Source organism: Schistocerca gregaria, chromosome 3 (assembly GCF_023897955.1).
Source record: "Schistocerca gregaria isolate iqSchGreg1 chromosome 3, iqSchGreg1.2, whole genome shotgun sequence".
NCBI classification, from domain to species: Eukaryota; Metazoa; Arthropoda; class Insecta; order Orthoptera; family Acrididae; genus Schistocerca; species Schistocerca gregaria.
Window position 1 is genome coordinate 678,013,771 of NC_064922.1, and position 72,089 is coordinate 678,085,859.

Genomic DNA, 72,089 nt, shown 5'->3' on the forward strand with positions numbered 1-72,089 from the left:
ATATCTGTTTAGCAACCCTCGAAATTTATGCTTCGATCAATCAAAGACACTACATTGTCACTAGGTACGTCTACAGAGCCTATACTAGCGATTAAAGTTTCTCGGTCGAGTAACGTTGACTTAACATCAAGAAACAGACCACAATGGCTCAAGAAATCGGCGTTAATAATTGGCTGGCGACAAGCTGCAAGAAAAAACGACCAGGAAGTCTTTGCCAGAGGTCTGTTCCAATGTTTAGTAGTCTTTCACCAAAGAGTGTATTACGGAACCGGTTGCGGCATAGTGAAGCCGTTTCTGGACGTTTTTGTGATCTAATACTATTCCTGGCCATACGGAAATGTCTGCTCCGAAATCGACCAAAAATCGATGGTGTGTGTCACGATCCATTACGAATAGGCAGCGAGATGACTGCTCCTCCTCATTCTGTGCCCCATCTGGTTTTCTGTCTGAGCATTCACGGACTGTTCAGAAATAAATGAGCACAGAAAGTGCGTTTCTTCGGGTTTTGCTCGATTTTATATTCATGCCAGCACACTAAATGTTTCTGCGCACTCCGAGGTGATCCAGATCTGGCTCTCGATCGTGTCCCAATTCGTTGCTCCCGAAATCGGGTCGTTTGTTGGGAAAGCCGTCTATCCAGATGGGAAAGTCTATCATTTTGAGATGGAGACGAAACAACTTCCATACTATACATGAATTAGATTTTGTGGGCCGCTGTTTAGAGACTTACATCTTGACTGGCTTCTAGAATAGACCGCACATTAACTCGTAGTCGTTGAAGAAATGTAGTTCTTAACAAATCATGGGTCTTGCGATCCAGGAAGAACAAATATCTCTCGGAGCAAAGCAGATTGTTTCCTGTCTTCTAGTTCTTCTTTGCTCTACTGATTCTTCATAGTTTGCCGTAAGAGGTGTTTTTAAGTCTGTATATGGGGAAGGTGCTATTGGTTTGGACATAAAATCTGAAATCAGCCTAGCAACCTCACTCTCAAGCGATCTCAAAACATAAGGATATTTTTTCATATCGTTGCCAAAAAAAATTATGGGTATTCCACACGCAAGAACAATATTATCCGTTTTTATCCAGCAAAGTAGTACTCTCACTGCCACATGCGATATTTCCGTAACCACTGTAGTTCGGTGATGAGTATGTCGTTTCAAAAAGTATATGAACTGCAACAGTAAAACTAAAATAATGATTGGAGTGATTCTTTCGTGCTCGTTGTCACGTTGGTGCCACCAGTCGTGGTTTAAAGTAAAAATAAATATTTATTTCACACCACGCAAATGAAATTACCTGGAAACAATAAACACAGACAAACAAGAGAACTAACTGTAGTTCCATCGTGTTAAACAGAATGGGACTGCGGTTGATCAATGAATTGAAGAAAATAAATACCGACAGCAATAATTTAATTAATTATTTTATTGGACTATCAGTTTCGGTGCTTCATTGCCATCATCTTCAGGCCCCTGTATAAACCGAAGAAATCACGCTTACAATAGACAACAAACTTGATATGCAACATCAGTTGCCATTATTTAAAATAAATAAAAAATTAATATACATTAGTATAAAGTAGAAGCAGAGATATCAAGATGATATAATGAACTGCATAACACACAAACATCGGTCACGGAATTGTCATGTACTGTATTACTGTATTAATAAAAACTGCCCAAAATATAGTGCTAACATAATATTACGAAATAAATTAAAATTTACCACACTGTACTAATTAGAAAAGATTCCAATGAAAAAAGTATGCTGAGTCATGCTGTAAAACACTGGTGTTTCATTCTGCTTTTGCACTGTATCGAAACGTCCTGAAGACAAACAATCTGTTTCAATACATAAAAATTGAAGTACAGAGAGCCGAAATAATGAATGCGAAAACAACATAAAGTAACAAAGTAAATTAATCCCAGCAGTATAATTGCATTGTGAAAGAATTTAATAACAGTTAAAAAGACTAGAAAACCAGAGATGAACCACGCGTTTAGATCAAAGTGAGAGCCTAAGGTCGAAAAGGAATTTTTGTTGTGTAGTATGCAGCTGTGATTCGCAAGTCATATTACAAATGAGCAATACCGACCAAATAAACAAATTTTAAAAATATAACAAAACGTATCAAACAAAAGAAAATGTAACCAGTAGTCGCTGACAAAGTAAACTCGCATGCTTTGTATGCATCCGTAGAACCATAGAGGAATTCACTCAGTCAACCCTTACAACACCTACACTCCTGGAAATGGAAAAAAGAACACATTGACACCGGTGTGTCAGACCCACCATACTTGCTCCGGACACTGCGAGAGGGCTGTGCAAGCAACGATCACACGCACGGCACAGCGGACACACCAGGAACCGCGGTGTTGGCCGTCGAATGGCGCTAGCTGCGCAGTATTTGTACACCGCCGCCGTCAGTGTCAGCCAGTTTGCCGTGGCATACGGAGCTCCATCGCAGTCTTTAACACTGGTAGCATGCCGCGACAGCGTGGACGTGAACAGTATGTGCAGTTGACGGACTTTGAGCGAGGGTGTATAGTGGGCATGCGGGAGGCCGGGTGGACGTACCGCCGAATTGCTCAACACGTGGGGCGTGAGGTCTCCACAGTACATCGATGTTGTCGCCAGTGGTCGGCGGAAGGTGCACGTGCCCGTCGACCTGGGACCGGACCGCAGCGACGCACGGATGCACGCCAAGACCTTAGGATCCTACGCAGTGCCGTAGGGGACCGGACCGCCACTTCTCAGCAAATTAGGGACACTGTTGCTCCTGGGGTATCGGCGAGGACCATTCGCAACCGTCTCCATGAACCTGGGCTACGATCCCGCACACCGTTAGGCCGTCTTCCGCTCACGCCCCAACATCGTGCAGCCCGCCTCCAGTGGTGTCGCGACAGGCGTGAATGGAGGGACGAATCGAGACGTGTCGTCTTCAGCGATGAGAGTCGCTTCTGCCTTGGTGCCAATGATGGTCGTATGCGTGTTTGGCGCCGTGCAGGTGAGCGCCACAATCAGGACTGCATACGACCGAGGCACACAGGGCCAACACCCGGCATCATGGTGTGGGGAGCGATCTCCTACACTGGCCGTACACCTCTGGTGATCGTTGAGGGGACACTGAATAGTGCACGGTACGACAATGGGGCGAGCAGGAAGGCAAAGGATTCTGTTTCCCAGAAAAGAATTTTAGATTTGAACAAGGGAGCACTCTCTGTACCATGTAGCAGTTGTTGTTGTTGTTGTCTTCAGTCCTGAGACTGGTTTGATGCAGCTCTCCATGCTACTCTATCCTGTGCAAGCTGCTTCATCTCCCAGTACCTACTGCAACCTACATCCTTCTGAATCTGCTTAGTGTACTCATCTCTCGGTCTCCCTCTACGATTTTTACCCTCCACGCTGCCCTCCAATGCTAAATTTGTGATCCCTTGATGCCTCAAAACATGTCCTACCAACCGATCCCTTCTTCTAGTCAAGTTGTGCCACAAACTTCTCTTCTCCCCAATCCTATTCAATACCTCCTCATTAGTTACGTGATCTATCCACCTTATCTTCAGTATTCTTCTGTAGCACCACATTTCGAAAGCTTCTATTCTCTTCTTGTCCAAACTAGTTATCGTCCATGTTTCACTTCCATACATGGCTACACTCCAAACAAATACTTTCAGAAACGACTTCCTGATACATAAATCTATATTCGATGTTAACAAATTTCTCTTCTTCAGAAACGCCTTCCTTGCCATTGCCAGTCTACATTTTATATCCTCTCTACTTCGACCATCATCAGTTATTTTACTTCCTAAATAGCAAAACTCCTTTACTACTTTAAGTGTCTCATTTCCTAATCTAATTCCCTCAGCATCACCCGATTTAATTTGACTACATTCCATTATCCTCGTTTTGCTTTTGTTAATGTTCATCTTATATCCTCCTTTCAAGACACTGTCCATTCCGTTCAACTGCTCTTCCAAGTCCTTTGCCGTCTCTGACAGAATTACAATGTCATCGGCGAACCTCAAAGTTTTTACTTCGTCTCCATGAATTTTAATACCTACTCCAAATTTTTCTTTTGTTTCCTTTACTGCTTGCTCAATATACAGATTGAATAACATCGGGGAGAGGCTACAACCCTGTCTCACTCCTTTCCCAACCACTGCTTCCCTTTCATGCCCCTCGACTCTTATTACTGCCATCTGGTTTCTGTACAAATTATAAATAGCCTTTCGCTCCCTGTATTTTACCCCTGCCACCTTTAGAATTTGAAAAAGAGTATTCCAGTCAACATTGTCAAAAGCTTTCTCTAAGTCTACAAATGCTAGAAACGTAGGTTTGCCTTTTCTTAATCTTTCTTCTAAGATAAGTCGTAAGGTCAGTATTGCCTCACGTGTTCCAACATTTCGACGGAATCCAAACTGATCTTCGCCGAGGTCTGCATCTACCAGTTTTTCCATTCGTCTGTAAAGAATTCGCGTTAGTATTTTGCAGCCGTGGCTTATTAAACTGATAGTTCGGTAATTTTCACATCTGTCAACACCTGCTTTCTTTGGGATTGGAATTATTATATTCTTCTTGAAGTCTGAGGGTATTTCACCTGTCTCATACATCTTGCTCACCAGCTGGTAGAGTTTTGTCATGACTGGCTCTCCCAAGGCCGTCAGTAGTTCTAATGGAATGTTGTCTACTCCGGGGGCCTTGTTTCGACTCAGGTCTTTCAGTGCTCTGTCAAACTCTTCACGCAGTATCGTATCTCCCATTTTGTCTTCATCTACATCCTCTTCTATTTCCATAATATTGTCCTCAAGTACATCGCCCTTGTATAAACCTTCTATATACTCCTTCCACCTTTCTGCCTTCCCTTCTTTGCTTAGAACTGGGCTGCCATCTGAGCTCTTGATATTCATACACGTGGTTCTCTTCTCTCCGAAGGTCTCTTTAATTTTCCTGTAGGCAGTATCTACTTTACCCCTAGTGAGATAAGCTTCTACATCCTTACATTTGTCCTCGAGCCATCCCTGTTTAGCCATTTTGCACTTCCTGTCGATCTCATTTTTGAGACGTTTGTATTCCTTTTTGCCTGCTTCATTTACTGCATTTTTATATTTTCTCCGTTCATCAATTAAATTCAATATTTCTTCTGTTACCCAAGGATTTCTAGCAGCCCTCGTCTTTGTACCTACTTTATCCTCTGCTGCCTTCACTACTACATCCCTCAGAGCTACCCATTCTTCTTCTACTGTATTTCTTTCCCCTATTCCTGTCAATTGTTCCCTTATGCTCTCCCTGAAACTCTGTACAACCCCTGGTTCTTTCAGTTTATCCAGGTCCCATCTCCTTAATTTCCCACATTTTTGCAGTTTCTTCAGTTTTAATCTACAGGTCATAACCAATAGATTGTGGTCAGAGTCCACATCTGCCCCTGGAAATGTCTTACAACTTAAAACCTGGTTCCTAAATCTCTGTCTTACCATTATATAATCTATCTGATTCCTTTTAGTATCTCCAGGGTTCTTCCACGTATACAACCTTCTTTCATGATTCTTAAACCAAGTGTTAGCTATGATTAAGTTGTGCTCTGTGCAAAATTCTACTAGGCGGCTTCCTCTTTCATTTCTTAGCCCCAATCCATATTCACCTACTAGGTTTCCTTCTCTCCCTTTTCCTACACTCGAATTCCAGTCACCCATTACTATTAAATTTTCGTCTCCCTTCACTGTCTGAATAATTTCTTTTATTTCATCGTACATTTTTTCAATTTCTTCATCATCTGCAGAGCTAGTTGGCATATAAACTTGTACTACTGTAGTAGGTGTGGGCTTCGTATCTATCTTGGCCACAATAATGCGTTCACTATGCTGTTTGTAGTAGCTTACCCGCATTCCTATCTTCCTATTCATTATTAAACCTACTCCTGCATTACCCCTATTTGATTTTGTGTTTATAACTCTGTAGTCACCTGACCAGAAGTCTTGTTCCTCCTGCCACCGAACTTCACTAATTCCCACTATATCTAACTTTAACCTATCCATTTCCCTTTTTAAATTTTCTAACCTACCTGCCCGATTAAGGGATCTGACATTCCACGCTCCGATCCGTAGAACGCCAGTTTTCTTTCTCCTGATAACGACATCCTCCTGAGTAGTCCCCGCCCGGAGATCCGAATGGGGGACTATTTTACCTCCGGAATATTTTACCCAAGAGGATGCCATCATCATTTAATCATACAGTAAAGCTGCATGTCCTCGGGAAAAATTACGGCTGTAGTTTCCCCTTGCTTTCAGCCGTTCGCAGTACCAGCACAGCAACGCCGTTTTGGTTAATGTTGCAAGGCCAGATCAGTCAATCATCCAGACTGTTGCCCCTGCAACTACTGAAAAGGCTGCTGCCCCTCTTCAGGAACCACACGTTTGTCTGGCCTCTCAACAGATACCCCTCCGTTGTGGTTGCACCTACGGTACGGCCATCTGTATCGCTGAGGCACGCAAGCCTCCCCACCAACGGCAAGGTCCATGGTTCATGGGGGGAGGATGTAGCAGTTAACCATTGAATATTGCGGTTAACAATTCCGCTATGTCTTCTAAATATCCTGTTTCCATGTTTTCGACAGTGAAGAGCTTATAGGATGTCTTCTCGTCCTCTTTTCAGCGTTAGGATGCCTTCGAGAAGTATGTGTCTAATCAAACGCTAAAGCGCTGTGCTATACTAAGTGAGAAAGCCGCATCGATGCGATTACTCCACTCAGGTTTAAAATTGGAGGAATTTGAGGCGTGCTTGATCACATAACAGACGATTTGATAGTATGACCGGTCACGATGCCACTGCAGGTGCTAATCAAATTAAATATTACAGTTTTCTTATTTCTCTTCTAATCTGGTACGACGTACTGCTTCACATAGTGTAGTCAGTAAATTCCTCCAAAAATGTTTATGAAGCCATGGAAATGGTTGAAATTACGGAAGAATACTTTGGGAACTGCAGAAAAGAAGAAAAGTTTGTGTCTTTCTTGATGGGTTCCAAAGAACTGGACACAGAATTAGAGCTAGGAGATCCAGCGTCACCGTGGAGAAGTGTTTACGGTCGACAAAGAAAGTAGCCTAGACATTTTACCGACGAAGGAAGAAATGAGGCAATAGATTGTCCGACGAAACGTTATAAGATTGGATTCTGCTCTTATCTTTTAGATATAGTCACCACATCTTTGGACGAGAGATACACTCAGCTGAAGTCTCATTACAAACATTTTTATTTTCTGTTCACCGGCAAGCTGAACCATGCACTTCTTGATAGCCTGTACGAGATACGAGGGTCAGTCAAAAAGTAATGCCTCCTATTTTTTTTCTACGTTTAATTGTCAGGAAATTTAAATGCAATTACATAGGTTGAAAACCACAACATTGAGGATCATTTTGTCATTTTTCAATGTAATCTCCGCCCATCTCTACAGTTTTGGTCCATCTTCGAACAAGAGCATGTATCCCAGCACGGTAAAAATCACAGCTCTGCTTCCTAAGCCATTGACGCACGGATGTTTTGACGGCCTCCTCATCTTCAAAATGAATCCCACGATGAGCTTCTTTTAGTGGCCCGAACAGATGGAAGTCTGATGGTGTCAGGTCAGGTCTGTATGGGGGATGAGGTAAAACTTCCCATCCAATTTTGACAATCTCGTCAGAGGTGTGGCGACTGGTGTGTGGTCTTGCATTGTCATGCAAAAGAAGAACATCTGCCATTGATTTTGTTGGGCGAACTCGCTGAAGACGTGCTTTAAGTTTTTTGAGGGTTGTGACGTATTGAACAGAATTTATTGTGCATCCCTGCTCCAAAAAATCAACCAGAATCACACCCTCTGTATCCCAGAAAACTGTTGCCATAACTTTCCCTGCCGATCGCACAGTTTTGAATTTTTTCTTCCTCGGCGAGCTTGTGTGACGCCACTCCATTGACTGCCTCTTTCATTCGGGTTCAAAAAAATGCACCCATGTTTCGTCCCCGGTCACAATTTTTTTCAGAAACTCATCTCCCTCCAAACGGAAGCGCTGCAAGTGTTGGGAGGCTATTGTTTTCCTTGCCTCTTTATTCTGATCGGTTAACATTCTTGGAACCCACCGTGCACTTCATCTGCAGTCACCCGACGGTCACCACGAATGATGTCATCAACTTGCTGAATGTTGTGTGGAGTCACTGCACTCACCGGCCTGTCGCTCCGCTTTTCGTCAGTCAACGATGTTTGCCCTTCAGCTTCCTTACAACGACGAACCCATCGTCTAACAGTGCTGACATCCACTGTCACAACACCATACACCTTATTCAGTCTTTCATGAATGCGTATGGGCGTTTCACCTTCTGCATTCAAGAATTCAATCACACAACGCTGTCTCAAACGAACATCGATGTCGGCCATCTTACAAACTTCTGCTGTGCTGCCACCTGTTGACACAGAAAGTTACTACTGCAGTGGATTGCAGAAGAAGGTTTGAGGAATGGCGCCAAATTCAAATTTTTCACTTAACTTAATTTTTTTAAGTAGAAAAAAAATGGGAGGCATTACTTTTTGACCGACCCTCGTACTAAGAAAAGTTGCAGCGATTTTGCAAGAGAATGAGTGAAGCGACGTTGATGCGCAAGAGGGGAAAAAAAGTTCTATCAGTGTTGATGAAAACCCGGAGTAGGTCCAATATAGACTGTGATGTTTATAGGAAGATATAGTTTTTGCCCCATTGTTAACATTCCTGTAGGAACACGCATAACACTACGGGTGACAGTTGGCGAGTGGATGGTGAAGTTTATCAAAGCTAAAATTGATCAAAACATATCTCAGGTTAACGATGGCCCAAACCCGTTTAAGTGAAGCTGCAACAATATCTATTCAGTAATAGCTTCCAGAGGACTTAAATTACACGGATCTTGCAGAAGAAAGCCAGGAAGGTCTGATATGTCTGTTTTTTTTTTTTTTAAATGTTGAGTTACTTCGTTCTTTACTGTTCTGTTTTTATGTTGTTATTACACACATCTCTGTTCATAGCGAATTAACAAAATTTCAAATTATGTTGGAATTATATTTTTTTCGGCGGAATACATTATCAGTTCACAACCGTAAAAAACGTTCATTTACGGAAATCGTAAATTGGCACAGTTTATTAAATTATTTTTGAAAGCTAGGTTTGTTTAAATCAAATGACTACCTTCTGAAGTCACTTTTTCACAATATCTAGAAAAGGACAGACTTGAACATTACACAAACTTATTTTGAAGTATGGGGATGGGGCAAGAAATTTGCAGCTAGCGTGGGGCAACAGTTACCTTTGCACCTGCCATGACCTACAGATATTTATTGCAGGATATAGTTTTCTTCTAAGATCAAAGAAATGGTTAATAAACAGCATAAGATTGCAGAAAGACTTCTTAAAAGTCTTCAGCAACTAGAAGTTTTGTTCACTACACTTCCAGTCAAATCAGTGCATTTGGAAAGCTGGAAACTGTTATGGAAAGCAATACCTTCACCTCCTAACCACCAAATAAGCCACCACAACAGCAGCAGAACAGGAAACCATACAGTGGATAATAAGGTGTCAAAAGAACCAAGACTGGTACCCAACAAAGAAGAAATAAAATCTTCTACTGTTGCTCCATCTGAGCCACGAAGAATCTTCAACGCTTTCGCTTTTAAAACAAAAGTACATATAAAAATATTCGTGCATTGGAAAGTCGAGTGAAGAGTAATAATGTTAGAGTCGTTAGACTCCACACAATATTGTTACGTGTTGAGGAAAGTATGTATCATAATGATAAAAGGCAGGTACAAAAATATAAGATTCTTGCGCATTCTCTTCACTTCAGCGGTATAAGCTGCAGTTATTCATATATTCGAAAGTACTTATTCATGAATAAATTATGCTTACGACACTGAATCAGGGAGATTCGTCTGTTTGAGTTAATTTCACCATAATTCACGTCTCTCAATAATCTGTTAATACTTGGAATGCAGAATTGCAGTAAATATTTCGTTAATTAAGAAGAAAAATAACTATAAACAATCGTCTATTTTATGGCGGCTTCCTCGGCGCTAGGGGCGCTAGTGTTTTCCTAACTGTCAGACGGTAACAATTGTCATTGCACTGAGTGTCGTGTATGTTAGACTATGGCCTCTCAGGTTGCTATACGTAGTTCTTTGACGGGAAATAAAGTTCGTCGTGGATATAGTACACTCTGACATTGCTACATATTCACGATACAGCCGAAAGCCCCGATGGAGCGAACCGAAAAAAAAAGAACTGCAGTACCTAAAAGGCAGATAAGCACAACTACAATATCGTAATACTTACGCAGTGCTGCCCAAACTCTATGGCAGTAGTAAAGTAACTTAATACTCAGGACATCAGTGAGTTAATGCTGTATATGAAACTGTTGTTTCGCTCATAACGATAACATGCTACTTTCAGGAACGTTACTGCGAAAGCGCATCTAACTAGTGCTGCTATCGGACGGCTTGTCATTGTACTACTCAGACAAGTGATCTGATAACGCAGGTTCAGGAACAGCTGAGCGCGTAAGTTGAAACGTTGTCAGACACTGCGGAATCCGAGGATTATAAAAACTGTAACGAGAGACTGGAAGACAAAACTAGCTCAGGGAATCCATGACCTGTAAGACAATGACGTGTACCAGGGAGACTCTGAAATTGCAAGCAGTCTATAGACGCTGCGAAACACGCTCATTCTCCAACATCGCACGGATTAGAGAAACAGCTCGCAAAATCTGTAGCAAACATAAACGTTTCCGATACCCCACAATACAATATGAAATAAAGAGTGTTCCTTCAATATCGATCAGACTTCCGGCGATAAGGCTTCAGCCTTTTTCAGGTCATCTAGATATATGAGCACAGTTATGGGGACCAGTTTGTCGCTTCCGTCCATAAACACATATTTCTTTGAGGCTATTTGGTAGGAGAATCAAAGCATGTAATAGAAGCGGCTACGGTGCCGGCTGAGACGTATGCAGAAACGAAGAGAGTCCTCCAACCTCTTTATGGTGACAAGCACCGAAAGAGGACTGATGATCTCAGATGTCAAGTCCCATAGTGCTCAGGACAATTGGAAGCACCGAATAATTTTACACAGGAACCGTTAAACCTATTGAGTTGCCCACCCCAGAGCAACTCAGTTCGACATTCCTTGAATACTAGCGACGTATTCGAGCTCTCAGGACTATTGGGGAAGAGGTGAACGCATTCAGCCGAGTCCTCACGTTGAAAATTATCCGCTCTTTTCCGGGGTGACATATTCCGCCGTTGGATGATTGGGGTATATCAGACGGGGATATTTTGCAGCTGATGGAGGTTCTGAGCGAGAAAGTGGACGGGTGGCTTACCACTCAGAAGAAGAGCGATGATCATTCCACGTCCTCTGGCGCCACTCGCACGGCTGGCACTATCCACGGGTAGGCAAAATCTAAAAGACCAATTCTGAAAGGTACTAGACTACAAGAACCATTCTGTGTCTTTTGTGAATTTCGCGATCATTGGGCGCAGGATTTTAATAAGGTCGTATCTGTCAATGTTGGAATATAGTTCCAGATAGTAGGAAGAAGGAATGGGCTCGGTGAACCAAATGTTGACTCTTGCATCATAAGTCGTTTTGTAACTGGCGAAGGTATACTAAGACTCTAGCGACAGGCATTACTTCCGTGTTGCTCCCCACGAATTCACGTACCTTCAGACGGTCGACGTATGCGTCTCAGGGCCTACAATACTTAGTGCGACAGCTCGAAGTGTGCTAGTTGCAGGAAGTCAATTCATCTTCATAGCAAAATCGCTGATTGACGATTTCAAACTGCAGACACTAAATCGATTAAAACTGACTCTTTGTTCATTTGAATCAAAGCCTACATACCCACGCCACCGCATACTTACTCAGTTTAATCTGTAGGGGCTTTGGAAGAATTCATCGATGTTACCCACTGCGGTTGAAAGTCTTCATGTGATTTCACACCAGCCACCTATTCCGCAACATGTAAAGAGTTTGTCAGACGCCAATATGATTGCGTTAACGAAGCGGTAAGGAACTTGCTTGTGGATAGTTACCGGGACCACCAAAATAAACATATTTAAACAAAAGTTTGTTAACAACCAAAATCCTTAAAATAATATTACAATAACGGAATGATAGCCTACGAGAAACTTTAAAGTTTTTAAACTCACAAGAGATTACATAAAAAATCAAGTAACAACTACTGGGCAAATAAGAATTGCTTTGCACAGCAAACAATATCTGAATAACGACAGTAGAAAAACAATTCACCAGTTAAATTGGCATTAAATAGTTAACTGACTAGTGACTTCGTTCATAGACAGGTATAAGAACCAAAGAGAAACTTGGCAACAGCAAAATCGGCTTAAGGCACTATTACAGGTAAATTTTAATAGAAAGATATGAAATGCAACTAACATGTATAGTTAACACGATAACGGTGTAAAAAAAATTCTCAGTAACTTCACCAGCGGCTTAAGTGCCCATTGAAGATTCGTTTCATCAGAAAGCCAAACATTCTTACAAGCAGGTATAGTTAACAAGATAACGGTGAAACGTAAATAAAAATAATCTTAATAATGGCGCCAAAGGTTTATGGACCTATTTAGGAAAAAGTAAGGCACATTACAATTAGAAATACAAATACAAGTAACAACTGTAGATCAAAACCGTGAAACACTTGAAACCAATGATTTACTCCTTGTCAAGTGTATCAAAGGGCATATGACCCAATAAAAAAATCTAAATACTACGTCGGCTGTACACATATTAAGAGGACTGCAAATTTCACAGACACTGAGCTTCAGTAGTATTTCAATAAGTCCAAGTGTGTACAGATCAACTGAATTAACTGCCGGTGGCCAAGAAAAGCAAAAATTTACAGTTGACGTAGTTGCTTCACGAGTAGCCTAAAATAGCCCTGAAATGTTTAAAAAATCCACTGGCAGAGTGCCAAGGCAAAATAGGTGGATATGAATTACAGATTGCCTCTCAAATAGCGTTTTCTTAGTCACACTATGGCATTGAGGGTAACAAGAACATTAAAAGATGCATTCTAAAACTTAAATTATAGCTAGAATCAAATTTCAGTACTCGCAAAGAATTTTTCACAGTGCCTTAAAAGAATCGCAACCGCTGATTTAGCTGCCGTTGTCCACTTAAATAAGCTTGACTACTTGAAGAAATTTGCCCCGAAATCCGACAAAGGCACAGTAGTGCATAAGAAACTGTACAACAAGACGTCGTGGCCCAGCGGCAAAACACAGTGGAAAACGAAGTTTATATTACAGGGCGTCTTAGGCAAAACCAGCACTTAACTTTAGGGGAGTAAAAACGGCGGTAGCCTTTCAAAACTATCGACAAACTTGGCAAGGGCCACTCTGCAAAATTAAATAAACAATTGCCAATAATTAATAGACAGAGAAATATTTAAACAAAATTAAACAAGTAATATTGATCAAAGTTACTGAGCAAGCCAACACGCTAGCCATAACAAATCATTATGAAGGAAAGTATTACCAATTCAGTTTGACATCTGTCACAGCGTTATATGAGGGCATCTCCCAATCAGAATTTAATAATGGGAAACGTGTCCTGCAAGGTACAAATGAAATTTAACTGTGTGGTATTGAAAGCCAGTGATTTAGGTAAGTAGAACAATCATTTATATCACCATAAAAATAAATAAATACCGGGTAACGGGTGAGACAGCCAAATATAAGTAACCTCAACAGTGGGTACGTAGAGCACTGTGTAAACAAATAGTGAACGCCTCCATACACTGGCAGCGTGGGGCAAATTACTGAACAAGTAATCTACGAAAGTACATAACAGAAAACAACCCTTCACACGCACCTCAAGGCAGCCACAGCCACAGTGCCCAATGAACAACAGGTCTACACTTTTTACACACTATGGCCACAAAGGGTGAATACGTTCTCAGCTATGAACTTACGAAACCAAACAGGCAGGTCTTTTCCACAATACTAAACTGTAATGAAGTCACAACTGTTAACGAAGCCCAAGAGAAAACTCGGATGCATGGATTTAGAGCCACTAATGGAGCACTATATGTGCAAGTAATCAGTCCCCCAACAGGTTCACTCCTTCAACAGTCACGTAGAACAGACTCAAATTCCCAGCTAGTGTGATGTAGCAGGTAACTCTTTAGAAGCAAGGCCGTCATCTTCCAGCAAGGTTCGGTCGACGCAGAGTGTTCTCACGTCGTCCATACAATCTGGTCGCCGACTACCGCTTCCACAAGCCAGTCCCCGCTGCCAGCCACGCACTGCAATACAGGGTGTTACAAAAAGGTACTGTCAAACTTTCTAGGAAACATTCCTCACACACAAATAAAGAAAAGATGTTATGTGGACATATGTCAGGAAAATCTTGATTTCTGTGTTAGAGCTCATTTTAGTTTCGTCAGTATTCGTCAGTATGTACTGTACTTCCTCGATTCACCGCCAGTTGGCCCAATTGAAGGAAGGTAATGTTGACTTCGGTGCTTGTGTTGACATGCAACTCATTGCTCTACCGCACTAGCATAAAGCACATGAGTAGGTAGAAACAACAGGTTAGTGTTCGTCAGGAACGTGGTTTTGCAGTCAGTGCAATGTTTACAAATGCGAAGTTGGAAGATGCCCATTTGATGTATGGATTAGCATGGGGCAATAGCCGTGGCGCGGTACGTTTGTATCGAGACAGATTTCTAGAACAAAGGTGTCCCGACAAGAAGACGTTTGACGCAATTGATCGGCGTCTTAGCGAGCACGGAACATTCCAGCCTATGACTCGCGACTGGGGAAGACCTAGAACGACAAGGACGCCTCCAATGGAAGAGGCAATTCTTCGTGCAGTTGTCGGTAACCCTAATGTCAGCGTCAGAGAAGTTGCTGCTGTACAAGGTAACGTTGACCACGTCACTGTATGGAGAGTGATAAGGGAGAACCAGTTGTTTCCGTACCACGTACAGCGTGTGCAGGCACTATCAGCAGCTGATTGGCCTCCACGGGTACACTTCTGCGAATGGTTCATCCAACAATGTGCCAATCCTCATTTCAGTGCAAATGTTCTCTTTACGGATGAGGCTTCATTCCAACGTGATCAAATTGTAAATTTTCACAATCAACATGTGTGAGCACACGAGAATCCGCACGCAATTGTGCAATCACGTCATCAACACAGATTTTCCGTGAACGTATGGGCAGGCATTGTTGGTGATGTCTTGATTGGGTTCCATGTTCTTCAACCTACGATCAATGGAGCACGTTATCATGATTTCATACGGGATACTCTACCTGGTCTGTTAGAACATGTGCCTTTACAAGTACGATACAACATGTAGTTCATGCACAATGGAGCTCCTTCACATTTCAGTCGAAGTGTTCGTACGCTTCTCAACAACGGATTAGGTGACCGATGGATTGGTAGAGGCGGACCAATTCCATGGCCTCCACGCTCTCCTGACCTCAACCCTCTTGACTTTCATTTATGGGAGCATTTGAAAGCACTTGTCTACGCAACCCGGTACCAAATGTAGAGACTCTTCGTGTTCGTATTGTGGACGGCTGTGATACAATACGCCATTTTCCAGGGCTGCATCAGCGCATCAGGGATTCCGAGCGACGGAGAGTGGATGCATGTATCCTCGCTAACGGAGGACATTTTGAACATTTCCTGTAACAAAGTGTTTGAAGTCACGCTGGTACGTTCTGTTGCTGTGTGTTTCCATTCCATGATTAATGTGATTTAAAGAGAAGTAATGAAATGAGCTCTAACATGAAAAGTAAGCCTTTCCGGACACATGCCCACATAACATATTTTCTTTCTTTGTGTGTGAGGAATGTTTCCTGAAAGTTTGGCCGTACCTTTTTGTAACAACCTTTGTAACCCGACCGCGGCCGCTCTCGTGGGCCCAACAGCGCTCCATCGTTCACCCTGTCCCCAAGCAACGTCCAGAGGGAAAGTTATCGCGAGCAGGATCGATACCACCACAGATATTATGCGTGCGCATCCCCGCTAGCAAATCCGAAACCCAGTTCAAAGGAGGATATTCCCGGGGATATTCTCAAAAGACGCGTTTTTATTGGAGTGTAGTGAAGGACCGTTAGCCAATTCACATTACTGCAGCTTTTAAGATTAGTTTCTTCCATATTTGCCTCGATACTTAATGAGAACAAGCCAGGAGCCTGTGTGCATGCAACTATGGAGAAATTTGTTCATGCTTCCTCATCTCCTCTGCCCTCGTATAACGACATCAGACGCTCTTGGGACTTGGAGAATAAAGGCATTACTGCCAATGAAGATGGATCCGTAAGTAACAAGGATATAAGACATAATTGAGGAGTGGTTACACTTCCTAGAAGACAGCATAAAACGCTTCTGAGTAACAGAGAGACTGCAGAATAGCGGTTCAACCTCTGGAGGACAGGATTTCAGCGTCAAGGAGGCTCTAAGCAAATGCACTGCAGTTTAAAACTAGACTGCATTACGAAGGCGCAAGTAGAGAGCGCTATAGCTCGATTCTCAGGGAACACTCTATTTCATCTTCCTCATCGTGCAGTAAGGAAAGAGAATTTTTGAATACTGAGTGGAAGATAGTCTTCGACACATCATCCCACGAAAGCAGCACAACTTCTGTCAAAGAGGTGTCAGAGGATCTAGAAAAGGTTTCTGAAGTCACTTTAGTTATAAATAATTCAATTTTGGAAACACTGGTTGCTTTTACCGTTTCAAAGGAAGAACCGCTTAACAAGAGAATCCTCCTACATTTACATTTATTTTCATTCGTCAAAATTAGCAAAAAGGAAAAAAACAGTGTATACTATAGAACATGGTCCCCGAGAATAGATGCATACTTGTGTTGACCTACTGTGCCTTTCAGAATGACGACGTCGAACAGAAAATGCTACGACAAGTGTTCCCAGACCATAACGCTACCGGCTCCGGCCTGGCCCTTCCGACAGTTGTTTTAGAATGTTTGCTTCCAGAGTTTTCATGCCGTGCACACCAATGGCCATCTGTCCGAAGCAGCAAAAAACGTAATTCGTCTGAATAGGCAACCTGTTGCCTCTTAGCTGACGTCCAGTAGCGGTATTGGCGAGAAAAGTTCAGCTTCGTCGGTAATTAATAGCAGTCTGCGTGGTTGCACGAACAAGGCGCCTGCGGAGTAGGCCCGTACACAGCAACATTCACTGAACGGACGTTCTCAGTGGTCTGTTGCTCAACATTTTCACATATGTTCGGCCGTGCACATCTCCGCATTCGCCTCAATTGCTTCGGCAGTGGATTTGTATATCCCGATTTTGCCATGATCGGTATACTTTAATCACAGCGGCGTGCGAACGGTTTACATGTTTACCAGTTTCTTAAACGCTTCCATCACTGGTCCGAAAGCCGGTGACCATGTCCTGTTAGACATCAGATAAATCGCACCGCTTCCGCATTACTACAACGAATGAGTTGTCTTCCGTTTCCCTGCAACAGGTCCACTGCTAGTCCCGCCAACTGCCAACTGTGAGTGGTTATTGCACATTGACGTCGAGCATAGGCGATGGTCATATTAACGTGACTGAACAATGCATATAATTGTAGTTCACCCCTGTCTAAATATCTATTCCAACTGCCTTATCATTGTTCATTATTGTAGGGCCGTTTCTTTGAAGTATTCTTATAGACATCTCCAGTTTGTTAAAAATTTCAGTCAAACATTGTGTTAGATGACGATCCGTAAGTTAGTAGCTACTGTACGAGGGTAATCAGAAAAGTAAGGTCTACTATTTTTTTATAAGTACATAGACCTGTTTATTTCTACAATGGCTCACATCAGTTTACAGCTTGAACATTTAGCTATTTTTCGACATCATCACAATTTCTGTCGATGCGTTTTTGTAGACGCTGTGGCAGTTTTTGCATGCTAATCTCATACCAGCTCGCCACCATGCTGTTCAGAAAGTTATGAACCTCTTCTTACACCAAGTCGTCGGAACTGAATCGCCTTCCGGCCAAATGTTCTTATAACATGGGGAACAGGTGATAGTCACTGGGCGCCCAAGTCAGGATTATAGCGTGGCTGGGTGATTATGTTCCACTGAAACTGTTGCAGGAGAGCAAATTTTTGCCGAGCGATGTGTGGGCGAGTGTTTTCATGGATAATGGTACACGCCCTTCCTCAACACTCCTCTTCTCCGGTTCTGAATTGCCCGTTTGAGTTTCGTCAGAGTCTCACAGTACCTGTCAGGGTTAATTGTGGTCCCAGTGGGCATAAAGTCGACCGATCCCAAAAAATGGTTGTCATGACTTTACCGGCAGACTGTGTTTGTTTGATTTTCCGCGGCTTTGGCGAAGAAGGATGCGGCCTCTGGCGTGATTGTTCAGAAATGACTCTGAGCACCATGGGACTTAACATCTGAGGTCATCAGTGCCCTATAACCTAGAACTACTTAAACCGAACTAACCTAAGGATATCACATACATCCATGCCCGAGGCATGATTCGAACCTGCGACCGAAGCGGTCGCACGGTTCCAAACTGAAGCGCCTAGAACCGCTCGGCCACACCGGTCGGTGGCGTGATTGCTGCTCGGCCTTAGGTGTAAAGTGGTATGCCCAGGTTTCGTCGCCCATGACAATTGGGTCCCGAAAGCTGTCCTGTTCGGCTGCAATGCGGTGAAGAAATGCGCCGGAAGCATCAACTCGTGGCCGCGTGTGGTCCTCAGTCAGCATGCGTGGCACCCATCTTGCGCACACCTTCCGGTAGTTCAGTGTTTCCGTTAGAACCCCGTGAGCGGTGCTTCGGAAAACCTCAGGAACCAACGTGCAGAGATTGTCCAGGGTGATCCGCCGATCTTCACGTATGCTTTGCTCAACCTTCAACGTCTCCCGCTCCTTTGTTCGTCGTGAATTTCGTTCCGACCAGCTGCAAACTCCCTACACCACTTACGAACATTTTTGACATCCATGCACGACTCACCATACACTTCCTTTAATTGGCGATGGATTTCAATCGGCGCAGTGCCCCTTAAGTTCAAAACCCGAATAACTACGTGCAATTCGCACTTTGCGGTAACATCCAACGGGAGCTCCATTCTCGGCGGTTGCCAAACCAAGATTGAGCGCCTCAGCGTGGCATGCGCATTTTTACACACAGCGCGTGAAGCACTCTTCATAACAGTGTGACCAACTGCCACACAAACAGACTTCTGTACTTATAAAAAAAATAGGAGACCTTACTACCCTCGTAGTATCCTAGGCATCTCATCCACCTGTACAGTCCTTCTAATGTTAGCCATTTCCACTCTAATACACATGTCCTTGAAATGGTTTCCAATGTTTCATTGTCCATTTTTACAGTGTTTCTCCTGCTGGTATATTGTCGCTTCTATGTAGCTGAAATGGTAATTTCGCTTGATATGTCTCACACTGCATATTTAATATTAAAGACAGTCCTTTATTTAACTGTTCATGAGCAAAGAATGAAATATCGTACTCATACAGTTGCCGCAAAATTCTTCTGTAAGCGGCCAAGGCACATTTAAATTTTTTTCCCTTCCAGGACTGGCAGTAGGCTGACCTAAGTGAAGAGACCGTCCAGTTTCGCCAGTTATATAATGACGTTACTTTCGGTTATGACTCTTAATGTGGGTACCACCCACATACTGGTGTACGTACGGGATGAGAGATCCGATATCTGGATTATGCAATGCTCTATGTGTCGTCATTGGCAAAAGAACACGGTATTATCAGATTAGAAGCTACATTTTATAATTAGAGAATGAGAGATGTGTTTTGACCCCCTGAAAAACTGTCTAAGTGTCTTAAACACTAACAGTCTCCTCTTAATGAGTGCTTCAGGTACTCTGTGCCAGTCGCTTCCACGTGGTGTGAACTTTCATATACCTTACAAAACAATTATGTTGTCCTTATCAATGTGCGGAAGTTTCGCTATGGGGGCATTAGGAATACACGAAAGTTGACTGGTGCACAAATAAAGCTTCCTATCAGTCTAGATCAAGAAATGATTTAAAACCGTATTTTATCCACGTAGGGTTTTAATTATTCATCTACAAACTATGAGTAAATTGTTAACACAGATTGCAATAACGGAGATATATGTGGACACGTATTTTTCTCAATCCAGAACATTTTTCTCCACAATACCGTCAAAAATAGATATTGCCGAATTAACAATTGACGTCCACAGATAAGGTTAGGCTATAGGTCTTGAAAACAATGTGTCAAAGAAAGGTAAACAATTTCCTACTACGGAAATTACTTCTTTAAATAAAGTTAATGTGTTGAGTATGTGTGAACAAGAAAACTGGAAATTGGAAAGACCAAGTCAAAAAACGCAAACTGATACGTTAGATGAAACAATTGCCATGAAGAAACAATATCAGCAGCTATTGCAAGTAGCTTAACTCTTTGTAAATGTGTAAACAATGTTTAGAAAATACTTTTAATACAATCAATGAAAAATCTCGATATGACTGCGAAATACAAGAGATCAGCATTTACTGTAAACAACCGTGGATATTGGACATATATTAGAGTGCTCTAATAAAATGATAGATTCGTAGGCGTTTACTACAAAAGTGGAACGGAAAATCGGTTTTCTAGGCATCCATCTCCTTTTAAATCTACTTAAAAAACTTGGTTATCTGATATCTGTTGGGGTTGAGACGTGATCCCCAAGGTGGAGGGGGAATAGGTCGCTCAGAGGTCAGGATGGAGCGCTATTTTCCCTCCTGGACGTGGGCCGTGGAGGTGTCGATGACTGGAACTGTACAGCGGAAAATCAGTAAACCATCGCTGGTTAAGTCTTTTATATGACAGTTACAGCTATAGATTTGTAATGGATAGAAGACTTTTGACCACTGTAACGTCATCACTCACAGTTGAGCAGCTGCTGGTAACAGAAGTTGTCCATCAGAAAGACCACTCGCTGGTGGCGACGTCAGCTCTGCGTCAGCACAGCTATGGGGACCTTACACAAGGAGGTACACCATCGGTGACTAATGACAAGGACGCCCCTCTCAGCTCAGCTGCTTCATGGCTGTGGCGTATGGCACACAGGGATGAATAAGGTATCAACCACATTGCCTCGCATGACCAGTCAATGGCAAGTCCCCAGCTCGATCAATGGTCAGCAACGTAGACCCACACGGACCACAGAGTAGTGACACTGTAGGAGGCCCAAGCTCAGACTCCCGGCCCAAGAGGAAGGTGGTCGCTGGTGGCAAGAAGTCGGTCAGAAAAAGAACCACTGGTGCTAATTTTTCGTGTGACCATCCTTGTGACTGGAGGCCTGGGGGGACTGCAACCGTTCGCTATTGTAACAAAATTAAACAGCTCCAGTCCTTGTGATGTCATTTACTATACAGCTACCAGTGTCGACGCTTCAGTACACAAACTCAGGTCTCAGATCTCGCTGAATGGGTTAACATCATCTTCATATACGATTCTTCAGTGACCAACATACAGGTTGATGCACACTACCTGTAACTGTGATGTTGTATCTCCAACCATCAACTGTGAGTTGACAGTTGATGGTTGGAGTGACAACATCGCATTTACAGGTAATCTGCATGAACCTGTATGTCAGCCACTGACACATCGTGAATACGGATGGTATTAACCCATTCACGGCCAGTTAAGACCTGAAGATAGTGCACTGAAGACCGGAAACTGGTAGCTGTACAATAAATGGCGTGATAAGGATGGCTGTAGGTGTTTCATTTTCTTACAACAGTGGTGGTCGCTTGTTCCACAGTGCCCAGATTTCAGACTGACGGGCGCTTTTTCTTCTATGATGTCATTCTGCAGCATCGATGCGGGGCAGTTCATTCTACATCCACATCTGCATGGATACTCTGAAAATTACATTTCAGTGCCTGGCTGAGGGTTCATTGAACCACCTTCACAATAATCCTCTATTATTCCACTTTCGAACAGAGCGCTGGAAAAAACGAACATCTTTCCGTGGGAGCTCCGATTTCCGTTATTTTATTATTATGATCGTTCCTCCTTACGAACCTCGTCGTCAAAGAAATATTTTCGTATTCGGAAGACAAGGTTGGTGATTGAAATTTCGTGATGGTATCCTGACGCTACGAGAAACGCCTTTCTTTTAGTGATGTCCACTCCAAATCCTGTAACATGTCGTGACACTCTCTCCCCTAATCCTCCATAGTACAAAAAGTGCTGTTCTTCTTTGAATCTTTCATGTGTCGATGTACTCCGTTAATCCTATCTGGTAAGGGTCCTACATGGCTTAGCAGTGCTCCAAAAGAGGGCGGACAAGCGTAGTGCATTCAGTCTCTTTAATAGACCTTTTGTATTCTCTATATGTGTTACCAATAAAACGCAGTGTTTGGTTCGCCTTCCTCACAATATTTTTATGTTTTGTCTCTAATTTAAGTTGTTCGTATAAGTGATTCCTAGGCATTTACTTTAATTTACGACCTTTAGATTTGACTGATTTCTCTTATAACTGAAGTTTAACGGATCCCTTTTAGTGCTCGTTTGAATGACCTAACATTTTTCACTATTTAGGCTCAATTGCCTATTTTCGCTCCATACTGATATTTTTTCTGAATTGTTTTGCATTTTGTTTTGATCTTCTGATGACTTAATAGACGATCAACGACGGCGTCATCTGCAAAGAACCTGACGTATGCTCAGATAGTCTCCTAATTCGTTTACTTAGGCAACGAAGAGTGGAAGGCATATAACATGACCTTAGGGAACTCCAGAGATTACATCCGTTTTAAACGATGACTCTCCATCAGTTACTACGAACTGTGACCTCTTTGACAGAAAATCGCTACCCATTCGCATAACTGAGACGGTATTCCATAAGCAAGCAATTTAGTTACAAACCCCTTGCGAGGTACGGTCTCAAAAGCCTTCTAGAAATGTAGAAATACGGAATCAATTTGAAATAATTTGTTAATAGCACTCAACACCTCGTGCGATTAAAGAGCTAGTTGCACATCACGAGAACGATGTTTTCTAAGTCCGTGTTGACTGTGTGTTAATAGACCATTCTCTTCGAGGCACTTTATAGTGTTCGAACACAATTTATGTTCCAAAATCGTGCTGCATATTGGAGTCAATGGTACGGAACTGCAATTTAGTTGATTACTCTTATGGCCCTTCATGACTATTAGTGTGACCCTCCCAACTTTCCAGTCGTTGGGTACGAATCGTTCGTCGAGAGAGTGGTTGTATATGATCGTTGAGTATGGAGCCATTGAATCAGCGTACTCTGAAAGAAACCTAATTTGTATATAGTCTGGACCGGAAGACCTGCTTTTATTGACTTAATGTGCTTCACTACTCCGAGAATATCTGCTTCTAAGTTTCAGATGTTGGCAGCTGTTCTTGATTCGAATTCTGGAACATTTACTTCGTCGTCTTTAGTGAAGGAACTTCTGAAGGCTGTAATTAGTAACTCTGCTTTGGCAGCACTGTCGTCGGTAATACTTCGGTTCCTATCGCTGGCAGACTTAACATACACTGGATTTTCTGCGAGGTTTCAAGACAAAGTTTCGTTGTTGAAATTATTATAAGCATCTCGAATTGAAGCATCAGTACAAAATCCCCAGTCTTTGCATTCGTTTAAGTTTTACGTATTTTTTATGTTGTTCTTGCAACAGTTCTCTGGCCATATAACACCACAACTCTGAGAATGGCCATACATTTTCAACGTGCTTTGAGGGATTTTTTTTACTAGTTGCGCTGAATATTATTCTTGTAAATTTGTTGTCAAGTTACAAGTGCTATTTGTTACTTAAGAAAGAGAAAACGCATGGAATGTTAACATTTTGCAAGTAGACACGCTGGCCTAGTCAGGGAAAAGCAATTGTCAAGGAGTGTAATGAATTGTAAATGCATTATCGCTGGGCTTGCGAGCGCGCCAAAAAAAGTAGCAGTTCGGTTGGTGTCTTTGGCTGGGTGTATTCGCTGGTGTGGCTATGCAAAGGAGCGGAGATAAAAAGTCTGTTTCCGAAGTGGTTGGTTTGGTGGATGTTTAATATGGGTAAGCTATGGCATTTATTGGGCACAGTACATATGCAACAAGGGTAATTCATAAAACATCAAGATTACTGTGGGCCCTTTTATTGACCATGGTATGGCAAGAAGATCCACCTGTGTCCTGTTTTACCTCTAAATGAAGCCACTCGACAAACCAAAGCCACCATAAAGTGAAATAAGATCCAGACATTTTATAACTAGAAGTTTAATACGCTGACCAGCGAAGTTGGAATTTTATTGCTTAAATACCACTCTTGTCGTGCATATTGTCATGTAAGTAACTAAAAGAACGTGCTTTAATTGACTAGTACGTCTCTTAACTATTGGTTCTCGTTTCTTCATACATATATTGAATACACACATGCAAGCACGTATCCATTCAGAAATATCTCTTATGAAATATTATCAGCATAAGTATGTGGATGTATTTTGAAACCATGGTTAAAATCTGTGTTAAATATGAATTGTAAGTGTGGATTCTTGTAAAATGTTAAGTTACTTATTGATTAGACTCTCCAGAAGTTTCGCGACAGTCCTGGTACTCTGCTTCCAGAGGGAGTGAAGCTGCAACGTGCACCACAGAGCATATAAAATCTCCTGTTAGCAGTACCATAGTTAGACCCTTGTGTATTCTATAGTAATCTGAAGGCATCCCATTTCTGCACAAAAAGAAAACATAATCAAAACTTAGGTGATTCATACGTGCAGTTTCCTACAGGACTGAGGACTGTTCAAGCAGTATTTACACATAATGTTAACATACTGGTAGTCTCCTTCAGTCAGAATGCCAAGCCAAACTATTAATTTATTTTAGCTACTATTTAGCCGCACAGCACGTGCCATGCCCTGCACCACACATCTCTCTCACTCTCACTCTTCTTCTCCCTCTCTCTCCCTCCCTTTCTCCCTATCACACAAACACACACCACACTGCACTCCGCACATACACACACACTCACACACACAAATGCACACACACACACACACACACACACACACACACACACACACATGCGTGCTGACGTCATAATGATATAGCTTCCTTCACATTCCAATATTCGTGTTTTCCCTGTTACCTGTTTCAAAAACAGAGGTAACTTCTTTCATCTGAATGAGATTTGGAAAATCAGGAAACTGAATGGAGGGTGCTCATTTGCATACAAGACATAGTGGATAAGATTTAGCTCTACGATGCACTATACAGTGAAAACATATTTTAGAACGATGAAAGTATTATGCTGATATCTAATTTTGCTTCTTACCTACTCCTAATCTATATTAACTACCTGCGAGGAGAAAACTTTGTTTTGAGTTTTTTTTTTATTTTTCTGCGCTAGGTGAAATTTGAAACTTGTTCCATTATCATCGGCAGAGCATTCAGTGCAACAGTTACTAATGTTCTATCTCGATGTACTTAAATGACTGCTAGATGATCTTTAAAGAAATTTGTGCTAAAAGCCACGTTACTACTTGACTTGTTATTACCTTCTCTTATGTACTTGGGAATTTCAGTCTCTAATTCGTGCATTTGAGTCCCAAAAACGATTCCGTGAATGGCTGATAACAAATAGCAACAAGTCACAGCTACAAAGCACAGGTCGTCTATAACTGATCACTGGGCTGTAAGTGCTTAACATGCTGATGATTTTTTCTTGTTTACTACCTAGTGTTGTCATAAATTTTATGGACATTCTACATTCAACTCCAAAAAAGTTTTAATTTGCTGCAATGCTTAGAGAATAATTGTATAAGGAATATTTTCGCCTTATTTGACCTCTGCTTTATCTCTACCCTTCTTACCAAGGTATTCTCTCAGGAACCAGTAAATCCTAGTCCTGTTTATCCTAAACTTTATAGTTTCGTTAGGATAATTTTGTAGTCAACATTACCAAAACGTTGCACAGACCTGTCTATATGCCTGTGGCACAGGTATCGTAGCATTACTCATAAATTACCACTTTATTCTGATCTTCTATGGCTGAAAATCTGTTCAGTTACTCTCAAAACTAAAATATGTCTTATTCCTAAGGATCTACCAGTGTTGCTGTGGTCTTCAGTCCGAAGACTGATTTGATGATGCTCTCCATTTTACTGTATCCTGTGCAAACATCTTCATCTTCAGACCACTATTGCAACCTACATTCTTCTTAATCTTTTTACTATATTCATTGCTCTACCTCTAAGATACCCAACCGCCCTATAACCCCACCTCCTCTAATAATAAATTTGTGATCGCCTGGTGCTTGAGAATGTGTCCTATCAAAGAATCCCTTCTTCTAGTCAGATTATGGAAGAAATTTCTTTTCTCGTCAGTTCTGTTCAGTACCTCCTTATGAGTGATCTACCTATCTAATTTTCAGCATTCTTCTATAGCACCACGTTTCCAAAGCTTCCAATCTCTTATCGTCTAAACGGTTTATGGCAACGTTTCACATCCATACATGGTTACACTCCAGACCAAAACCTTCAAATAACACTTCCTAAAACTGAAATCTACTGTCGGTGTTAACAAATTTCTCTTCTTGTTGCCATTGCCAGTTTAAATTTATATCCTCTCTGTCTCGGGAAACATCATTTATTTTGCTGCCAAAACATAAAAACTCGCCTAGTGCTTTAAGTGCCTCATTTCCTAATCTAATTCCCTGATCATCACCTGACTTAATGCTGCTACATTCAATTATCCTTGTCTTGCTTTCGTTGATCCTCATCTTATATCCTTCTGTCAAGACACTCTCCATTCCATTTGACTGCTCTTCCAACTCCCTTGCCGTCTCTGACAAAATTACAATGTCATCGGCAAACCTCAAGTTTTTTATCTGTTCTGTCTGGACGTTAATGCCTTCTCCATTTTTTTTCTTTTCTATACTGCTTCCACAATGTACAGATTGAATAACAACGCGAATAGGTTACAACTCTGTCTCACTCCATTCTCACCCATTGATTCGTATTCTCGATTCCATGCGACGGAGGGTGGATGCATTTATCCTCGCTAACGGAGGACGTTTTGAACATTTCCTGTAACAAAGTGTTTGAAGTCATGCTGGTACGTTCTGTTGCTGTGTGTCTCCATTCCATGATTAATGTGATTTGAAGAGAAGTAATAAAATGAGCTCTAACATGATAAGTAAGCGTTTCCGGACACATGCCCACATAATATATTTTCTTTCTTTGTGTGTGAGGAATGTTTCCTGAAAGTTTGGCGGTACCTTTTTGTAACACCCTGTATCCTCATGTTCAGGAAGAAACAGAACACCTTGAGCGAATACAGGCAGGACGTTCATATTCATAAGACATGTGCATGAGTATGTTCTGCCGAAGTGATCAACATTTCAGTCACCTCGCTTGAGCACGTGTCCTGTTACCTAGCAGGTGCTGTGGTACGCCATGGGCCCTAATAAATTGTCCCATGCGTGATGTCATCGACGTGCATAAAACGCGAATGGCGTCGTGTGGTATAGCCATCCATGCTTCATTCGCCTGGTTCCAAAGTTCATCTGTGGTGGTTGGTATTGGGTCACAGCGCTGCACCAGTCGTTTCTCCACATCCCATTTATTTTCGAGTGGCGAGAAGTCTGGTGATCTGAGGGGGCCACTGCAAAAGGCTGACATCCTGTGACATCAAGAAGACACGTGTTTTTGCAGGCTACTGGTTGCACGGTGTCATTCAAGCAGGTCACACTGATCACAGTGCACTGGACACACACCAACTTTGATTTGTGGCTCTAACCAAAAGCACGCCACATCGCAAGGTATTTTGTTGGCACTGTATGTCTTTTGCAAATGCAGTTGCTATGATGCTGCTCACCCTGTCTGGGGTGAACAAAAATTCAGACACCAATTTCAAACAAACAGAACCTAGATTCGTCCGAAAACACTACCTGATGCCATTCGTACCCCTAATGACGTCGCACCATACTCCAGGGCCGTCTAGCATGGCTCTGAGCACTATGGGACTCAACTGCTGTGGTCATTAGTCCCCTAGAACTTAGAACTACTTAAACCTAACTAACCTAAGGACATCACAAACATCCATGCCCGAGGCAGGATTCGAACCTGCGACCGTAGCAGCCGCACGGTCCCGGACTGCGCGCCTAGAACCGCGAGACCACCGCGGTCGGCAGTCTAGCATGTTTCTGCATATTTTTTAAAGGTAGGTGGACAAGTGGTTGAGCGCACGTAATCTTTGCCGCAATAAACGGTGACGGACTGTCACCCCTGGTAGTGTACAATGTGTCAAACGGTTCCACTGTTGCGCCGGAGCTGAGGAGGAAGCATATCTGTTTCGCAATGCCATTCGGATGAGGTTCTGATCTTCTAGGCGGGTGGTCTGGGTGGTGCGACTTGACCATTCTCGTCGTATTCTATGGTTCTCCGTGAATCATTCTGCACACACCCGATACACCCGGATGAATGCATCACATTCTTTCGTACCAATAATCCGCCCTCTTTCAAACTGACTGATTTGAAGGTGCAATTGGAACGTACGTCTGCGAGTCATCCTGCACACCTGCTGAAGTCACGCTGTTACATTACCTTCGATTTACAGCAACGTCGAGAACAGCAGGCATATTTTATGAATAAAGGGCGTTGCGCCGCGATATCGATGTTGACCTTGCACCCACGGGCCGACATGATTTAAATGCTCATCACCTCTGCAGAACATACTAGTGTATAAGTCCTGTGAATATGAATGACCTAGTCTTCAAGGTGTTCTGCTTCTTCTGAACACGAGTTTGTATATGCTGATGCGTCAGCTTTACTTGCTAACGTTTTAATTTTTAATGTTTGGACTCTTTTCCGGGCTTCATACTCCACGATATGTAACATCAAGCTGTTGATACATATTTATTTTGGTAGAAAATACATTTGATTTCGTGACGTTTTGTTTTGCCTTATATAAGATAGTAAAAAAATAGTTGATCACAATAATGTGCTAGTTTCAGTTGATCCGTTTTTTACTTACATTAGTGTATCTACAAGTTATCTCTGTGACCTGTGTTATCTCTGTCATCAGCCTTACGTCTCCCTGATTAATTTACATCCATTCGTAGCTTTATATGTTACTTTTCCTTTGATGATCTTTCTGAAAAATAATTAAGTTGTACAACTATCCCGTTGACAGGAAACTTAATTCTATCCATATCCATAATTTTTCTGATGTAGCTGATTCCTGTTGGGATTCCTGCTCTTAGTTTCGGCTCTTCCTGCGAGAAGTCAAAGTTTTTCGTTTTAGTATCAGAGTAGTCTTTAGCCAATATGTAATTATACAAACAAAGAATGCCTTTGATCGAATGTCGAGTCTAACGAGTTACTACTGCTAAACAAGCACGCGGGATGTATTTCCGTTGGCTATTTGCTTGGTAATGTGATGTTTGATACTGATAAACAAACCATAGTCAGCGTGACGAGAAGGTAAACTTTCCTTTGGTGGATACCATGCATGCACTGTCGCATAGTTTTACCTGACGAGTAAAGTGATACAACGTAATGGCCCCCGTCATAAAAGGTAGGTGCCTTGTTTTGATATGTCAAGCCACGTCGAGAATTGCATTTTCGTCGATAATATTGTCACGACTAACGGAGTCGACATAGACACGTATTTCAAACGATAGTGTACATGTGGCTGCTGCCTAGACACGTAGCTGTGTCTGAAACTTCGATTAACGGTGCAGTTGCACCGTCAAAAACTGGAAATCAAAGGTAGACCGGAAAAACAAGATGACAACCCGAATCTGAGGACTACTATGACATGCATTCTGCTTTTGAAACAATAAATTTATGTTTGCTGATTCACACAGTTCCCAAGCTCAAACATCACCTAAATGTGATAATAAGTAAGTTAAGAGAACAATAATTCAGGTGATTTCTCACAAAACATACAATCTAAAGAAACCCCAGATTTAGTGAAAACTTTTTACGGAGTTACCAGTAGGCGGAGTTACCAGTAGGAAACATGGGAAAATGTGTATTTTATAGTGCCAGTATCATAGATAGAAGGAATTCTATACAGTCCAGGGACCATAAAGATCGAACGACCTTTTAAATGCAATCATTATTTATTATATTGACTCGAAAACAAAAATGGGCATTGTATTTCAGCGGAGCAACAAAAACATTTCAACATATGTGACATCTGCTCTTTCTATGTCTACGTAAAGAGTCTAAATATGAGTTCAGTAAAACTAAACGTAGCGCTTCGCTGTGTATTATGAAATTAATTTGCACATAGTACAATGACATGAATAAAAAGAAATATAAATTTAAATATAAATTCATCTATTAGATTTTCACTTAGTTACATATACAGTCAAGAGGACAGTCACACACCTGTAGTTTCACGCTGAAAAACAGCTCAAAAGAACATTTTTCAGTGATTGGTGCGCCATGACTGCAAAAGCAATATACACCTCAGTTGGTTCTCCGTCCGAGATGCTTAACAATAGAATCTTCTACATATGTAAGACATGCTAAAACTGCTTCATAAGCGTCTTTATCGGCGAATAGCACTGTGGGTATACCAGGTGTACAACCACTTGGTTTTGCTGAAGCTATAGTAGCCATATTGGTAGGCTGAAGCTATAGAGCCATACTGGTAGCACATGTCTTTCAAGCCGAACTATTTGCACAGCCAGCACGGTATGGCCAGTCACATACTTCGAGTGTAGGGTTGAAATAGAGTCCAGCGGGACAGTCAAATGTAACAGGTGTCCCATGGTCACATTTGCAGAACTTGGTGCAGTCAGATGCATGTGGAAGGTGCTTAGCAATAGAGTTCTCATCTTCATATTGTGGGCAGCTGCCGACTGCTGGGCAATCTCCTGATGGAGCAGTTGTTGGATTGGCTGTTGAGTTTGGTGCTGCCGTTGGAGCTGCTGTAGTGGCAGCACTTGTAGGAGCAGATGTTGATGAACTTGGTGCTGCTGTTGGAGCTGCTGTTGTAGCTGCACTTGTGGGAGCAGCTGTGGATGAACTGGGAGCTGAAGTAGACGCTGATCCACCTGAACAGCCTGCCTGGTCGGGCCAGTCACATACTTCTAGTGTAGGGTTGAAGTGGAGTCCAGCAGGACAGTCAAATGTAACAGGTTTTCCATGGTCGCATTTACAGAACTGGCTGCAGTTTGTGGCATGAGGAAGGTGCTTAGCAATAGAGTTCTCATCTTCATATTGTGGGCAAGTGCCGACTGCTGGGCAATCTCCTGATGGGGCAGATGTTGGATTGGCTGTTGAGCTTGGTGCTGCCGTTGGAGCTGCTGTAGTGGCAGCACTTGTAGGAGCAGATGTTGATGAACTTGGTGCTGCTGTTGGAGCTGCTGTTGTGGCTGCACTTGTGGGAGCAGCTGTGGGTGAACTGGGAGCTGCAGTAGACGCTGATCCACCTGAACAGCCTGCCTGGTCGGGCCAGTCACATACTTCTAGTGTAGGGTTGAAGTGGAGTCCAGCAGGACAGTCGAATGTGACAGGTTTTCCATGGTCGCATTTACAGAACTGGCTGCAGTTTGTAGCATGGGGAAGGTGCTTAGCAATAGAGTTCTCATCTTCATATTGTGGGCAAGTGCCGACTGCTGGGCAATCTCCTGATGGAGCAGTTGTTGGATTGGCTGTTGAGTTTGGTGCTGCCGTTGGAGCTGCTGTAGTGGCAGCACTTGTAGGAGCAGATGTTGATGAACTTGGTGCTGCTGTTGGAGCTGCTGTTGTGGCTGCACTTGTGGGAGCAGCTGTGGGTGAACTGGGAGCTGCAGTAGACGCTGATCCACCTGAACAGCCTGCCTGGTCGGGCCAGTCACATACTTCTAGTGTAGGGTTGAAGTGGAGTCCAGCAGGACAGTCGAATGTGACAGGTTTTCCATGGTCGCATTTACAGAACTGGCTGCAGTTTGTAGCATGGGGAAGGTGCTTAGCAATAGAGTTCTCATCTTCATATTGTGGGCAAGTGCCGACTGCTGGGCAATCTCCTGATGGGGCAGATGTTGGATTGGCTGTTGAGCTTGGTGCTGCCGTTGGAGCTGCTGTAGTGGCAGCACTTGTAGGAGCAGATGTTGATGAACTTGGCGCTGCCGTTGGAGCTGCTGTTGTGGCTGCACTTGTGGGAGCAGCTGTGGGTGAACTGGGAGCTGCAGTAGACGCTGATCCACCTGAACAGCCTGCCTGGTCGGGCCAGTCACATACTTCTAGTGTAGGGTTGAAGTGGAGTCCAGCAGGACAGTCGAATGTGACAGGTTTTCCATGGTCGCATTTACAGAACTGGCTGCAGTTTGTAGCATGGGGAAGGTGCTTAGCAATAGAGTTCTCATCTTCATATTGTGGGCAAGTGCCGACTGCTGGGCAATCTCCTGATGGGGCAGATGTTGGATTGGCTGTTGAGCTTGGTGCTGCCGTTGGAGCTGCTGTAGTGGCAGCACTTGTAGGAGCAGATGTTGATGAACTTGGCGCTGCCGTTGGAGCTGCTGTTGTGGCTGCACTTGTGGGAGCAGCTGTGGGTGAACTGGGAGCTGCAGTAGACGCTGATCCACCTGAACAGCCTGCCTGGTCGGGCCAGTCACATACTTCTAGTGTAGGGTTGAAGTGGAGTCCAGCAGGACAGTCGAATGTGACAGGTTTTCCATGGTCGCATTTACAGAACTGGCTGCAGTTTGTGGCATGGGGAAGGTGCTTAGCAATAGAGTTCTCGTCTTCATATTGTGGGCAACTGCCGACTGCTGGGCAGTCTCCTGATGGAGCAGATGTCGGATTGGCTGTAGAGCTTGGTGCTGCCGTTGGAGCAGCTGTTGTGGCAGCACTTGTAGGAGCAGCTGAGGGTGAGCTGGGAGCTACAGTTGATGGTGATCCACCTGAACAGCCTGCACGGTCTGGCCAGTCACATACTTCCAATACAGGGTTGAAGTGGAGCCCATCAGGACATATAAACAATACAGGTGCTGCGTGATCACATTTGTAGAAAAGTGAACAGTTTTTGCTGTCTGGTAGATGGTCTGTGTGATCCAGCGCATCTACTGGTGGACATTCACCTACAGGTGATGCGTCGACTGCTGTTACAGCGACTAGGACCCACACGGTCGTTAACACACTTGCTGAAAGTAAAAGAAATCTCGGTGAATATTTTACTGTCATTTACAGAATTCTATTTGCTAAAATTTAGTAGCAGTTATCAGAATACTTCATAAGACAGACTATATTTCTTTTTGTGTGACCCAGAAGCAATATCGTCAAGGAATTACCAGATTCAGTGTTCGGTAAACAAGTGTGTAGTGAGTTGTGCTGTTCGGTATACAAGTGTGCAGTGAATTGTGCTGTTAGTCCCTTCGTGACCTCATTTTGTGTTGTAGAACAGGAATGTATTTTATGTTAAGTTTAAAATACAGCAAGACATTTAAACCAAGAATATTAATAATTCCTAGTGCCCACTTACATATATTTTCAGTACAAATGATACGGAGTTAAGTCGTGCGTGTTTTCCATGAAGCAACTATATGTAACTTTCCTTCAGTTATGTAACATTCCAGTGGACCCTGGAATAAACTTGGTACAGTAGGAAGGGGGTCGTTAATATTTGGAGGAGACCAACTCGGATCGCTGTACATGAAATATCATTAAACCATTTAAAAACAAACCATTCTTCTAGGCCTGTGGTTTTGGCGTCCATGAATCGTTGCAATTCTGCCGCTTAAAATGAAATTTCAAGCCCCGAAATAATTTCGTTTCTCGCTCGTTTGGGACTGTAGATACGATAGCACGTAGGGTGTTGCGGACGTGATTAAGAGCGCCACCTGCCTGTTTCACGGTGAAGTACATTTGTAAGCTTGCATCTTACTTGGGGGACCCCTGAGGTCTAAGGAAGCACTGAGTAGGCACATGCACTGAAGTGCCCATGTATTGTAAATATAGGTTAGGCAGGCCATATTTTGTCCTGATCTTGCCGTAGATATTCTAAATTCACATTGCTCTGTTAGACTGTTTGGTGCTTCTTCTGGTATTATTTCTTCTAAAAGGCTGACACAGTCCTGAGTGCTCTTAGCGTGCAGCACACACAACTATAGGGGCTTCTTCAGTTCTTTTGTGCAAGTAGCAGTTCAAAAAGGACATTAGTTTTGCATTTGCTACTGATGCTTGCTTCATCGTACGCTTGTGACAGTTTTCTACAATTGCAATCAGCTGATTGTTGTCGTCATTATTCCCTTCAACGGAAGAAGAGTATACTTCAGTTTTTCAAAGAGTATGTATGACACGCGGATTCCTACCGACGCAGAAATGTCAGCACGAGCGGAGTTTTCAATATCGGCAGCTCTCATGACCCTAGTATAAAATCCAGAAGTGACATTATAGCAGCGTTTACGCGAACAGTTATGACTTATTCACACAATGTAGGACAAGATATATTACTATTTATCGTAATGAGGAGACACAAAGTTGCCGTCAGCAATTATTAAAAGACACTTGCACATACGATTTCGGCCACAACCCTTTTCGGAAGAAACGCACACCTCATGCACACATGACCGCCAATTTCGGCAGCTCGGCACTCTGGCCCGAGTTGGCAGAGATGGTTGTCATGTGTCCGTTAGCTGCCCTTGCTTGTGTGAATGAATAGTGTGTGTTTCTCTCTTTCCATAGAAGACTGTGGCCGAAAGCTTATATGTAAGTGTCTTTTAATTGGGCCTGTCTGCAACTTAGCGTGTTTCAATCTATACCCAGCGAATACTATCGGTTTCCCTGAACAGTTCGCCATATTTCATTGCCCGTGGGACACGTTGAACACATTGTGAACACAGCGAGTACTAACCTCTGTCTACGTTCACCTTTTCAATGACGGAAGTTACATTCGATAGTATTTAATACACAGCGTACGCACTGAAAGTTAACGAGTTTCACAATCGTAGTCCACAAGTCGATTAATTTCCTTATGTGTATACTAACGAACGTTTTCATCTGAGAAGAAATTTTTTTCGACTGTGTTCGAAGCTTCCACACCATACTACTCTTAGGTACGATACAACCATATTAACCATAATGATATATTAGTGTTATAATATACCTCTCTGACAAGAAAATGTCGATAGATTAACAATCCTCAGCAGTTTGTTTTACTTTGAGATCGAGAGGAATTTGATATTCCCTAAAAGATTTTCAAAACAGGTTCGTATGATGCAAGTACAAATCATGAAAATTTTTGACGAAGTTACGTTTTATTAAGCGCAAATTCAGATCACTAAATATAAGACAGAATTCACATATATCATAAAGATACCGGTAACACGAAATTGCATGAGTAGATTAGTGTAAACCTAATTCTTTTCAGACTATTACAAAATGTTTGCATATCTTCGTAGCCAAATGGATTTTGTAAACTATTCTGTGGAATATACTCATGATACGATAATTTGCAGCTTACACATCTGACAGAAACAGCTCATATAATGGACAGATATTCTTACTTTTACTCCTCACACGAGTACCAGAAGAATGAAGATTATTTAAAAATATTTCATACACTTATTGACCTCCTTCAATAGATCCATTCCTGCGAAAGAATGATGAAGACGGTCAAAACCTTTGTTCCTGTTAAGAATAATTACTCCCGCATGAACAACAACATCGCAGAACGTCCAGATCAATTTGAAGATACCATAATCTACTAGTATTCACTTGTTCCAAGGAAAAATAAATTCGTGATCTTATAGTAACCGGAAGTAAACGCCATATGTATTATGAACAACGGTACGATATTGCTATCGCTGTCGCATTAAACGGTTTGTCATTTATATAGGTTTACAGTAAAAGACCATAACACACGCATTGTTTATTCCATTTATCAGCAGAAACACGAAACCTTGGGTTAAATTTGGTAAATGACAAAAAGGCGATAACCTGCTCCGATTTATGTGAGACACTCTAAGACCTCGTCAATTTGTGATCGACAATACTGAAGAAAAACTTATATCGGGATCTTTTACTGAATGAGGTACTCATAACAAGAAATCGCGGCACACAAAGACCAAATGTTTCAAATTTCACTACAAGTCACGAAAGCTTTAAGAAGTTGCAGTAAATTAAGTATTTATAAGAATCCGTATTGTCTCGAACCACAAGCAAAATGATGAATACCACACAGTGCTACATGTGTCTGAAACTAATGACGATCAACGCGTCCTAAAGAAACATACTACAAATGTGTTACATTCCCCTAAGTTTTATGTTTGTAAACAGGAAGGTAATGCCACCAAGAGAGTATAAATATAAAATTAGAACGAGAATTACAACTAAAAACTAAGACAGATACTGTAGAAAAAACGAAACTTAGAGCAATGTGCAAAATCCAACTTTCTGTCAGTATTTTCATAAAATATTGACAAAAGAAAAATTTACTAAAGTCCTTGAAAAGAATTAAACGTTACAGGAGCAACAGAAAAGTTATGATTACTCTTTGCAAGTAACTGCGTTTTTAGATTGCGAGAAAGTCTACAGTCGTAACTACGAATCTTCGATTTCACAATTAAACTATTACTTGTGTTGCTAAGAAGACTGATTGTGTTGCAGAGGGTCCCATACTGTTCCAAAACTGTTCTTCGGAAATAATGAGTATAAACATGTTGATGCAAAATGAAGAGGTGTTTGTAAACCTTAGTTAATCCACTGTGGCGTATATTATGGCAGAAACACTATCGAACTGTGAGAAAACTTAATGTTAAGGGAAAGCGATTTTTCATTAAAATACCAGTAAATTCTGTATTAAGTTTATGAGGAGTCGAATTGCGTCGTAGTATAGTATCTCATTTGGTTTATCCAGGAAGTATTACATTACCGGAACTGAACAAAATGAATGGTTATTATGATATGTGAAAACCTTCTGTCAAATAGGAAAGCTATGATGTGCAAATCTAAACCGAGCGGTCTCAATCACAGTACATCTTTTGAGCAGTCAATAAGTTTTAACTGCATATAAATTTGTGACTATGAGTAATGAATGCATAAGTTACATTTGACTGTTGTCCTGTTTTGTTAGTCGTCTCTAAGTGAGTTGAATGTTGCTGTTCTTACAGTTTTTAAACAGCAAATCCGAAAAGATAGCACAAGAAACAAGTTTCTCGTAGAAACAGAATACAAGAGAGATATAAAATGGTTGGCAGCACTCGGCGGGAGTTGTTAATAGACGCAGGAATGTACCTGGCATAGAAAAGAGTCCTAAAGCAGATCTAACACATTTGCAGAGGTAAAATGAAGGCTGTCAGAGAGAATAACAAAAAACTAGGACGTGGCTGCAGCTTTCAGCTCACCTCTTAGATTCATGTCCAGAAGTCGTCAGCGCTTTCGATGGTTCACAGCGAATGACGATACCAAGGATGGGCACTGGTGGTAAGAGCTTATATATCATGGCTTGTGAAGAATTATCACAGTAAAACAAGTTATCTTGACCTTATCTCTCAAAAGTTAAACCGGTAGTACGTCACATCGAAAAAATGCGAAATTTTGGAGGGTCACCGTGCGAAAGTAACACGCCCATGCTCCGATACGGTTTTTAGAGATACGTCGTGTCGTATCAAAACGTGTGGTGGGAGATACAGTGCTGTCGTTGGCGGAGCAAATCCAATACGCACGTACAAGCAGCCTTTGACCCTAACGTATTCTCATACTGACGACACTTACCTGACATATAGATAGTGTTTTCTGTATCACCCCTGTGGCAAAGAATTATATCTCTAGCATATGTATTACACCGTGATATTACAACGTATTGATGTCGATTGGCACCCAAAAGTAGGTTCCGTTGCACAGGAATCATGGATAAGCAATTTTCCTATGACCTGTTTGATAGAGGAACAATGTGCTGTAGTATAAGGATTACGCTATTTCCTACTTTTTATAAAATATAACAGTTGACCGAACTGTTTTTTATGTTGACAGTGGCAATACAACGTGTCTGACATCCGAATATTTTACCTCACCCATTGTATACTTGTTTAGGCATTGCATTAGTTGTACTTACATCAGATTTAGTAAGATAGATAAATTAACTGTTCTCATACATGTTTTACAAGAGTAGTCCTACAGTGACAATTTTTGGAACCTCTCAACGAAACACAATCGTAAAGTACAAAATATATGTACGTGCAGAGCAAAGCTTACACATTCAGAGTGCCCAATAAAAAGTACCACGCGGAAATCTACAATATGCGTTAGACTCATACTGACAGATCGAAATAATGTATCGGAATAAAAGAGCCACAATCGACACCATTCTATCTCCAAAGATAGGTAAGTTTGTGTAACACTTGAGTTTCGCAGAAGATCCAGCTGAAATACTCGTTGGTTGAGGGCTACGTGTAGACAATTACACAAGGCACCAAATATCTAGGGGAATTTTCATCTTTGTGCCTACAACGTAAACTATAAAATCGTATCTGAGTAATTTGACTGTATGGTACTTTTAATGTAACTGATAAATCTACAGTTTCTTTTCCTCGCTTAGTTTTCCGGCTGTATCTCGAAAATCCTTCACTTTGAAAGTTAATGTAGCTATTTAAATCTCCTACGCTGCTTTTGATACCACAGGGATACCATAATCGGGGGGACAGTGGTTCAATCCCGGGTACGACCATCTTGATTTAGGTTTCCCTTGATCTTCCTAAATCGATTGAGGCCAGTGCCGGGATTGTTCCTTTGAAAGCTCACTGCCGATTTCCTTCCGCCTCCAACCCTTTCCCCCGTCCGATCTTGTGCTCTGTCTCTAATGACCTCGTTATCGACGAAACGTTAAACACTAGTCTGTTGCTCCTCCTTCTCCAGGGATTCCATAGAAAAAGCTTTTCCACGATATTTTTATCGATATATTGCATCCGGTGTTACCCACACGTTACCAGTGCCAATATCTTTACAATTCTGTTAACTTCAGTGGGTACTTGAAATATCTAGACGTTCCATATATCCACATACACCCAAAGTTCTGCTTAATTTAGGCTTTCCTAGTTTCGAGAACTTTTCAACACATTTCTTACTTGCTTGGGTCTTTTACAAGTTAATTTTCACAGTTTTCTTTTGATAGAGTGAAATGTGTGCAACGGTAAACTTTACATCTTCAGAGAACAATACATTAGGCACTGAATACGAATCAGCACCCTACATGACAGAACCCTTGCCTTATCACCTCAGTGAATCCCTACAGTTGCATGTTGTAGCCAACTCGTGAAATACCGTCGTAATTCTGATTGATAAGCCAAATTATCCGTAGTTGATTGTATGCGTTAACTCAAAAAATCTTGTCTTCTCAATACACACAACATGTCTATATCTCCTGGCAAATGCTACATGAGATCTGTTATTCGAAATCCATCTACACACAGTCCAACGTGCCCTTACCAATAAAGGCAACTGTATTGTAGATTATAGTGGTTATAAGTAAAGGTAGCTGCATTGTAGATTCTATGCGTCACCATCGAAGTTTGAGATATCAGGAAGTAGAATTGTCGGTAACAATGCAAGCACCACCATAAGCACCAATGTGATAATGCTAATTAGTGATGGAAACAGACAGTTAATTGATTATTAGTTAACTGAAGTAGCAGACAGAGCTCCGAAAAGTAAAGGTGATTTGTGTTGCCAATTACACCTTCAGTTAAAGAAGGTAATATCTCTTAACGGATCCACTACTCAGCAATATCACACATCATCTCTTCAGTCCCGGTAAGAGACGTTGTGTCATAGTCGAACGTAATCATCACGTACCTAGGAAAAATCTCAGAAAATTAGATGCGTTTGGATGTATTAGCTGTTTTATAATCTGTACTTTCAGGGGAGATACTTCCAAACGAATGCGAACAGGAGTAACCTATACATTATCGAAGGGAGCACTCGGAAAACCTACGAACGGACATCCATTGTGAATGTTTCAGAGGCACTTATATGCATTCGGCATGTTATGTTTCTTCTGATGGCCAAAATGGGGGTTGGTTAGTTTATTGAGTTCTCAGATTTGACTGTACTTTTTTGTCTGATGAGCTTTCCGTATCCCATAACAAGCTTTTTATGTTATCATTATGTAATATGGTTCATACGAACACTCAGAAAAATTCCTTTTAAGTTAATTCCTGAGATAGATTCCAAAATATTATTTTGTAATTACTGGATGGTTCAAACGGCTCTGAGCACTATGGGACTTAACATCTATGGTCATCAGTCTCCTAGAACTTAAACCTAACTAACCTAAGGACATAACACAACACCCAGTCATCACGAGGCACAGAAAAAGATCCCTGACCCCACTGTGAATCGAACCCGGGAGCGGGAAGCGAGAACGCTACCGCTATTCCACGAGCTGCCATCTATTACTACCTGGAATGTTAGTGTATTGCGGAGCAGTTTACCACTTGAGACAATATTGTGTTGTCCAATCACGCTGGGAAATAGTAACAAAGATATTATTTTGGAGATAACACTGTCTTCTCAGTAGAACAAGTCTAGGAAAAGCATTAGCATTCTTCTGTTTTTATTTCTGTGAAGTGACTACCACTGTTTTTCACTGGAACGAGAGAAAAGGGCAAAGACTTTAACACAGATGTCCTTAGAGGCACTGGAACCTCATTAGTCCGGAATACGAGTCAAGCCTGACCATTATTGTACCAATAGGATCCTGTTAGCACGACTCCGAATTTCTTTGCCATCTGGTGCCAGGCATTGTTGACAATAATTTCAGACGCTGGATAACACTAGAATTGGTTGTAAAAGTGCGTTACACACATTTTCTTTTAGAGAATACTCCCGGCTAATACTGATTCTACGTAATCATCCCATTCCATATCGCCTCTTAGCATTACTTCAAATACTTGTAAGATGTGACGTGCTCAAAATGGTCGCTACTAGCCTCGTAATGGCGGCTTTTCTATATTTGATATAGACATCTCATTGGTTTTGTGTCCCATTCAGTTATTGTGTCGTCTGCATCTTCTACACATATGAAAGTTACAGAAGCAAATGGTCGCTAGTTCTTGCTACGCTCTGAAACATAGGGATATCTACGGTCAAGATATTGTACTTTGTACGATACTTCTTACCTAGGGTCTTCTAAATTGGTAGTCCACATATTCGTTTCCAGTAAAGTGGACTGGTATACCCTAACGGGTACTTCCTGCTCTCTGTACAAATTACGAACTGTCATTGTTGGTGTAAAGTACTTTGACTGCGAAGTAGTATTTTGGTTAGCTCAGCTGTTTCACGTTAACTAACTCATAAGTTTATGTATACTTAATAGTTGTTGTTCTTCAATACCTCCAACAACTTCCAACAATACTGCCACAACGCATTTCATGAGGTACCAACTTTTCATGCATCTTGTATGTTGTATCTCGAACGCCGTGTGCCATTACAAAAGGTTGTTATTGTAAATTATCCTCTCAATCATTCAAAATAATTATGGCAAGCATTCTTAGCCCATGTGCGCGACAGAGAAAGACAATTAGAGTAGAAGAGGAGGAAATTCAGGTAGTGCAAAAAGAGGGAATCTGTGGCAATCTAACGGTATTTGTAATGTCTATGACACACTTCTGGATTTTTATCAATGAAGAAATCTCAGTTGAGTGAGAAATCTAAGAACACTTCGTTAGGTACAGGCAATGATATCCTCACTTCAAGCATTATACAGCTACTGCAGCACCTGATCTTGAGGTAGTTTCGTGGTAAAATGAATGAAAATGCTTGCTTAATAGATAAAACAGCAGCAGTGAAGATGATAAGTCGCTTAAACCGGGTATTAAAACGGCTAACAAGAAGATTCGACATGACTTAGCGAATTTCAATGTCAAATAATAGAAAAGCAAAACAAGAGAAAACTTGTGCCTGTTGCATATGATACGTTCTATACTGTATGTTACATAAGACATTATCAACGCTGAATAATTTTTGCTTAGAGGTAACAGTAACAGTGTAACTATCTTGTTTGCAAAATAGAGGAGTACAAATGGGAGTAAAACAAGAAAATAAATATAGAAACGTCGTATCATCGTCTGTCTTCATCTGTGTAGTCCGCCTGCTTAGTTGGGTGGTAACGTGCTTGCCTCCCATGCAAGCGGGCCTGGATTGGATTCCCGGTGGGGTTGGAGATTTTCTCCGCTTATGGAGTAGGTATAGTGTTGTCCTCATCATCATTTCATCCTCCCTGCCAGCGATACAATACGCTCATTTCCGTTTTTTCATCTGTGTAGACAGGAAGCGATAAGTTCGTCTCATGTCACGAAGATCCATTATTGGGAATTTATTATGACCATGTTTCGATAATATGTAACAAATTTCTAACGTCTGAAAGAATAAAACTACAAATATACCGTCGCTTGTGGCTATTCAAATCAGCTTGTTTTATCTCTGCAATAAAACGTGTTGTGCAAGAGATTAAAGACAGGTATTGCCGCTGCATTGCCCAATCGACATAACTGAAACCGAGTGACGTATAAACATTGTTTTGTCGATATGTGACCAGAATAATTGACGCAAGTTGTTGAAGCTCGCAACGTGTCAAATACATATCACGTCTTCAACGGCTGAGCGTGCTCGTTGTGATGACTCTAACAGTCACACAATAATACAGTACAACAAAAGAATCTTATATTGTTCACCCTACTCCGTTGATCTATCTGGCACTCCGAAAAGTAATAATGCAAAACATACTTCTCGTGATTTTCTAGACGGAAGTGCTATAAAGGGTAACCCCGTGATAACATTACAAACTTTCAGGAATGATGGAGAAGGTAAACACATCAATTTGAGGCAAATTACTGTAGTCAGGAAACGACGAAGTGGAAAGGTACAAGCTGATATCTACTCAAATTCCTCCTTAGACTCACGCGGCGCTCAAACCGAGAGCCCCAACTAAAGTACCCTGATCGTGGTGTACGGAATTTCTGCACAATATTTCCTAATACCCCAGATAATATCCCTCGTGTATAGACTAGTAGCAGCGCACGTGACTTCATGTCAGAGAAACGGAAAATTCCAAGTCTGCCGTACAGTAAGAATGATTTCAATTTTCCTGCACAAATTCACAAGCTGCTACATTTACAAGTTTTTCAAAATGGCGTCCCCCAGCGTCAATGTAGGCATGGCACCGTCGCGCAAAGTTCTGTCGCATCCGTTCTACACTCGTGCTCATTACTTAAGGATAATTGCCGAATGTGGTGCAACACAGCGTGACACTACACAAAACTGGAGCTATTAGCATAGCAACATTGGGAACACACACGACACAGATCTTCAAGTCCACAGTATTGGTGATAAGACGAGAAAACCGTCCCGAAACACATGGGCTACAAAACGCCATGCGCATGTACCCCGACATCAATATGGAATATGATCACCATGTACACGTACACAGGCCGCACAACGGGTTGGCATACTCTAGATCAGGTGCTCTAGCAGCTGCTGGAATATAGTCTCCCATTCTTGCACCAGTGCCTGTCGGATCTCTTGAAGTGTCCTAGGAGTGTGCAGCGATATATCGACCGAGAGCATCCCAGACGTGCTCAGTAGGGTTCAGGTCTGGAGAACAGGCTGGTCACTACATTCGCCTGATATCTTCTGTTTCAAGGCACTCCTCCACGATGGCAGCTCGGTAGGGCCCTGCGTTATCATCCATCAGGAAGAAGGTAGGACCCACTGCAGCCCTGAAAAGGCGGACATACTGGTGCAAAATGACGTCCAGATACACCTGACCTGTAACAGTTCCTCTGTCAAAGACATTCAGAGGCGTACGTGCACCAGTCATCATCCCACCCCCACCATGAAACCACGACCTCTATACCGGTCACTTTAGACGACATTAAGGGGTTGGTATCTGGTTCCTGGCCCACTCCAGATGAAAACCCGGCGAGAATCACTGTTCAGACTATACCCGGACTAGTCCGTGAACATAACCTGGGACTACTGTTCCAATGACCATGTATTGTGTTCTTCACACCAGGCTTTACACGCTCTCCTGTGACCAGTGGTCAGTGGAATGCACCTTTCCGGTCTCCAGGCGAATATACCATGTCTGTTCAGTGGTCTGCAGATTGTGTGTCTGGAGACAACTGCTCCAGTGGCTGCGGTAAGGTCCCGAGCAAGGCTACGTACAATATTCCGTGGCCGTCTGCGGGAACTGATAGTGAGATATCGGTCTTCTTGTGGTGTTGTACACTGTGGACGTCCCGTACTGTAGCGCCTGGACACGTTTCCTGTCTGCTGGAATCGTTGACAGAATCTTTAGGTCACACTTTGTGGCACACGGAGGGCCCGTGCTAAGACCTGCTGTGTTTGACTAGCCTCCAGTCACCCTAATATTCTACCCCTCACAAGATCAACAACATGTGTTCTTTGAGCCATTTTCAACACACAGTCACCTTTAGCACGTCTGAAAACGTCTTCACACCTAATCGCTGCACCGTACTCTTACATGCACCAACACACCTCTGTGTATGTGAACTGCTGCCAGCGCCACCGTGCTACGACCACAGGTCAAATGCACCGCATGGTCATACTCCGAGGTCATTAAAACCCGCAAACCGCCCATGAGAGCCTTGATTCTCCATGTGTCAGCATTATCCTTAATTTAAGAGCATGAGTGTAGTAGGCGTGGTGTCGTCTGAACAGTGTCGAAGACAACAGTCATCGAGTCAAGAATCTGTGTGGTCCGAATATCTGAGCCGCACTTTATAATATGCATCCAGCAACTAAGAGTCGAATCTACAAACCTTAGTTAACTTTAACACCTTGTGAAGAGATTAGTTTACCTGTTTGGTATTAAAAAAATACAGCGATAGTGTTATTTTAAGACGAGTTTAATGGTATTTGATGTTGGTGAATTCCGTGGTGAGCTAAGTAAATCGACAAAAAGTGCTACGAATTGTACTGACTTTTACCGATTAGTACTTGGGGAAGCAGAGTCCAACTTACCACGACCCACATCGGCCCATGAGAAGAAATCAAGTGGAGTGAGTTCAGGTGTACGTGCTGGCCACGAAACAGGACGTCAAAAATGGTTCAAATGGCTCTGAGCACTATGGGACTTAACATCTTACGGCATCAGTCCCCTAGAACTTAGAACTACTTAAACCTAACTAACCTAAGGACATCACACAACACCCAGCCATCACGAGGCAGAGAAAATCACTGACCCCGCTGGGAATCGAACCCGGGAACCCGGGCGTGGGAAGCGAGAACGCTACCGCACGACCACGAGATGCGGGCAACAGGACGTCATCTGCCTATCATTTTTTCGGGGAATGTGTTCAAATGGTTCAATTGGCTCTGATCACCGTGGGACTTAACTGCTGTGGTTATCAGTCCCCTAGAACTTAGAACTACTGAAACCTAACCAAACTAACGACAGCCCGCACATCCATGCACGAGGCAGAATTCGAACCTGCGACAGTAGCGGTCGCGCGGTTCCAGACTGTAGCCCCTAGAACCGCTCGGGCACTCCGGCCGGCGGGGAATGTGTGATCCAGGTGTTCACGATCCTTCAGTCCAAAGTGAAGTGGAGCTCCATTATGTTGGAACCACGTCCGTTGACGAAAAATGGGATACATATGTAACCTCCCCCTCACTTATCGCCCTTAGTGACAGTGAAAAATTAAACCGCGTGTACCTAAGGGAAACTTGGGAAAAAAAGCAATCGTCACCGAAGTTAATCTGTCGGTAAAGAGGGATGAAAGGGTTACATCTAAATGAAAGGAAAAATGGAAATCAAATTGGTGGAAATTAATTTTGAGAAAAGGGTAAAATTAATAGAGAAAGTAAGTGTGCGGTCGTTATGTTAATAATTAATTGGCGTTAATTAGATATTTGAGATTTGGAGAAATTATGGTCGCCAGTATCATGGACAACTACTACAATAACTGAAAATGAAAGATTAATGCACATATAATTAGCACTAAAAGCGTGGCAACTGAATGTTGAAACATGTGTAAAAACTGAATGTTTGTCAGAAGTGATAAATTTCGCTACACTCTTACTTAATTTAGCAAAAGAATTAATAAAACCGGTAAACTGAAAGTTAATTTAGTGACAGAAATTAATAGTGAGCTTTGTTTCTGAAGCACTACGAAATTAAGTAAAATAAGGTTAGTCTTGGGCTACCTCAACAATCACTTCAAAAGCTACTTGAATCTACGCAATTTAGAAATAAGAGATTTAACTTTGAACATAATTAAATGATTCTGAACATTTAACAATAGTAAAATTTAGTATGTACCAAGCTGAGCTGCAGTCACAGGTAAGCTAAAATATGGTAACAAAACTCGCACTCTTAATTTGTGCTTGTGTAATCTAAGTATTGTAGCAAGCTATGAATACTTTAACTGAACTTTGAATTTAAAGCAGAGAAATGGAATGATATTACTTTAATGATGGCGTTTGAATTTCAATGACACTCGGGTTCATCCCGGAAAAGGAAGGGACAGTGCTTCGTAATTCCATTGGAACAATGAGCAACAAAGGTTCATGCTACGTTGCTGTAATTTGGTGACACAAATTGACAAGTTTGAAAAGCTGAGGTACGCCATACAGTTATAAAACTTTACGTGCTTCCAGTCTTCATTGTCGGTTGATTGAAGGTTTGAAGCCGTCGATCGAGGAGGTGGCGACAGTCACTCATTGTGCCTTCTTCTCGTCACGGTCACCACAAACGTCTCAAAAATGAGATCGATAGGAAGTGCAAAATGGCTAAGCAGGGATGGCTAGAGGACAAATGTAAGGATGTAGAGGCTTACCTCACTAGGGGTAAGATAGATACTGCCTACAGCAAAATTAAAGAGACCTTTGGAGATAAGAGAACTACTTGTACGAACATCAAGAGCTCAGATGGAAACTCAGTTCTAAGCAAAGAAGGGAAAGCAGAAAGGTGGAAGGAGTATATAGAGGGTGTATACAAGGGCGATGTACTTGAGGACAATATTATGGAAATGGAAGAGGATGTAGATGAAGATGAAATGGGAGATACGATTCTGCATGAAGAGTTTGACAGAGCACTGAAAGACCTGAGTCGAAACAAGGCCCCCGGAGTAGACAACATTCCATTGGAACTACTGACGCCCTTGGGAGAGCCAGTCCTGACAAAACTCTACCATCTGGTGAGCAATATGTATGAAATAGGCGAAATACCCTCAGACTTCAAGAATAATATAATAATTCCAATCCCAAAGAAAGCAGGTGTTGACAGATGTGAAAATTACCGAACTATCAGTTTAATAAGCCACAGATGCAAAATACTAACACGAACTCTTTACAGACGAATGGAAAAACTAGTATAAGCCGACCTCGGGGAAGATCAGTTTTGATTCCGTAGAAATACTGGAACACGTAAGGTAATACTGGCCTTACGACTTATCTTAGAAGAAAGATTAAGGAAAGGCAAACCTACGTTTCTAGAATTTGTAGACTTAGAGAAAGCTTTCGACAATGTTGATTGGAATACTCTCTTTCAAATTCTAAAGGTAAAGGGGTAAAGGGGTAAAATACAGGGAGTGAAAGGCTATTTACAATTTGTACAGAAACCAGATGACAGTTATAAGAGTCGAGGGACATGAAAGAGAAGCAATGGTTGGGAAGGGAGTGAGACAGGGTTGTAGCCTCTCACCGATGTTATTCAATCTGTATATTGAGAAAGCAGTAAAGGAAACAAAAGAAAAAATCAGAGTAGGTATTAAAATCCATGGAGAAGAAATAAAAACTTTGAGGTTCACCGATGACATTGTAATTCTGTCAGAGACAGCAATGGACTTGGAAGAGCAGCTGAATGGAATGGACAGTGTCTTGAGAGGAGTATATGAGATGAACATCAACAAAAGCAAAACGACGATAATGGAATGTAGTCTAATTATGTCAGGTGATGCTGAGGGAATTAGATTAGGAAATGAGACACTTAAAGTAGTAAAGGAGTTTTGCTATTTGGGGAGCAAAATAACTGATGATGGTCGAAGTAGAGAGGATATAAAATGTAGACTGGCACTGGCAAGGAAAGCGTTTCTAAAGAAGAAAAATTTGTTAACATCGAGTATTGATTTAAGTGTCAGGAAGTCGTTTCTGAAAGTATTTGTATGGAGTTTAGCCTTGTATGCAAGTGAAACACGGACGATAAATAGTTTGGACAAGAAGAGAATAGAAGCTTTCGAAATGTGGTGCTACAGAAGAATGCTGAAGATTAGATGGGTAGATCGCATAACTAATAAGGAAGTATTGAATAGGATTGGGGAGAAGAGAAGTTTGTGGCACAACTTGACGAGAAGAAGGTATCGGTTGGTAGGACATGTTCTGAGGCATCAAGGCATCACCAATTTGGTATTGGAGGGCATCGTGGAGAGTAAAAATCGTAGAGGGAGACCAAAAGATGAATACACCAAGCAGATTCAATAGGATGTAGGTTGCAGTAGGTACTGGGAGAAGAAGAAGCTTGCACAGGATAGAGTAGCATGGAGAGCTGCATCAAACCAGTCTCAGGACTGAAGACCACAACAACAAGACATGGAAATAGGAGGATATGAATTTCTGGCGTTACATGTACCAGGAACCGGGGTCGTATGTACCGATAAACACTGTATAGACTTAATGAAAATAGTATCTGTTGTTTCGGACATGTCCGAAAGAACAGAAACCATGTTCATACAGTTAAGTCTAACCGACCATTGACCTTCTTCTTCTGAGCGGATGCACACGTATTGCCCGAACTCTTACTGGGCTCGGTAAGATTGTCTGCCGCGAGAAATGAGTGTAATTGGCAGGGGCTCTACGATTGTAGTGTGTGGACATTAACTTGGGAATGTGGGTCTCACAGGCAGCGTGCAGGGGATACGTCCCTGCACTCGCACCTTTCTCTGTGCTCTCGATGGCTCAGCTGGATACAGCGTCTGCCATGTAAGCACGAGATCCCGGGTTCGAGTCCCGGTCGGGGTACACATTTTCAACTGTCCCCGTTGATGTATATCAACGCCGGTTGGCAGCGTAGGGTCTTCATTTAATTATCATTTCACTGTATAGACTGATGCATTTAAGCGGAGAGGTCGAAAAAACGGGCCTAGTACGTAATCACTGACTTTGCCTTCCCACACGTGGATCGATATTCTGCGGTAATGGCTCTTTACAACTTTAAATCGGGGACTCTTATCGGTCCAAACATGACTATTGCGACTATTTAGCGTTCCGTCTCTGGTGAAATAGGTTTCACACTTGAAAAGCCAGGAAAGTCATTTGAAACTTCCTGGCAGATTAAAATGGTGTGCCGGACCGAGACTCGATTTGGGATCTCTTCCTTTCGCCGCAAGTCCTCTGTCGACTCACGACCCGTCCTCATAGCTTAATGCGGCCAGTACCTCGTCTCTTACCTTCCAGATTTCACAGAAGCTCACTTACGAAACTTTCATTCAGGAAATTTATTGTCGCCTGTTCTGAAGTCAGCACGAATTGAAGCATGTGCTTTCTGTAGGGTTGGTCCACATTTCTGATCGTGCCTCATCTTGCACTATGCATTAAATTCAAGTACAATTTCTATTATTAATCAGTTAATCATCGCTCACACAGGGCCCGTAATACAAGTGCGATTCTTCTTGGAAAACTGGCATGCAATGATTGTGTAGCCTCCACTGGAATGCTATGCCACTCTTCGACCAGAACCTGTTCTAACTCCTGTAGTGAGGAGGAGGCGCAAATCTGCTCCGGAGTCTGTGCTCCAATACCACCCACAAGGGGTCGACAATGTTCAAGTCCGGAGACTGTGCTGGCCAGGGAAGACGCTGCAGGACAGTTACATACTCTTCATACCACGATTCTACTGTCCTGGCTGCGTGAATGGGTGCGTTATCGTCTTGAAATAGGGCATCATTGTTGGGGAACAACATTTGAATCATGGGGTGCACCTGTCACCTACAATGTTCGCATAATCATTGGCTGTAACACGACCTTTGAGAGTAACGATGGGACCAGCAGAATACCATGATATTGCTGCCCACACCATCGCACTTCCACCTCCTTGCTTAACAGTAGGATAGAAGCAGTCAGGATTGTAAGCTTCTCGTGATGGCTGGGTGTTGTGTGATGTCCTTAGGTTAGTTAAGTTTAAGTAGTTCTAAGTTATAGGGGACTGATGACCATAGATGTTAAGTCCCATAGTGCTCAGAGCCATTTTTTTTTTTTTTTTTTGTAAGCTTCTCTTGGCGTTCTCCAGACGTAAGCCGGGCCCGATGCGGAAATAACGAAAACGTTGACTCATTGGACCATATCACGTGTTTCCACTCATCAGCGGTCCAGGATTTATATTCCTGATATCATGTTTTACGCCTCTTTGGGTTGGTTGTTGTCGCTAATGGTTTCGATATTTCAGGTCTTCCATGAATTTCTCGGCGGATTGTGTCAATACATACGGGATTTCGAAGATGGCTATTGAGCTCTGCGTCACTTTAGCCGCCGTAGTTTTGTGTTGTTTTGACACAACTGGTGCTTGTGTACAACGATCTCAGTCATTTGGTTTTGATTTATTTCCATATATTGTGTAGGGTTTTATGGCTGTTGAAACAGTTTCTCTTGAAACATGTATTGGTTACTGATGCTTCAGCTAATCGGGCCCCCACATACTGCCCTCCTCGAAACTCTCCTTGAGCTTTCGTTGCACTTGACCTCTGAATGCAAATTCAAAGTGCGCAGTAGTCGTTAACAGCCTGCACTAATGTCTATAGTCCGTACTGAACACAAGCAGTCCAGCGCGGCACGTGCCTTGTCTGCGTTGTTGACCGTCAAACAGAGCCATTGTTCACATTATATTGTCTACCTTCTGCGTATTCCACAATCACAGGTATCAGAAAGATCTTCACATACAAATTTCTTATCGTTCGTTTCCGGACCAATATCGCTCTTCTCAGATTATTACGTTCACCGTTATGCACCATCCCTGAACGTGTGCAACATCATCATGGGATCGCCCTGTATAGTAAAGTAAATGGTCTGTCCACTGCCTTTAGGTCTACTCTCCAATTTTCTTTAGCCTTAAAGACCGCTGAACTAAGAGTCTCGAAGTAATAGAATCTCTTATATTTGAACATGTTCCCACCCATAGAAAATACTGCTATTTGTGGCTACTTACTACAAGACACGTCGCTTCGTCCTACAGGAAGACTGAAATTCCAAGGGTACTGTCGACCTCACTTGAAGTCTCCTTAATGTCAAAATCAAATATCCAAATAACTGAGAGTGTAATTGTATGGCACCACTAATTACAACCTCCTACTACAACAAGCTTTACAAAGACATTCGAAATACGAGTAGACGAGGTCTGTTCAGAAAATTCCGGAACTTCGTCCACAAAACATTTATACGCTGACCTTTTCCTTATTGCGCATGGTCTCCTTCGAAATACTCTCTTCCACCATTGATACACCTCTCCCAAAGCCGTTTGATCTGCCGGAAGCACTCTGCGAAATTTCTTTCATCTCGTTTACCGTTGAAAATCTTCGTAAATTGGATTTTGAACTTTTGGAAGTAAAAAAAAAAATCCACGCAGATCAGGTCTGGATAGAATGGAGGATGACGCAGCACACTGATTTCGTTTTTCGTACAATAGTCACTTACCAGCAGGAATGAATCGTGATGTAAGAGCCATGAATTATCAGTCTAGAAACATCACCAAGGCTGTGGCTAAGTCATGTCTCCGCAACATCCTTTCTTCCAGGAGTGCTAGTTCTGCTAGGTTCGCAGGAGAGCTTCTGTGAAGTTTGGAATGTAGGAAACGAGGTACTGGCGGAATTAAAGCTGTGAGGACGGGGCGTGAGTCGTGCTTGGGTAGCTCAGTTGGCAGAGCAGTTGCCCGCGAAAGGCAAGGTTCTCCAGTTCGAGACTCGGTCCGGCACACACTTTTAATCTGCCAGGAAGTTTCATATCAGTGCACACTCCGCTGTAGAGTGAAAATTTCATTCTGATTTACAGTTTGTCCCTGTGACACGAATTCATGATTAAGTAATCCTTCAAAGTCAAAGAAAACTAAAGCATAGCAGATAGTCGTTTTTCCCTCGCCTGTTTGAGGGTGGAACGGGGAATACAATCGTTCCTGCTGGTGCACTATCCGTTAGTTTGCGAAGTATGTATATAGATGTAGACCTAGAAACGGTAGCTTTGCCTTGACGTCGTGTTTTGCACAGATGATCTTGTAGAATTTACTACGCAAACAGTTGTTAAGTAACCCGAACATTTCTTCCTTTATAATTATAGTCCGTCTCTTTGATCACAGATCTCTACTTTCATAATGTTGTCGGCAAACGCGTCTGTAATATGCTTAACCATGCTTAAATTCCAATTTCGTGTACTTTATGGTACCAATACCGGTAACGCCAAATCACCAAAGTTACGCGCTGCCAGGCTGGGATAGTACTTTGATGGGTGACCATACGGTCTTCCGTGCGCTGTTAGCAAGCTGAGTGCACTCAGCTCTTGTGAGGCAAACTGAGGAGCTACTTGAATGTGAATTTCTGAGTAGTAGTCAGTTATATATCTGCTCTTATTTACCAAATGCTAAATGTAGTTTGCATCTGGCGCAACGCATTTACTAATTTGCCACTCTTTCTTTCACAGACCATCGGCAACTTATTGCTCTTTGTAGTTATTGTATTTGTTCCATTTTTGCTTTGCCTTTGTTTGATTTTGTGCTAACCTTTGACTTCTGAAAATGCCGAGAAGAACTGCTAACAGTACATCGCGATGTTTAATGAGTGAAAAAGTCGACTCGAATAATTTGTCCGATAGTACTAGCGACACTCAGTGTCTTAATGGTAATCCTCCAATTACAGACAATCAGTATGCGCCGACCACAAGTAATGATTTTATTTCAAATGACGAACAAACAAATTCAATTATGTCCACACTAAATTTAACGACAATTGATGACGCGACACGTTCCGGACCCATGAACGCTGTCCAGTTTGACACACACTGATTTGCCAAATTTGCACTGTGAACAGATAAATGTTTCTCAGGAACATGAACAGTATTGTCAAAATACGTCAGATTTATTTGATTCCCACGTAGTGTCCCACAGTGCACATCTTATTGCCAAATCTTTTCAAGAATCAGAGAATGACCAAATGGTTACATAAAACGTGACAAATACAGATACACCATCACACAGCACAAAGAATACAGCAGCTAATTATGGCATGGATCAAGTTATGGCATTATTGCTACAACTTAATGAAAATTTCAAACAACAACTCAGTGAAAATCTCAAGACAACAATTACAAACAACTTAATAAGAAACTACACAACAATCTCAAACAGTCGAATGAAAAACACGAAAGGTCGATCAAACAAATTAATGAGAACTTTAAACAGATTAATGAACAGATTGCAGCCATTGCAGTGCAATGTAATGATACTAAAGAACAATTACGTGAGGAAATTAAGGCTTGTACTACGAATAGTAGTGAGGAAATTAGATCCGTTTTACAGGAATTACGCAATACACACGCAGACACAACAAAACTACTTAGAGTTGAAATCAGTGCAGTCGCTAGACAGTGTTCAGAAAACGCAACACAGTTACACGACGAATTTAAATTAATGTCAGCAGAACGTTCACGCACACTAGATGTGAAAGTCGACAAGAAATTGGTTCAACAGAACAGCCAAATTGACGAACGTTTTAATTATCACTTGCAAAACAGTGAAACGCGTTACCGTAAATTCATACAGCAACAGAACACAGTAAAGAAACAAGTCATGGAAATAATTACTGCACAGAGAGAGGAAGATAAGCGTAAATTGTTTATGAAAGCAAAAACATACGTAGACAACAACATTGCTACAGTATCAGACGAAATCAAACAGTTGAACACCGAATTGCATGATGGAATCTCCGATCTGAAGACAAAAACAGACACACACATAGTAGACGTTCAGACAGTGACCAACAAACTTGAACAATTACAATTGATACAGGATCCTGATGCCATCGAAGCAGACATTAAGAAATTGAACAAAACCTCACGTAAAATGCAAAAACAAATTAATGCTCGTGACACTAAAAACGACGATCAGGTAAAAGAACTGACTGAAAAATTTGATGAATCGGCCAGTCGTATTGACGTTATCGAAAATAACAATGACACCAAATCAGACGATACGTCACCAATTTCTTTCAATCAAATACCCGATTTCCAACATTTACAGCAGAAAATCAGTGAGATAAGTTCGTCCAATAATACATTGCGTAGAACACTGTCATCTTTACAGCAAATGTTGCAGCATCTAAGACGTCACAGCATACGCCACATTATGAACATTTGTCACATTTACACAGCCAGTATAATTAAGTTAATTTAAAGGAGAGTACGCGACTTAGATTCCAAACAGACATAGACAAACAGATTATCATACAATTCTGAACTTGCTCAGACATACAGAGACGATCACTTTGATTATAAGCACTTTCTATCCGTAAGAAAATTTAAACTATTTAAAAATAACAGAGCACAGATTCACCTTTTGGACTGGATACAACAATTTGCTTTTGCTTTTCCACCAGGTTGGCCTGCAACGCAGAAACTAAAATTTATTTGCAGTTTTTGACCACGGGGGATTTATTACACTTCGATGAATATGTGCCGTAGTTTGCACAAGGCCCCGAGCCGTAGTAGTGCTATTTCATCTTTAGTTTTCTGCACTGCTACCTTCTCTTTTACTATCCTTTACATCTATCGAAACAACGTTTCAACTATCTATCTATCTATCTAGAATTAGGAATGAGCAAAGAAAACCTGATATGACAAGTTTTACCTGAAAGAGACAGTTTTTAGTAGACACTTCCGAAATGACAATAAACCAGACAAAATTTTAATTATCAGTATCATCAAAATTATCAGCAACAGCAAACACATTTTGGGAACAATAGAGGCTTTTCCCCACAACAGGAAAAAAACCAGCCGGTTAGCATACCTAACCAACAATGTAATGTGCAAGGTCAACCAAGCTCTAATGTTTCGCCGCCTACACGTACAGCGTCGGCTCCACCAAATAGTAACGCACAACAACAACGAAATCACTAAGTACAGAAGACGCATCATTTCAATTCCTATCGCAATGCGCCGTATAGCAATGACTGTCATGACAAACGTAAAAGTAATGGGCACAGTTTTCAGCGTACATTTAATAACAGTAGGTCTTAGCAGCAGCAGAATCATCCGCAACAACAGATTATCATGAAATAACCAGACAGTCTGTGTCACCCCGAACCTAATACGCCAGGAAGAAATAACAGAACAGTACAAATAGTTGAAATGCCACAGCATCCTCCTGCAAATAAGAGCACGTCAGAAAGAATTTGACTAGATACAGTACAGGTAGCATCTTCCAGTAACGTAAGCAATACTTTTGACACACAGAATTTTGTTCACGAAAATGTTATTAGTTTTGACAACATCCGAGACACACCTCTGCATGAAACACCAGTTATTCAAAAAACTATTTCCCAGCCTGTCATTGAAGTAAAGACTGGATCATCCACATTTTCAGCAGTAATCGATTCTGGATCACCTATGCCAGTTATAAATGAAGAAACATTCAACGAATGTGACAAAGTTAACACCTATCCCACCTATCCTACGTTACCATTAGGCAAAACTAAAGTAAAAGGAGCAGTATCTGGTAAAGGAGTAGATGTAAAATTACAGACACACTTACCATTTTAATATGCAGATCATACGTTCCACTCAAATTTTTGGACTGTTCCCTTATTGACAACAGACGTTATTTTAGGTATGAATTTTTTGGTACAACACGACGCAATTACTAACTTTCAAAATTCCTATTTAATGTTAAAGGACTAAAATGTACAACTGGCATTAGAATTTCAGCACGCTTTATCTGCAGATGAACAGGCAATTAATCGTACAGAGGTCATTTCTACATCACGTAACATGACTGTCATTCCTCATTGTTCACAGATACGTATGTTCACAACTACAATACACCAGACGAAGCCGACTATGACGTTATGTAAATGATTTCTGATGAAGTAAAACAAAGCAGTACAAATGCAGAGGACGGACGTACTCAGCTACGTATTATTCTTTTACAGCAAGCTCCAGGTTTTGACAACATTCCTGGTGCTATGTACGGTTTCATGTATGAATTTCAAGTTAAACAGCATGACACATTTAAAGCCCAACATTATCCTATTCCGTATATCCACAGAGAACAAGTTAAGAAAGAATTACAAGCTATGCTAGACCAAGGAATTATTGAACCAGCAGTTAGTCCGTACATAAACCCGCTCCACATTGTTAAGAAAAAGGGTGGATCACTTCGCCTCGTTCTTGATTCGCGTCACGTCAACGACATTATTATTAATGAAACAGATCGCCCACAGACTCTAGAAGAACTTCTACTGAAATTTCATGGTATTGCTGTTTATTCCACATTAGATTTGAAAGCGGGATTTTGGCAAATTCAGCTCCATCCGAACTGCAGAAAGTACACAGCTTTTCTCTGTTTTGGTGATTGTTATCACCAAATTACCGTTCGGTTTAACAATTTCTTCAGCAGCATTTATTCGCGGCTTGAATACTATACTGCCGATAGAACTTAGACAGAATCACAATGTATGTAGACGACATTCTTATTTCAGAAGGTAACTGGTCTGAACATAATCTGATTCTGGAACAACTGTTGCAAACACTTCGTACACAAGGACACACAGTTATTCTTAATAAATAGTACTTCGGCAAAAGTGGTCATGTAATTTCAGCAGAAGGCATTGCGCCTGACCCAGAAAAACTTAAAGCTTTACCTGACATTACTGTTCCAACGACGAAGAAACAACTACGCAGCTTTCTGGAGTTAATTAAATTTATTCATTACGCCGCTTTAGACACCCCTAGATTATGCCAGTTGACGGGTAAAAACGCTATTTGGTCCTGGGATAGCCAAGCACAGTCTGAATGTGGTAATCTGAAACATGCCATGTTAAATGCACCACTTTTATCACAACCAGATCTTACCAGAAGTTTTTCCATTGCCAACGACAGTGCTAACACCGCTTTAGGCGTACACATTTTTCCACGAAATTGAAGAAGACGGTACTACAGTAATTAAAAACATCGCTTTTGCAAGTCGAATTCTGTCACTTGCTGAGCGCAATTATTCTGTCACAGAACTTGAAACATTATGTGTTGTATGGGCATTTACCAGATTTAGGCATTTTCTTTATGGAAGACATACGACCGTTTACATAGTTCATAAAGCTATACAGTTTTTACTTTCCGCTAAATTTACACATGACAGGTTAAGCACTTGGAAACTTTATTTACAGAAATTTAATTTTACACTTGCTCACATTCCCGGTACACAAAATATTGTTGCCGACGCATTCTCTCAGCAACAATCAGCAAGACATGGCAACTAACTTATTCCAAGCAAATTTTAGCGTTATGTATATTCAACAAGTTGCATCTGAAAATTTCATTTCGTCGTCATTACGAGACATAGCACAAGAGCAGAGCAAAGACGACGCTTGGAAAGAAATTAAACACCTTTGGCAGGATAGGAATAATAAGGTCTTCCGTGCGCTGTTAGCAAGCTGGATGCACTCAGCTCTTGTGAGGCAAACTGAGGGGCCGCTGCGGTCTCGTAAACTGACTTATGACCGGGAGAGCGGTGTGCTGACGACATGCCCCTCCATATCCGCATCCTGTGACGCCTGTGGGCTGAGGATAACTCGACGGCTTGTTGGTACCGTTGGACTTCAAGCCTGTTAGCGCGGAGTTTAGTTTAATACCAGTAACTAGACTGTCCAGGTTTCCCAGCAATAACGGCAAATCAAAGCATTCATCAACTGATATCATTTCTCTTCCCAGAAGCTATGGAATTTTCAGCACATTAGAGGAAGCTATGTTGATACTTTCGACTAACACACAAGACTGATAAATCACTGCTGCCCATCATCTTTATCTTCTCTAACATCCAAGACGAAGACATTTCTGGTCATGTCATCATGTCTTCACTTCGTTGACACAACCTAATTGTGATTGTACTTGCAATCCAGTCGTTTTGTCACATTTACTTATACTGAGAGATAATAGGGTACCATTTTCACACAGCATCAACTTTTTAATAGATGATACAGAACGGGTGCCATACGGCTTTTCCCAGAAGTTGATAGAGAGATCTTATATCAAACTTACTGGCAGATTAAAACTGTGTGCCCGACCGAGACTCGAACTCGGGACCTTTGCCTTTCGCGGGCAAGTGCTCTACCAACTGAGCTACCGAAGCACGATTCACGCCCGGTACTCACAGCTTTACTTCTGCCAGTATCTGTCTCCTACCTTCCAAATTTTACAGAAGCTCTCCTGCGAACCATGCAGAACTAGCACTCCTGAAAGAAAGGATATTGCGGAGACATGGCTTAGCCACAGCCTGGGGGATGTTTCCAGAATGAGATTTTCACTCTGCAGCGGAGTGTGCGCTGATATGAAACTTACTGGCAGATTAAAAATGTGTGCCCGACCGAGACTCGTACTCGGGACCTTTGCCTTTCGCGGGCAAGTGCTCTACCAACTGAGCTACCGAAGCACGACTCACGCCCGGTACTCACAGCCTTACTTCTGCCAGTATCCGTCTCCTACCTTCCAAACTTTGCAGAAGCTCTCCTGCGAACCATGCTCAGTTGGTAGAGGACTTGCCCGCGAAAGGCAAAGGTCCCGAGTTCGAGTCTCGGTCGGGCACACAGTTTCAATCTGCCAGTAAGTTTCATATCAGCGCACACTCCGCTGCAGAGTGAAAATCTTATATCAGATCTTATATCATTTAACGTCAACAATTTGTTATTAACACCTCCCACTCGCAGCACCGCCGACAATATGTGCTACGAACAGCTAGACTATGTGTCAGAAGGTCTCAGTTTATGATGCTACATCAGCCAGTCAAAGGAAGTTTAAATGTCACTTCCTTGAACTACGTTTTGTTTTTTCTACCATGGGTCAAAAACTGGTGTTATAAATTGTAGCTTAATACAGTCTTCTTTTATAGACAAAACACTTTATAAAATTCGGTCGTTGGCTACCGAACTCAAAAGTGTTGGACTATGAGTGTAATCGATTTCCACGTAACATACCAATTTAGCCAAAAAATAATGATCGTTAAGAATAATTATTCCGCAGGTATTTTTTAAAAAATAAACACTCAGACTGCTCTCCACGTTCTACATGCATACTATGGTATTTTGGATGCATTGCAGGGCATAGCACAATGTACTATTTCTTAGTATGACACATGCATTGCTCCACCATCTTAGAGCTATAAATCGTATCTTAATACCATGGTCTCTAGTCAGGAAGAAGTGTATCAGGATATTGTGTAAGATGATTACTTAATCTTAATGCTCAATATACATCTCCCATGCAACAACTATTAGGAAAACTAAGGTGTACCAAAGGAACACCACGTTTTAGAGCCTGAACACTTAGAACAACTTACTGTATGGGAAGTCTGCTAACGAGGTAGCATTCACTATACTTACTATTGTATACCGACACCTGTTTCTCCATTAGTGGGACTGGTTGTGGCTCGAAGTCTTCTTAAGTAATAGAACCCTGTACGTTGTCCTCGATGGTGAGTGTTCACCGGAGGTGAGGGCATCATCTGGAGTGACCCACGGAAGTGTGGTAGGTCCGCTGTTGGTTTCTATCTACATAAATGATCTTTTGGATAGGGTGGATAGCAATGTGCGGCTGTTTGCTGATGATGCTGTGGTGTACGGGAAGGTGTCCTCATTGAGTGACTGTAGGAGGATAGAAGATGACTTGGACAGGATTTGTGGTTGGCGTAAAGAATGGCAGCTAACTCTAAATATAGATAAATGTAAATTAATACAGATGAATAGGAAAAAGAATTCCGTAATGTTTGAATACTCCATTAGTAGTGTAGCGCTTGGTACAGTCACGTCGATTAAATATTTGAGCGTAACATCGCAGAGCGATATCAAGTGGGACAAGCATGTATTGGCAGTTGTGGGGAAGGCGAATAGTCGTCTTCCGATTCATTGGTAGAATTTTGGTAAGATATAGTTCATCTCTAAAGGAGACCGCTTATAAAACACTAATACGACCTATTCTTGAGTACTGCTCGAGCGTTTTGGATTCCTGTCAGGTCGGATTGAGGGAGGACGTAGAAACAACTCAGAGGCGGGCTGCTAGATTTGTTACTGGTAGCTTTAATCATCACGCGAGTGTTACGGAAATCCTTCAGGAACTCGGGTGGGAATCTCTGGAGGAAAAAAGGCGTTCTTTTCGTGAATCGCTGCTGAGGAAATTTAGAGAACCAGTATTTGACCCTGACTGCAGTACAATTTTACTGCCGCCAACTTATATTTCGCGGAAGGACTACAAAGATAAGAGAGATTAGGGCTCAACAGAGGTAAATAGGCAGTCATTTTTCCCTCGTTCTGTTTGGGAGTGGAACAGGGAGAGAAGATGCTAGTTGTGGTACGAGGTACCCTCCGCCACGAAGCGTAATGTGGATTGAGGAGTATGTATGTAGATATGTAGATGTAGGTGTACATGTGTTTTCATACGCGTTTTATACTCGCAGTTTCTAATAGGACTGATTTAACTCTGCTCTACACATATCCTCTTTCTCCTCAGACCTGTGAAACAAAAATGTTTGTTCGAACCGGTTCCTATTTGCTAATATCTCTGTGTAACTGTATTCTAACGAACAATGTTCTGGATTGCGAAAAAATATGTTCCTTCGTTTTTAATGTAGCACTTCCGTAACACATACATTTAGACGGTCCACGACAGGGTCAGACATGAACAGTTCATTCCACAGTCATAAGTCGTAGCTTAAAGTATATTTTCTCGAAACGGTAGCAAATGCTCCGTCGTTGATTTTTTCCAGCTTGCTACTTCCCGCAACAGTGTTGTCCCCATGTTGGAGAAAATGTCATGTCTCTAGAATGTTCTTCTATGGTTGTACGCTTAAGGGGCGCCATCTCAGCCACAAATTCCGAATACTTCCAGTGCATCGTTCATTTTTTCTGTGTGTGCTTGTAAATCACTTTAGACCTGGAATTATAACTGGTATATGTGGTAATGGAATCTCATACGGTTTTTTCCATGCGATACCCCTAATAAAGCTTAATGGAGTGTGCATGTTGCCCCAGTGTGTTATTCGAAAGTACAGCTGGTCTTAGCATCATTACTCTAAGGTACAGGGATATTGTCTAAGAATTCTACGCATTGACACTAAAATCACGATTGTTTGATGCTGATCGGCGTTTTTGAAGTGAAAATATCATGGTATTATCACACCCATAATTGTAAGATGTGACTATCTACTTATTATCCACTTATCCTGCACAGCATCTGAGGGAACAGTAGTAGTCTAGGCTGTTTTTCTTTGTCTTCAGACTCACGGAACAGCAGGATGAGCATCGTCCAGTACACCACATGGTGATACAATATAACCATCCTTTTTTTAAGCAAATTCAAATGGGAATGGTGGATTATAAACAGATCTACCGTATAATCACTCAAGCAGCCGTACACACCATCACTTTCGGCAAGTACGCAAGTGCACGATCTCACTCAGTATTTACAGTACACGTAGATAAACCGTATCCCCTCATTCGCGTCCAGATTTTTTAAATTCTGTGCTTAAAATAATTTGTAAGCTCTGTCCGCACAATCGCAATGACCTGCTCTTCTTCGAGTAACAGTCTGTAGTTTTTCTTCGAGGCAGTTTCTTTCGCCAAATACGGCAGTTTTTCTCTTTTTTTTTATATATCAGTCAATTCTGCTTCCAGTTTTTCCACATTAACTGTGGTTTAAGGAGCAGTTTGTTTAATAGATATTGACCTTATATATATATATATATATATATATATATATATATATATATATATATATATATATATATATATATTGGCCACGACATCTTGGTAGATGATTGTTGCAGTGTCTGTCTGTTTATGGGTTGCATTTTTTCATATGACTTGTCAAGCCAATGGCAGCACGGCATCTCTTGCCGCAATTGTCACAAGTGTATCTGGCTGCTGAGGCAGGAGCAGTGATAGCATTGCGAAGCTTTTTCTGCCTTAATCTGTCTAACAAGCCTTCATCATGCTACGAGATTCCAGATGATATATCATCACGTCACTCTGGTCTCGTGCTAGCCCGTGCCTCCCATCTGTGTCGATTCCAAAGCTTTCCATATCTCGTTTACAGAAGTCCTTGAACCTCAATACAGGACGTCCTACAGGTTTTTGGCTATAGAGATCTCTCCAAGCATCACCTCACGTGGTAATCAGACCCGATCCATACGGTGTACATGACCCAGAAAGCGGAGTCGTCCCTGCTTCAAGATAGCTGAAATACTGTTGCAGTTAATTTCAGATAGCACTGCTTCGTTGGTCACTCGGTCCTTCCACGTTATTCCGAGGATGGATCTCAGACACCGCATGTGGAAAGCATTAAGGCGACGTTCTTGTTTGGCATAGGTAGCCCATGTTTCCGATGCATACAAAAGGATGCTGAGGACGCCAGTTTGATATACAAGAATTTTGGTGGTCAAAGAGAGTTTGTTGTTTTTCCAAACACGTGTAGAGAATTTGCCAAAAGTTGTCGCAGCTCTTTCAATGCGAGCATCAATTTCCTTGTCAACAGACATGTTTGATTCTATAGTAGATCCAAGATAGCAGAAGTTATATACGACTTGCAGGGTAGTGCCATCTAGTGTGATATTCGGCTTTGTGTTAGTACCCTGAACCATAATTACGGTCTTACTGCTGATTACACTCATCGAGAATAGGTGACATGCGTAACTAAATCTTGGTACTAGCTCTTGCAGCTCTTGTGAGGAGTTCGCAACAATTGCTGCACCATCAGCATACAGCAGTTCACGAGCTACTATCTCGTAGCTCTTTGTCTTACTCTTCAGAAGAGTGACATTGAAAAGTCTTCCATGGTTCAAATGGCTCACAGATCTCCGGCGGTATTCCGCAAGGTTACCGCCCTTCGGTTGTGCCATTCCAGCACTAATCGTAACCCTAGTTTTGCAGGTGCCAGCCAGCCAGCCAGCCAGCGGTACAGCCGAGCAGCAGCGGTACAGCCGAGCAGCAGCGGTCCCGACTGTAGCGACCGGCCACCCCTCCTGCAACAGCGGTCCAGCCAGCCAGCCAGTCAGCCAGCCAGCCCGCCTTCCAGCAGCGGTAGCAGCAGCAGCAGCAGCAGCCCCGTCAGCGGTAGCGGCGCCAGCTGCAGCATTCCTGCCAATCGGCGTCGGCGTCAGCTTCAGCTTCCGCGCCAACAGCGTGGGACTCTGGTCGTCGTCCGTCTTCGTCCGTCTTCGTCTTCGTCCGTCTTCGTCTGTCCCCAGTTTTCATCTTCTTCTTCCCCTTTCCTTTTTTTATATATATGATCTAACGGACAGTGTAAGCAACAATCTGCGGTTGGTTGCTGATGACGCTGTCATGTGCGGGAAGGTGTCGTCATTGAGTAACGGCAAGAGGATACAAAATGACTTACTGTAGAATGAGATTTTCACTCTGCAGCGGAGTGTGCGCTGATATGAAACTTCCTGGCAGATTAAAACTGTGTGCCCGACCGAGACTCGAACTCGGGACCCCCGCCTTTCGCAGGCAAGTGCTCTACCAACTGAAGAAAGGATATTGCCATGTCTCCGCAATATCCTTTCTTTCAGGAGTGCTAGTTCTGCAAGTTTCGCAGAAGAGCTTCTGTAATGTTTGGAAGGTAGGAGACGGATACTGGCAGAAGTAAAGCTGTGAGTACCGTACGTGAGTCGTGCTTCGGTAGCTCAGTTGGTAGAGCACTTACCCGCGAAAGGCGGGGGTCCCGAGTTCGAGTCTCGGTCGGGCACACAGTTCTAATCTGCCAGGAAGTGACTTACTGTAGTTTCTATCGGGTGTGATGAATGGCAGCCTGCTCGAAATGTAGAAGTATGTAAGTTAATACAGTCCAATAACATGAGTTGTGAGATACACTTATGAGTCAAAACATTATGACAGATTGCTTAATAGCTTGTTTGTCCATCTTTTGAACGAAATACATCACTAATTCTGCGTATCATGGAGGCGACATTTCGTTGGTAGGTTTGTGGAGGTGTGTGGCGTTAGATGTCAATGTACAAATCATGTAATTCGCGTAAGTAACGGATCGTTGAACCCAGAAGTGTTCCAAATGATTTACCTCACACGAACCTCCTCGCCGATATATCAACGTGAGTTGACAACAATGCTCCTCAAACCACACTAGCACAAAGGCAATTATACTGCTCAACTATGACATCGCCGTCGGGGTAGACATAAAGCATGAAAGGATACTGGTGGGTCGCAGCTGTCAGGTTGTGGTCGATTACCAGTACAGGTCCCATGCAAGCGCAGGAGAACGTCTCCCATAGCATGATACTGTTCCCATCGGCCTGCGTCCGCGGTGCGCTGCTCGTTTCGAGGCGCCGTTCACCGTGATGGCGTTTGCGGAGATTATAAACGACCTAGTATAGTAAAAATGTGATCCAACTGAAGAGCTGACACGTTTCCAGTGATCGAATGTCGAATTCCGATGGTCCTGTGTCCTCTGCAGTCATAATTGACGATGTTGTTGGGTCAATGTGTGAACATGTAAGGGTGGTCCGCTGCGGAGGTACATGTTCAACAATGTATTATGAACGGTGAGCTCCAAAACACTTATGCTCTTTTGGCAGAGATGCTACAGATCACCATCTCTCCTACTTTACAGAGGAGACAAGCCTCCGAACCCCACGTTCTGTAAATAGTAGTGGACGTCCAACCATTTAGTGCCTAGTTGTAGTGAGCACTTGACCATCTTCATCGTTTTCGAGATATTCCTTCACAGGCTCTGCGTAATAACAGTGGGCCCTTTACCAAAGTCACTTATCTCAAAGGATTTCCCCATTTGCAGCCCATATCGTTGCTAGGGTGATCTCCCGTCTGTGTCTCCTCTGTTTACATAATTTTATTATCGTGTCACGTGCCGAAACGCCATCAGGAAGCATCCGATGTCGCGGTGGGCAGTGGTCCTAATGTTTTGGCTTATCAGCGCATAGTCAAGTAAGAGGCGTGTACAAATACGAACATCAGAGTGCAAAAGTCGTAGTCTGATGTTGGTACTTGTTCATGACGCCATGCCGTGTTAATGAAGCTCCCTACCTCCATTGATGTTCGGAAGAGGGGTTTACTCGAAACGCGTCAGTAAATTTCAGTTCCTGAACGCCAAATGACTAAATTTTTCTCCTGCGGTCATACCAGCAGTATAAGGTTCCTATCTAGTATCAGTAGTTTTCTGCTTTTCATACCCACGTCGATTTGGTATCTGAGCATAATTTTACAAGGCGATATGAAATAGATCGTGGACCTAAGGCCGGTAGAATTTATGTACTTATTGAATGTTTAGCCTGACCAGATTAGGACTTTAAGGCCTTCTCTTACATCTGACCAGCAAAAACACATACAAAAATATTGTATGACAATCACATAAAGATAGCTTGCTTTGTCAACTAAAATAATAATTGGCTATAATAACAATGCCTCAAAATCCGAAAGCAGACAAACAGAACCATCAGGAAAACAAAACGCGACTAAATCACTGAACAATTCAGATTAATAGAGGAAAATTTCAGGAACTTACAGCAGAAATTACTTCAAGACTTTCGGAAGCAAAATCTGACTTCCAGGAAACGAGATGGAAAACGTGCACTCACCAACCAAGAAAAGTACGAAGAACTGCCACGGTACTTTTCCGACCTCCTCAACGGCCCCAAGCCAACAGAACGTTTCCAACACCTAGTCCCAGAGCAGACAAAACACGATGCAGAACCACCAACACAAGAAGAAATCCATCACCACTTCAAGACACTCAAGCACGGAAAGGCATCAGTAGAAGATGCAATGGTCGGAGTATTACTGAAAAAAAATTTGGAGCCACGATCACTTCAGGAAATCACACAGATCATCCAAGAAATCCGGCAAAGTGAAAAACTCCTAGACGATTGGAAATGTGCACTCATCCACCCACTCCACAAAAAAGGAAACAAATCCGACATAAATACTCTCCGCCTGCCTCCTGCAACGCGCGCAAGAACAGCTCGAGCTCCAACTTGCTGAATATCAGACAGGGTTTAGACAACACAGATCATGCAATGAACGAATTTTCAACCTGAAATCCACATTACAACTTCGAGCCACACGAAATCTTCCTACCATCTGCACATTCGTCGATTTCAAGAAAGCCTGTGACTCCATCGATCGACAATCCCTCTTTAATATATTCGAATAAAGCAATCTTGACCCGAAAACACGACTCATCCAACAAACCATATCCGACACAACTTCCAAAGTCAAGTTAAGCGGAAAAATCTCCCAACCTTTCCTCATAAAAACTCGGTGTCCGACAGCGGGACGGACTCTACCCACTACTCTTCAACATCGTTCTCGATAAGGTCATCAAAGAATGGGAAAAGTAACTGAAAAACCAAACAAGGTAGACACCCATCATGCCAGGGAAAAATCGAGATAACATCAGTGTCACGTGTTTAGCCTTCGCTGACGATCTCGAGATCCTCTCGATCGATGAACAAACAGCAATTGGTCAGATCGAAGTACTCAAAGAATGTGACAAAACGTTGGGCTCCAAATCTCTTTCATAAAAACTGATTTTATGGCCACAAAACACGTCAAAATAGAAAATTTGATCACAGAATGTGGCGCAATAAACAGAGTCAATCACTTTAAATACTTGGGTGAAATCATCGATCCCACACTAACAGAAAGATTACCCCAAAAAGCACGGTAAGTCAAAATGCGAAAAGCATACGAGGAAACTGGAAACAACTACAACCAAAGGTGCATCAATATCGAAACAAAAATTCGATACTATGCGACTGTCATCTAACCTGGAACAGTGCATGCAAGAGAGACCCTAAACCTCAATTACCAAGGCAATCTCGACAACATCAAAAAAGTAGAAAGGACAATCATTCGCAAAATCCTGGGTCCATAGGTCAGAGACGAAGAATATCGCCTACATTCAAAACACGACAACAGAAAAATACTCCAACATTGAAACAGACCCTTGCAAACGACGACTGAAGCTCTATGGATACTTCATGAAACTGGATGACTACAGATTAACAAAGAAAATTCTGATGTACTCACAGAAACTAAAAACAACATTCTGGATCAAACAAGTTCAAACTGAACTAAAAATGCCAACATCACACCCGCAAACATCGCAGATCGAAAAATCTTCACACAGAAGATCCACTGCTGGGAGGTTGCACCAGAAGAAAAACCCGAAAGATCTACATGAAAACAGACGAATGAACGTCGAGCTAAACATAGCTTAAGGATGAAACAACCGTGGAAGGACAAGAAAAATAGCATCCACAGATCGTAGTTCGCTTTGTGTGATCCTCTATGAGTTTAAACAATTTAAAAAATAACAACAACAAGAGCACTTAAAATTTGGACTCGATATGGAGGGATTAAGGGTGATACTGTTTAGTTATTACATAACGAACTCAATAACTATAATTTGCATTATTAATTAAAAAGAAATATTTGGCAATAATTTAAGAGTATCAATAATAATAATAGTAATAAATTACTGGAAACTTTTAGGTTGATACTGATTAGTTTAGCATTTTTGAAGCCTCGGAAGAGGAGAGGATTGAAATGAATGTGACAATGGTTGCTAGGAAAGAGGAGAATTTGCATAGGGAACTCTAGACAAGGAAAGGGAGAGAAAGGAGGACGTAAGGAAAGCTGACGAGAGTAGGGAAGATGAATGGACAACTTCCGTTTGTTGGCAGAATTTTAGAGAGGTGTGGTCCATCTGTAAAGGAAACCACATCATTCACACTTGTGTGACCCATTCTTGATCACTGGTCAAGTGTTTGGCATCCACACTAGGTCAGATTAAAGGAGGATTAAGCATTTCAGAAGCGTGCTGCTCGATTTTGTACCGGTAGATTCGATCATCAAGTGTGTTTTACAGAGATGCTTTGTAAATTCAAATCGAAATCACTGGAGGGAAAACGACGATCCTTTTGTGAAGCTCCACTGAAAAAATATTGTGATCCTGAACTGAAGCTATCAACAAAACGATTTTACTGGCGACAACGTACATATTACGTCAGGACTACGAAGATAAAATGCACTGAGATGACAAACGTCATGGGATACCTTTTAATATCGTATCGCTCTCCCTTTGCACGGCGTAGTGGAGCAACACGACGTGACATGGACTCAAAAGTCGTTGGAGGACTCTTGCGGAAATACTGAGCCATGGCGTCTCTGTAGCCGTCCAAAACTGAGAAAGAGTTGCCTGTGCAGGACTTTCTTCACGAAGTGACCTCTAGATTACGTCTCCTAAATTTCCATTGGGTTTCATGTCGGGCGATCTGGACTTGTCCTGAATGCTCTTCAAACCAATCACGAACAATTGTGGCCTGGTGACATGGCACATTGTCATCCACAAAAAGTTCATCAGTGTTTGCGAACGTGAAGATCATTATCGGCTGCCAATGACCTCCAAGTAGCCCTACATAGCCAGTTACAGTCAACGATCGGTTCGTTTGCACCAGAGGATCCGGTCCATTCCGTATAAACACAGGCGACACCATTATAGAGCCACCACCAGCTTGAGCAGTGCCTAGTAGACATCTTACGCCCATTGCATCTTGGGGCCTACGCCGCACTCGAATCCTACCTATCACTACTAGGGTCTGGTATCTTATTACTTTAAGCGGGCCATAACGCTTCACAGAGGCTTCTTAACCAGTACCCATGGCCACCATAGCCCAGAAATATTGTGCTATGCAGTTGAGGTCGCAGGCACTTTTGCCCACGCAACACCACGTAGGGGAGACTGCATGGAGCTCTTTTGTCAGCACGTTGGTGTTGTCCTTCATTTACTTACAGCAATTACACATTTTTTAGAAAAAAAACGGGAATTTGGAAGCAGGAAATTAGAAATTTATGACAGAGCAAAGAGTAGATATAGTTCGCCAACACCACCTCGGGAAGGGGACTTGGTATTGAACTTCAAGTGAAGCGTCCACATATGGTCTACCCATTTTAGTATTATCTATATGAACATCCCTGTTCGGGTAAAATTGGTTTGTCCAGTCCATGTAAATCTAATTTATATCGGTGTCCTCCGCAGCAAGAACAGAAATATTTTGTTTTACAAACGAAACGGCCTCTCTTGCTCCAGGGTATTTTTTTTTCTCCTAGACGACTTTCACCGCTTTTTTCTCTAAGACATCTTCAGTGAGATATAGGATGATACAGTTTTGTTTTGATATGTACAATTTTTAGATTCTGAAACAGTTATCATCGCGTATTTTTTCGTAAATACGTTATTGCTTAGTTTGTTGGCATTTACATTTATATACACACACACACACACACACACACACACACACACACACACACATACATACATACATATACACAAAATATACACTCTTCAGCTCTCTCTCTTCTGCAAACACATACACGCACACACACACACACACACACACACACACACACACACACACACACACACATACACACTGATATAAACATCACGAATAGACGTTAGTTTACAAAATATAGTTCGTTAGGTTGGCAACATGTAGGTAATTCAACCAATCAGAAGGAAACACATTATGAACTCACGGGACTGACGTCTTTAAAAGCACCGTTTTCGAACAACTATCTATAACTAGCGACAAAAGAGTAACGGTGAACCATATAAGTAAAAATAACATCGTGATAGTGTGAGAAAAATTTCAAAATGTAGAAATGTGCTCATGCTTCGCTAATGGAGTGGTAGTGCAACCTCAAGACCAGATGAGAGGAAACGCACAAGTCAATAACCTTCAAGTAATTATTTATTTACAAAAAAGATAAAATAAAACAAAACGCGACGTGAACTGTTTGATAATCACAAAATAACACATACCAAAACAAAACTCTCATTCCAGATCCCACTGAAGCTGGCTTAGAGTAGAAACAGAAGGTGAAACGAGCCTGGGACCAAAACATTACAGTGTAGCGAGAAAAGGCGGTTTCATTAACAAAAGAAATATGTCGGTGTTGTTTGTTAGAGTGCTCTATGAGCAAATCCTGTATGACTTAGAACAATATCCTGCCTCATTGTAATTTAATTAAGTTATATACTGTTCCTACGTAGTTTTACGAGATAAAACAAGCCACGAATAACCTATTATTGTAAATACTTTCTTTAGCAGTGGATCCACTGATTTTGAATAATTGCATAATATGCATGATCTGTTTCTGTTGTTTGCTTATGCTTGCTTATTTTATATCAAATTTATGTTACATTCACATTATTACATTTACAGTGATATGTTCATTTATGTAACTACTTAACAGTGTTTGGTACAGATTAAACGGGGTTTCTAGAACAACGTCTATTACTCCTACTTTTAATTGGATTCATCCATAATAAGGCATTGAAACCTTCCCGTCTAATATTGGATGAACGTTTGCTTGCTGACTGAACGCTGCGTCTCTTAAAATCTTTTAACTGCTGCTCTGTCAAGACTACCTGCTGATTATTACGACGAAACATAAAATGTGTTGTCGCCGTGGCCCTCAGTCGTTACCTGAAATTATTAAGACTGATTCTTACCTTTAATTATTTATACTGGATCGCCATCTGACTGCTACAGCAAACTGTGGAATGAATATACTTACTTCTCTTTAACATAATTATAAGCTGCTGGTGGAGTTTCATAATACTTTGTGACTGGAATTCTTTAAGTTGAAGTTAATTTACATTTGATAAAAGCTGAAGCTCAGTTTAGACTTTTCTTTTAAGATAACAATAAATTCCGTAAAGCATTTACGTGAATGATTTTGGGATAGAAAATTCTTAATGCATTTAATCTGGTAGAAGTTAACTATATTCTGAGAACGATCTTGACAAACAATTACAAGGGGTATAGTTCTTTACAAAAATTCTTAAAAAAGTAGCGTTGCGCTACATACCTAATTTTCCATCAAAATTACATAACTATATTCTGAGAACGATCTTGACAAACAATTACAAGGGGCATAGTTCTTTACAAAAATCCTTAAAAACTAGCATTGCGCTACATATAGCGAGTGGCTGGCGAGCACACCGCTTCTTTCAAAGTGTTAATTCATACCTCGCTTACAGCGACCTCCTCTCATGTCTCGCTAGCTACGACTGCCTCGTCTCACATCTTACTCGCAACTGCTCGCTTCCAACGCTCAATGCTACAAAAGTGCGGTCTCGCCGCCAACAATGGTTTTTGGTGCAGACAATCCCTGTTACCATTACAGATGTATTACTGCGCGCTGTTTCCCGCTCTTTCTCAATAATACACAATGCAATTTAATTAACAAAACAATTTAAATAAGAAACAGTTCAGATAATTACATGCTAAAACAGTTTAAATACGCCTATTACATAATTACATATGCCGCTACTCGGCTTTCTTAAAATTTTACTACGTTGTTGAGTCATATGGACTCAACATAAGTATAAAATTTGATTATAGAAAATAGTTTGAACAAAGTGTATACACAAATGCTGTCATACGAAATGATTTGTCTATCTCTAATAAAGAGAATATGTAAATAGAAAGGGTTTTAGTAGGAATTGTACATCAAGTAAAATTTGGTTCCCTTAAATTTAACAACAAGAATAAGAGTAAATGTGAAAATCAATATACAGATCATATGAAGCAATTGAAAGTTTACATTATGAAACATTTAATTCAAATTGGCATCTCTTAGTACCACAATTAAGGAAGGTACAAAAGGAATTGGATAGCATGGTCAAAGCACTGGCAACTGTCTGTGAATGCACTCAAAAGTCTGTTCCTTTCCCTCACATAGCACAACACCAGGTTTCGCCATGTGGTTCCATCATCGCCTTGCTCCATAGTTTTAGTGTACCCAAACACTAAGTACGTCGTCGAATAGCCTGAGTTGCCGCAGCCACATCAGGATTAAGTTC

The 72,089-nt window shown here is 41.9% G+C and overlaps 1 protein-coding gene across 1 annotated transcript; it reads right to left on the reverse strand.

Annotated features, from left to right (window-relative positions):
- Positions 1-30,108: 30,108 nt before the first annotated feature.
- LOC126354073 (mucin-19-like) lies at positions 30,109-37,404 on the reverse strand. Its single transcript, XM_050003447.1, has 2 exons — positions 37,340-37,404; positions 30,109-33,139 (listed from the first exon to the last, which is right to left on the reverse strand). The coding sequence occupies exons 1-2, from the start codon at positions 37,350-37,352 to the stop codon at positions 30,678-30,680; spliced, it is 2,475 nt and encodes an 824-aa protein (XP_049859404.1). The 5' UTR covers positions 37,353-37,404; the 3' UTR covers positions 30,109-30,677.
- Positions 37,405-72,089: the final 34,685 nt, after the last annotated feature.